This window comes from Oxyura jamaicensis, chromosome 3 (assembly GCF_011077185.1).
Source record: "Oxyura jamaicensis isolate SHBP4307 breed ruddy duck chromosome 3, BPBGC_Ojam_1.0, whole genome shotgun sequence".
In the NCBI taxonomy this organism is placed as follows: Eukaryota; Metazoa; Chordata; class Aves; order Anseriformes; family Anatidae; genus Oxyura; species Oxyura jamaicensis.
The window spans coordinates 2,738,446-2,809,859 of record NC_048895.1 but is presented as its reverse complement, the minus strand read 5'-3'; the positions used below and the strand labels follow the sequence as shown (position 1 = coordinate 2,809,859).

The 71,414-nt window shown below is 42.9% G+C and overlaps 1 long non-coding RNA gene across 2 annotated transcripts; it reads left to right on the top strand.

Moving 5' to 3' along the window:
- Window positions 1-14,118: 14,118 nt before the first annotated feature.
- Window positions 14,119-47,639, top strand: LOC118164707. Of its 2 annotated transcripts, XR_004749623.1 has the most exons (7): window positions 14,119-14,134; window positions 21,925-22,265; window positions 25,253-25,337; window positions 25,811-25,940; window positions 33,146-33,209; window positions 35,393-35,539; window positions 46,271-47,639. It is a non-coding gene; the product is annotated as an uncharacterized LOC118164707 (long non-coding RNA). The 2 variants fall into 2 exon arrangements; XR_004749624.1 differs by lacking the exon at window positions 21,925-22,265.
- The last annotated feature ends 23,775 nt before the right edge of the window (window positions 47,640-71,414 follow it).

Here is a 71,414-nt window from a genome sequence, read left to right as displayed (position 1 = left end):
ACACACACACACACACACACACACACACACACACACACACACACACAAAAGCCACAGTTGCTTAGAAATAGCTGCTTTTGCTTCAGATCATTTGGAAATCAGAGGACTGAAATGCTCTGGTGGCAAGCTGTGAGGATTTTGGGACTAAATACTGCAAATAAAATTCACCTGGAGCTTTCAAGGAGTGAAAGATCAAGACTGCAGTGAACAATTTCTTGCCAGTAGTTGCCTTGACCATTGGGTCGCCATTGGAAAAATAATATGATAATCTTTACATTAACTTCAGTAGCTTGCTTTGTGCCAATTGCTCCAATTGTTGCTGTGCTCAGCTAAGCTGGCATGCCAGGGGGTGTGCTTCTGGACTGCAGGAGAGAAGACTTGCTTGAGTTCTCAAGCAAGGTGAATAGGACTTGGAGAATCTGACAAAAATGTTTTATCTGAGCTGTTCTCTTAATTAAATTAGTCCCATTCCAATAGCCAGCTGAATAGTGATGTCAAGGAGGAGACAGCCACCTTACAAAACCTCTCCTGTAAAACTTGCTGTATTTTTAGATTCCTTCAGTGCCATGTGCAGCGTGCACGTCACATTCTTCACCATGCCATTACCTTACAGAAGTAGATGAAGAATAAGAAATTATTTTATCTAGGTCAGAAAGGGAATATGCTGAGAGAACTGCTTTGCAAAGGGAGAACTCAAGCCATCACAAAGCCAGGAAGCACACAGACACGTTTATTTAGATACTCTCTTTGTATTAGCAATTTTAGCAGCAGTGTGTTGGGATCATGTAACAACTGATGCAATTATGCCCGGCTTTAAAACATCTCACCCCAGCTTTAGGCAATTTGAGAACCACTGGTCCCTTGCTTCTCTGATGCCTAGTGGCCGGATCCTGCTTGCCCCATTGGCACCCTTTGCTGGGCGATGCAGCCCTGCGCGGGATTCACTGATCTGAGCAAGGAAACCCTTTTTTTTTTTTTTTTTTTTTTTTTTTCTTTCTTTTCCTTTTAATTTTTTTCCTTTCGCTCTCTCCCTGAGCACCCCAAGAATTGCCGGGGGGCCGGGGCAGCCGGAGGGGCGCTTAGCGCTACGCGGGGCTCGGCCACTCGGGGAGCGCAGCGGTGCGGCGCGGCTGCCCTCTGCCGCTGCCTGCCGCGCTCTGCAGGCCCGCACGCTGCCTTCCTCCCCATCCTCACTGGGGGAAGGCTGTCCGAAATGACATGCGGCGCCGTGCTTTATTTTATTGCCCTGACCATGCACAGAGGTCGAGCCGAGGTTGCGCCAGAAGGGGTGGGGATGGGCTCGGCTGGAGCCGGAGAGGCAGCAGTCGGTGGGATTTTTGGAACTGAGTGAGGCAGGGTGGGAACGCCATCCTGTTCTCCTCGGTGTTTGCCCCGGTGAGTCATTTTCAGTGCTGCAGTAACAGGCTCTGTAAATAATTCCTCTATCTCTGCTCGAATAAGGTGAAATGCTTTGAAGAACTTAAAAGTAAATTTTAATATATTCCCTTAGTGCTAAGGTCACTTCTGGTCATAGTTCCTAACTCATTTGTTTAGGGTAGAATTTAAAGGAAGAAAAATGTTTTAAATTTCCAAGTTGGAGGTTGTACAAAATCTCACAAATCTATTTCTAACAAATTATTTTAGCTAGTAAGTATTCATATTATTTTGTGCTTCTCCATATAACTTATACTGACAGCAGCTTTTATGGAATACTAATATTCTCTCACACACATTACATATCTAAGGCTTCTAATTACAAACCACATTTTACATAAGCTTTGAAAAGAAAGCTCCAACACTTTGTAGAATACTCTTTTAAATAGCCTAGTACAATATTAAATAATCATTAGACAAAGATTATTATAAAATCAGGCTGCCAAATTACTGACTTTGTGTTTTCTGCGGCAATAATCTTTCATTTCTTCCTCAAGGAAAACTCCCACTGGTTTGAAGAATGCAAGATTTAGGTCTCTTGCAGCAAAGTGAAACGTGTATGAACGGCAGTGTAGATGGATATAATATTTCAGCATTTACAATTCAGGCATGGGTTGTACCTTGTTAACCTTCAACTGGGAGTTATCATGGCTCTTTGCCAGGTGGTCTGAGGATGTTAATAAGATCCAAAATGTGTTTTCAGTTATACTTGTGAGTGTCAATTGGAAACAACTTTGAAGCAAATTCCATGTTTGCAATGAACAGCGTGTTGAAATCTGCATTAAAAGCCAGTTCTCTGTTTTTGGAGCAGTTGCTTCCATGGGACCCACAGAAGAACATAGCTTGTGGTACATGGTGCTGATCAGGAGCAGCTTACATGGTATCTTATGGTGACCTTTCCTGACTCATTAAATATTCCTCTATTCTGTTCTTGTTCCAAGTTCAGCACTATTCCGGATAAAGCCTTAAGCAGTTTGAAGCGTCACCATGAAATTAATGCTGTGAAAAATCAATACAACTGTAATTTAACACCACACAAGTTAGCTCAAAGTGAATTTGCTGTAGAATTGACTGGAAGGAGCATCCCACAAGTAGTGCAGGTGGTGCAATACGTCTGCACCTCCTGACACCTCAGTTCAAATGTGTGTTTGTTTTGTTGGCTCAGATTAGTATTTTTTCATGCTCCCCACAATGGTGTAAATCAGAACTAATTTAGTAGTCCCTACACAAGAAATGCATGCTGCAAAAGTCTGCAAATCAGGACTGGAGCGCCTTGACAAAGCTGTGTGTGGTAAATTCACACACATATATCTTCCCTGTATCTTCTGCTCCATGCTATTGTTCTTTTGCTTCCACAAAGATTGAAACTCACCTAAAATCTTGAAGATAAATCAAATTCATAACCTTAAGTGGATATACAGTTCCATGGAGAACAAACCTGACAAAGACAGTGAGGCTAATACAATTGTAAGCCAGCCTACTAGCCTAGGGGTTTCCTTTAATGTTACTTCTGCTGCAATCAGACATTGGCACAAATTCAGGCCCGATGCAGGCTCGAGCTCTTGAGAGCTACATGAGATACTGGGCTAATGAGAGTGCTCTTAGCACTGCTTGCTGAGTTCACGGGGAATGTCAAGGCTTCCGGCTCTAGGATGCAAAGCAAAGATGCAAATCCGTGGTCAGGTTGAAGACTGGGAAGAAACTTGAACAAATGGCATTGGAGAGACAGGAAATGTTGTGGTCTTGGATGATGGCATTTCTGTGTGCTGCTTCAGTGAATAAGTACGAAAATGGAAGCAAAGTAGCCTTGGATCTTAAAACAACCGCGGTTCTTTCCTTCTGTGCCATGTCTGGTAACTAAGTCGTCTTCCTAATGCAAGTCTATTCTGTCTGTTTGGATAGCAGATCCTTAGATCACATCTCTTGTTCTCATGTCTTATACAGTCAGAATTTTAACAGCAAAATTTTAAACTGAAATTGTTTCTTAAGTGTTGGGATTTAGCCCTTCTTCTGAAATAAATGCCTGGGTCTGGGCACTATTTAATCAGCCTGGCTTTCCTATGAACACCATTTATCTTTTCTGTTTAAAAGCACCTCTGCAGGGAGTCAGGGGTGAACAGGGCTGCAAAGAGCTAGAATAATGCTGTGCCATGAATTGCCTAGTGAACAGGCTGCTGTTTAAGCACCTTCCCTTTCAGTTCTTCTCTCCCTCCACAGCACCTCGTTTTCGGCTATGAAGACTGCCGAGAACATGATTCTGTGAAATATCAGAGGTAGTTCTTAAGAGTGCATTTCCTTTGGTATCACATAGTGCTCTCAATATCCCATATAGGACCTGTCACATAATGCCTGACATCGATTTACAAGCTATTAATATATTAATATACAGCTGCTCTGGAGCTGGAGAGAGTAGAGAAAATAGCTAGCTTAAGATGAGCCTCAAACTGAGAAATAGTTGATGCCTCTGCTGGTACCACCCAAGTTACCTTTTTGATGCTTTACTCAAAAAGCTAAGGAGGTGGCAGACTACTGTTTGTGTTTTCCTTAATGTCAGAGTTTTCTTTTACTTTTTTTTTGCTTTAGAAAAATGGGCTTGGAGCAGTCAGAACATATGGTCTCGTAACTGTACCAAACTGTAGCTTTCTTAACTTAATGTAAGTTGTTAAAATAGTTCAGGAAATTCAGAGTTCTATGCAGATACTGGAATGAAATTTGTACTTCTGCAGGAACATCTACATCAATGTAATGAAGTTAGTGTGGCACAGCACAAGTGTTTGCAAAAAAATGCTTTAAAAAAATAATGGCAAGGCAGAAATGAAGTACAAATTCTGGTTCATATGCTCCTCACCTTTCCTGTCTTCCACACATGCTCAGGAGCTACAGCTTCAGTAAATCTATGTACAGTGTACCCCTTTCTGCATTTCATCCTATCGGTCTCTTGCGAAGACCCAATTCAGAAAGCTTATTTCACAACTCTTCATCTGATGGCTTGTTTCTCTCCATCAATTAATTTCCTGAAGTTCCTTTTTAAATTAGTTGATGACAAAACGTCTATGGTTTGGCATAGCAGACAGTACCTGGAGGTGCTGGAGCTCCTTAGAGTCCATCTTCAAGACTCACTGCAATATCTTTTGATATCAATTTACCTTTAGAAGTATCTTACTTTTCCCCAGATCTTTTTGAAACAATAATCTCCCTCTCCCATGTCACATATTCAGATTTTATTCATTTCCTTTGTTTAAATGTAATACATTTCACAGTCCATAGTGAGAGTCGGTGCTTTTAGCTCTTTTTTCCCACTTAGGCAGGCAGATCTACAGCCAGCTGACAAAGGACTTACTACGCTGATGATGCATGTGTATGTCAAGGTAGGGAAAAGCGTGAGATAAATGAGAGGGAAGAGAAGAAACCCTCTACTAATGAGGAAACCTGCCCAAGTTCTGCTTTTGTGGGTGGAAATTTGAGCTACTGTTATTAGGCAGTAAAACTCAATGGCAAACATGAAGCTGCTCATCAGTGCTGTGGACAAGGACAGGTAGGACAGGGAGCTGAGGTGTTGGGAAGGTTGAAAGCAGAAATACAAACATGGGCACGTTGGAAAGGTAATGAATCGGAAATGGCAGACATTCAGAGCCATGAAACCTCGATGATATTGGATTATCTGCTGTTTTCCTAAGAACAGGTAAACACTGAGCTGAGGCTGTCTTCCCAGCCTTCCTGTGGCTGTCCCGTCCTCTTGGGTGCCTGTCAGGCTGGGTTGTTCAGCACCTTTTGTCCGTGCATGCAGTTAGCACAGATGTTTTCAGTAGCCACAACAGGGAGGATGCTTCTGCTGTAGGAGTAGAAGTAATCCTGGTGAATTTGAAACCCAAGAAGCAAGGGGGGTCTCATTTGGGCCAGGAGCCACAGAGTATTTTTGGCTGTTCTAGGCCCCTACAACTCTAGACTAACAATGCAAATCTCCGAGGATAATTGTATATCAATTTCAATGCAGGTCCCTTTATTGAGAGGAAATATCAGAAATTAAACCTTACAAGTATCCAGAAGCAATTATAAAATGAGTAGATTATAGTGGTAATATTGTAAATGGAAATTCACTGAAATGTCAAAGTACTTGCCATAAAATGTAGCAATAATATGATACTAAACACAATACAGGGAGCTTTCAAATATTAATACCCTTATTATTTTCTCTATTAATACTGATAAAGTTCAAACAATCATCACCAAGCTGATCAGGGGAATAATAATATCATTACCATCATCTGCTGGTGGGAGCTATAATGCTGCTGTCATTCTGTCCTGCTGGAAGATCACTTACGAACCAAGTTGGATTCTGACATAAATCCCTGGAGGTAAATGACAGGACATTACAAGGCTCAGAGGATAATAGTAAACTCACATGCTAATGACTCAGACTTGTAAAGATACCAATCGTAACAAAAATGGTAATAAATAGCAAATTAATTTTTCAGCTTGCTTGGCACTGTCTGTTCAGAGAAAAAGTTCATTGTGTTTGAAGGCTTAGTGAGCTTTGCTTGCTGTATTTATTCTACTATTATTTCCTTTATAGTGATCCGTACATAATGCCACCCCTCGTGGCTGGTTTCTTTAACGACCTAATCAGCAGGCAGTTCCTGGAGTTTTAACAGGATGGATATGCCTTTTCTTGCAGAAATGCCTGCTTTGCAAAGGGGGCTTCTGAGTTATGCAGATCAAGAGGCCTCCAATAGATGCAGATTGGTGCATAACTTGAATGACTTCTAAAATCTGAAGCTGCTACCCTGTGGCACTGGGCCACCGTGAGGCTCTCAAAGTCTGCAAGCATCCCTACATACAGCTTTGCCGTCACAAGCCACAACCATAGTAAATAATATAAGCATTTAATCTGGAAATCCCGAGCCAAGTCCTGCCTCCATTTGTGTCTTCTAGTCTTATGTCCATACACCTTCGTATGGCTGAATTTTGTGCTCAGATTCACTGGCACAAATCTGTCCCCGTCGTAGTGACTGCTAGAAGGATGTACCTTTGTCATTCGCTGAGCAGCCTGCTTTCCATCAAAATGTACGTCCTGTGCTCCTCTTTAAAACACAGAGTGTCACAAGAGATGCTCGAAGGCATGTGCTTCATATTAAGCGTGCATGCAAGTGCTCCCCGTCCTGTGGGAACAGAGCCGTGCAGGTAACAGCAGAAGTTAGTCCTACTTCTTGAGGCCATGCAGAGAACACAACATGGCCTTCTGTATTTATGTAAACTCCCTGTGTGTCCGTGGGGGATTTCCTGTGTTTCTCTCTGTTTTATGTAAGATTGTCATAAGAAATATAGAGGACTGAGTACAACTAGCCTTATTTTTCCCCTCTTCATAATAGACTTCAAAATTTTACATTATGATAGACTATCAGGAGCTACTGAGTCAAATCTGATAGTCACATCAATACTTGATTTTTTCTTTAATGGTGTTTTAAAAGTAAGTATATAAAATATAATAGTTACATTAAAGAGAGGATGCCTGTATCAGCTGTTTCATTATTTAAAGGAATAGATCTCCTAGAGGAGCATATTTCAGGTTTCAGGGTTAACATCAGGGGCATTGCTAGCTGTTGTGGATGGGTTCAGGAGGAGCAGGGCCCCAGGCAAAGCTGTGGGCCACGCTTGTAGTGAAGGGCAGTGCACGGTTCTGTTGCGCAGTGGAAGAATCCGCTGCTGATCATCTGCTTTCCAGGTATGTTTCTAAAATAATTTTTGTTTTAGAAACAGCTAAAAAAGGATCTGCAGAAGAGCAGCCTGTGCATTTAATTATAATCCTGAATATTAATTAATAAAAAACATCAAAAATAAGTTGCTGGCTGCTGTATAATTAGGTATCTACACCCATCAGATCAAAGTATGTAAATGAACTACATTCTAATAAGCCCCACTGTTTAGCTCGAGAATGATAATGAATCTAATTTGCCTGCCTTAACTTAGCCAAAGCCACTAACTATGTGATTTTCTTCTCTTTGTACATTTTTTTGAGTTGGTACAAAAACGAGAAAATCAATAATGGGGGATAGTCTCCTGAGTGATTCCCGCTAATGCTAATGGGAGTTAATTGCTTATATTTAGAGGAGACTGTGTGGTTCTGGCACCCCAGTGAATATAAATTGCACAGCGGCGGAGATGGCACAATGGGCTAAATTATCCCCACCCACAGGAGGAGGAAAGTTATTTGGGGAAAACCGCTTTAATTCCTTCCGTGGCGTCTTGCCTTGATCTCAGGGGCATGCCGTGAGGCTCCTTGCTGGGACATGGGACTGGTCCGCGGTGCCCCAGCCCCCAGCAAGAAGAGCCACCTCGAGGCTCAGTGATGCCGCTGGCATGCTGCTGCTTCGCCTGGCCCCGGAGACAGTGATGCGAGGCTGGCTGTGCCAGCAGGAGCCAGCTCTGGGATTTCTCCTGCTTTTCTGGCACCAGACATATTTGGCTGTCCCAGCTTTGAGCTCTGCTGAGTTTCTTTCAGCTCCCCGCTGAAGAACCACAGAAGAGGGCACAGCGTCTTGTCTGTGCCCCCATATCCTCCCTGTCTCCACGGTTGGTGCATTTTGTCCCCCGCTTCTTTGCGCTGGCTCCAGGGCACAAAGAAAAGCTCTACCACAGACTGTTGGCAATAGAAGGTCCCTGAAAGCGCTGGCACAGGGTGCAGCAGCTGCAGGGCTTCATTTCCCCTTCATCGGGCTGGCGTCTGCTTGCTGTGGCTCAGTAGCAAGGAGCCTGGAAGGTACAGCAGGAAGAATTGCACGGGCTTGAGGCACTTAGGGCTCCTATGGTGGGCTCGGGTGGGTGCAAGGTGATGTGCTCTCGCCTCGTCAGCTGGGTGATGGTTCCTGGAGGAAGGCCCAAGCCTGAAAGTTGAGAGGTCACCTGGCACCTGAGGGGTGTTCCATGGTGAAACCAGCTTCTGCTGGGTGACATCCAGGCAGCTGCCGAGTCTGCCACTGGCCCAAGCATGGTGCTAATGAGGGGAATGGGGTTTTTAATGTGATCGGGAGTTTGTCGGATCCCGTTTTGAGGGGCTGTGCAAGGAAGCAGGACTGTTAACTCTATCGCTACTGTTACATGGGACTGAAGCTCTGTCACTTCGCTTCTTAGTCTCTAAGCATCCTATTTAAATTAAATTGGCCCGACATGCCTTTATCCATTTTTAAACAAGGAGTGAGACAAAACAAACAAGCTTTCACAGTTTAGCTGAGTCTGTGAAAAATGCTGTATTATCTTAGCTACAAAAAAAAAAACAAAACACATAGACTTACTTGAAGATGAAATTTTGCATATTGTTAGTCTATAATTTAGGCACTTCAGTATTTAAAAAATTATATGGCTGAGTTATTTACAGCAGAAGAGAGGGAGTTGTGCGTACAGATTAGCTTCTTGTCATCATGTTTTTAAATCTGTAATGGGCATAATGGAGTCAGCTGTACAACGGTAATTTGCAAAGCCCCATTGATTTCAATGAAAGTGCAATGAGGATGGTTAAAGGTACTGGGAGGGATGGTGCTTCCAAATGAAGAGCGATTTAAAAGGCCAACATTAGCAAAAGGAACAAACAGAAATGAATGGGATCATGTAGAAGGCTTAGCACCCAGGAGTTCAGGCATAGGTAGGTTAGCTGACCAGCAAAGGGAAATCTCCCCATATTTAAACAGAGCTGAAAAGTTTCCATGCTTCGCTTTAAGATAGTTGACTTATAAACCGATGTTCTCATTTCTTATGAGCTGCGTTTCAAGCTGATGTTCACATCTGCCTACTACTTTTTAGATCATTCATTACCCTTGATTTTTATCAAATGAGCAGGAAAGGATGAGTGCTGTGAGCACCAGGCGTGTGCGGATGATGCCCCCAGTGCCAGAGGAGTGAGTGGAGAGGCGACCTGTTGTCAGTGGCTTGCAGCCATGCCAAACCTGAACTACTTGAGCAGTTGTCTACTCCAGCTGTCTCCCTTAAGCTGGGATTTTTGGAAAGTTCTGGCTGAAGTGATCCAGCTCTTTCAAAGATGAGGCTGGGAAGAAACACATGATAACCTTTCCTTTGGCTATGTCAGGAAGGCACCCGTGCATACTGGTGGAGAGGTGGTTTGTGTGCTGGGGATGCTGCCAAGCAGTTCTGGAGTCATCTGCTCTGTGCAGCAGCCTTGGCCAAAGGACATTTTTTACGCTTGGAGTGAGTCAGCAGTGGATGAAGTTAAAAGTATTTCCAAGGGCTCTCAATTACTGGGCAGAGAGCTGCGGTGCAGCAGCAGTTCATGCAGTGAATTTGCATGAGCTAATGCCTGATGCTTCCCAGCTCAGCGGTTCGCCCTCTGGCATGCTGAAATGAGGCAGCTTTCAAGCCACCGCTCCTGGTGGTACGTGCTTAACTGTAAAGTGTCGCTGACATCGCCCTCCTTCCCTGGCCCAGCTGTGCTGGGAGCCTGTCCTAGCTTTTCTGTCTTCTGAATGCCCACGTTTGGCTTCTGCTTCTGCTGTGAGCTGCTTTCTTGGGCATGGTTTGAACTCGCCGCCTCCTTCTGCTCTGCATGAGCTGAACTAAGAAACTCATCAGCCCACTTTTCTTTACGATTTTCTTTCTAAGCAAATGCCATCGCATGCACTCACTTGGCAAAGTCCTTTCGTTATTGCTCATTAAACTCTTTCCCAGAGGAATGTCCCCTTCCTTCCTGGGAAGGGGGAATGTTGCTTTGCTGTGACAACACCTTGGCAGCATCTCAACACTGTTTCAAGCAGAACGTGTGTTTCCTTTTACTTTTTTTGTGAGGTTTTCCCCCAAATATTCCCAATGACAGCTTTCAGAAATCACTTGTTAAACATTATCAGTGCGTAAGTCAGTGAGAATAGACTTCACATATTTGCAAATGGCAAGGCCATCATCAGCTAACAATGGCAGTAGTAAGGACCAGTTGTCAATTGTGTGGTACGTTGTCATTTTGTTGTCTTTGTTGGCATTCAGCATTTAATCTCTGAAGTGTCCAGCATCTTATTACTTCTATAAAGATGGTTCTCTGAGGTTGAATGATTTTCTGTATTTAAATGGGAGTTGTAAGTAGATGAAGACTCTGTTTCTGGGCTTTTAAGGGGCGATGTATGGAATTTATATCATGGTGGAGAAGAGTCCTTCTTAGATGCTTACAGGGCTATTCTATTATCTCCTTTCAGTCCCCTCTTAAAACTCTGTTGAGACAGTATTATCTATAAACTCTGCAGCAGCCAGGCTGCTGGCTTGCTGAAGCCTCTGCCCACCAAGCTGACCAGTGTTATCACACTGGGTTTGTCGTCTGTAACCACACACTGTGCCTTGCCCTACATTTCAGGTACAAGCACTCTTGGAAGTGTTTTGTGTTTGCGTGACGCCTGGCATAATGAAGTTTTGACCTCAGATTGAGATCCTATACAATTGTTACAAGCAAGTATAAAAAGCATGCATATGTATGCATGTTTGTGATACGTGTGTATGTGTGTATTATGCACATAAGCATATAATTCTACATGTAAAATGCTGGAAAAAGTCGATTTTTTTTATGAGCATGTTTCAAAAACTTGCATTTTTGAGGAAACTGTGATTGCTATAATGTTTTTTTTTTTTTTTTAAATCATATGTTTTGCTATTAAACTGTTACAAAGGCCTCAATTTCTTTAGCCATAATGCTGAGCTACACCTTCCTGGGGCAGAACATTTGTGCAGCTGAATGAAGAGGCTCTCCAAGCAATTAGCAAGAGAAAGTGCAGGAGATCCCACTTAGAAACTTTCTTTCACCACTTCAGTTTTTCTTTGTAGGGACACTTCATCCCTTACTATGGTAATGATTAAAACTTCTTACGGGTTACACATGCATAGCTCTTTTCCCTTCACTAAAGAGTCAAAAACTTGCTTTCTTACTGTAAATCATGAATTTTCAATATGCATGTTGTGACATTAAGCCAAGTGAACTGTCCTGAAGTGCCAGAAGCAATTTCTTTCATATCAGATTGTCACCATTTGTTCTTGTTCTCCTCAGCAACAGAGGTACTAGAAGTTTTGTGCCTGGCATTGAACATGAAAAGATAGCAGTCCTGCCAAGGAACAAAAAGAAATATCAAGATTCATTTCAAGGTGTTTCATGTCTCTGCCTTTTGATAACCAAAGCCATCGAAGCAGCCAAATACTTATGTCAGGACTACTTAAATAGAGCCAGTTTTACATGATTGAGCTATAGGCTTATTGTATAGAAGGTCTGAATCACCAAACACCTCATTTTTAGCAGCACTGTTAACAATAAAAATAATACTTCATTATCTTTGTTGATAGTCAAGTGCATCTAGATTGCTTTTAAATTCCAGCTTCACTTCTGTAAATCAGGTTATGAATAAGGCATGCAGCAACACATTGATTGAAATAATTGTACCCTCTGCTTTCAGGAAGCAGGGAGATATTTGGGAAATATATCTGTATGTAAATTGCTTCTTTTGAGTTAGGAGGCATATTAATTTTTAAAAAGGTTCCGAGTGTCCCGTAAGACTGCAGATGTTTTGTGGCCGTCCTGGATTTGCTGTAGGATCCAGAGCCAGCTCCACCTCTCCCTGTGTCCAGACTCCAGACAGCTGCCTTGTTTGCCAGGACTGTAAAATGAATTTGAAAGATGCTGTATGCCTCTGCATATTAGTGAGTGGGTATGAAATGGATAAGAAAAGCATGCTCATTCAGTCTTTCTCTGTCTTTATGTACATAAACATAGTGGAGCCTCTGGGATGGCACTTCTCTTTTATTGTGGTAAATGTATTGACTTAAATGGTGATAACTCGTGTAGGGAGCTGACATTCAAATCAGAGATAGAGCATTAAGAAACTGATTTCTGTGTGGTTCAGACTGGACGTAAGCGCACTTTTTCAGTCCAAAGTGTATTTTATTGTGAACTATGTTCCTACATTTGAAAGTAATGTGAGCTCTTTATCTGACATTGGCAGTACTAGTGTAGGATTTCAGTGGAAGAACATCTAAATTGCACCAGTTAGACTGACACAAGTGTCAAACCTGTGATCAATTCTCACATTTACACATCTTTCCTTTTTGGTTTGGCTTATCCAGGAAAACATATCCCAGATCTGTAGTGGTGAGGTGGAAGTTGCAGCAAGCAGGCTTAGTGCCAGAGAACAGATACTGGTTCTTCCTTGCCATAGTCCACTCCTCTGCATTTCCAGCGATAGGCTGAGACATAATGATGCCTATCTAAAAGGGGAAGAGGAAAAAAAAGGTGCATAAGACATTAGATTTCCAGGATTTTCACAAAACTTGCTCTAATTATTTATTGTAATAATGCCAAAGCCCCAGATATTTTCCATATCTCTAAAGCTACTCTGGGTGCAGTTCAGTGGTGACTTGGGTTTAGTTGCCTTGCAGAGAGAGGGCCCCTTTTTTGCAAAACCACAGTTCAGTGTACGGCAGTACTAACTACACTGTTACGTGAGTCTCTGTATGCCTCTGTCATGCTTCAGTTTTCTCAAAATCACATCTCTGGGGCCTGATTCAAATCCTGAAAGTTTTCAGGCTTTTGTTGACATCCGAGAGGGGGACAAGGACAGCTTTCTGTCTCATCCAAATCTCAGCAACAGCAGAGGGCTTCACAAGTGAGAGTAGTATGCAGATTATATTGCAGATAGGGCCGGTCCATTGTTATCAAGTGAAAAATTAAATGATGCAATTAAACCCCTGAAACCTTCCCTCCACTGGAGCTCCCACCATCACCACGGTAAGCTATAGCTAGAAGATCTGCTGGCGTAGCCCCACAGAGCAGCATCTTTACGGACAGGCCTGCAGCTGGCTAGGTGTCATTTACTCATTAAATTCTTCAGGAGATGTAACAAAATGAACAAAATCATCAAAGTGTTTCTGCAGGGAGTCAGACCTTAAGGCGGCATTAGGTAACTTTCAGGAGGAATGCAAGAAGTGCCACAGCACAGCGACATGGGAAGCTGACAGAATCCTACAGGGAGCTGGTTAAAATCTACTTCACTTGAGTGGCCAGCCTAAGACCACAGAGAGGTCAATATATCCATAATTATTATTACAATTTTCTGTTTAAAATATGCCAAGATCTTAAGGAGGGAAAAAAAGAATTAAAAATAAAAAAACTAAATTACAGCTTCGAAGCATTAACTTGTCTAGTAGCTTCCTAATTTCCCCAAGGATCTAAGAAATAGGCATTAGGATTCCTGGAGCAAGACAAAGACTTTTAGAAGTCTAGATTTAAAATACAAAAGCATTTTATATTTGTTATAGAAATGGAGTAGCTGATTTTCTTTGTCTTCAACTACATAGATACTGGAGTCCACACAGTACTGGTAGATACAGGGAGGGTATACTTTATTTTTGTCTTCAGACTACCCTTCAGTATTTGGAAGAGAAAAACATATTTCCATTTTGTGTGTCTCTTTTGAAAATGTTTTGCCATGGAGAAAAATGACTTCTATTTCTGAATTTGGAAAGTTGTGGAGCTTGCGAATAATACCCATAGGATTTTTTCAGTATATTTATTTTCTTTGACAAATGAATGAAGTATAGTTCATGATGGTGACAATGAGGAAACATTACTGATACATTATGCAGCACTTCATATAATTAATTTTAGCATACTAAGTAAATAATTCTCCCAATGGCCTTATGAACTTGCTCGATAAGTATTATCTTTCCAAGGGTAAGTCACTGGCAGCATCAGTATTAAAAGAATGGGATGCTGAGTTCTAATTTTCTTTTTATTAATCCAGGGCAAGTTAGGATATTTATGTGGTAACTGTTCAGTGTCAATCCCATATGTTTATTGTGCCAAACAGCCCGTGATGTGCTAAGCACATCGTACTTACCCCCAGTTCAAACGCATGAGTAGTAAAATCAGGAGCGGTGCACTACCGTCCGTCAGAGAAGGCTCAGTGGCATGCAAGGACCATATAGTTTTCTGTGTGGTTTCTGTAGTTATCAAGGATGCTACAGAAGTGGCACACAGGAAGCTGGTTGAGATGATCAGATCCAGGAGAGTTTGTAATATACCAAGAGGTCGCCAGCTCCTGAGGCATCTGGGTGTGCACACAAGAAGAGCAGAAACATGAGGAGCTGAGCCTGGAGAACAGAAGTGAGGAATGAAATGTCACAGCCCTAAAGAACTGAATTCATCATGGGGAATTCCGTGTTAGACCTCACAATGACAGAAAAATTGACCACAGAAGTAAAAATTAGCAATTGGTTTGATGTGGGTTACCATAGCTCGAGTACTGGTGCTGCCTGTAAGCAAGGTACAGCTCCAGCAGCAATATGAACTTGCTGATTTGAAAAGAGCGTCTCTTCCAAGGCGATCGGCTCCGGGGCAGACGCGTTCTGCGGCAGAGCTAGGGATCGAGACGGACCCGCCTTTCTTTCCGGCTTCGAGGCCACTGGAGGCAGCCGAAGCAGCCGCCAGGGCCCGGCAGCCCTCGTGCGGGAGGCCGACGAGCCGCAGGCGGAGCCAGCAGCGGCAGTGGCGGGCCGCTCAAAGCGGGCGTCGTCGCCATTTTGCGGCCACTCGGCTCCGGGGCGGGCGCGTTCTGCGGCGGAGCCGGGGATCGAGGCGGGCAGGGCTTGCCTTTTTTTTTTTTTTTTTTTTTTTTTTTTCTGGCATCGAGGCCACTGGAGGCAGCCGGGAAGCCGCCAGCACCCGGCAGAGAAGGACCTGGGAGTTTTGGTTGACAGTCAGCTGAATATGAGCCAGCAGTGTGCTCAGGTGGCCAGGAAGGCCAACAGCATCCTGGCTCGTATCAGAAGCAGTATGGCCAGCAGGTCCAGGGAAGTGATTGTCCCCCGTACTCGGCTCTGGTGAGGCCGCACCTCGAGTACTGTGTTCAGTTTTGGGCCCCTCGCTACAAGAAGGACATGGAGGTGCTTGAGCGGGTCCAGAGAAGGGCGACGAAGCTGGTGAGGGGCCTGGAGAACAAGTCCTACGAGGAGCGGCTGAGGGAGCTGACACTGTTCAGCCTGGAGAAGAGGAGGCTCAGGGGTGACCTTATCGCTCTCTACAGCTACCTCAAGGGAGGCTGTAGCGAGGTGGGGTTGGTCTGTTCTCCCACGTGCCTGGTGACAGGACGAGGGGGAACGGGCTAAAGTTGCGCCAGGGGAGGTTTAGTTTGGATCTTAGGAAGAACTTCTTTACTGAACGGGTTGTTAGTCACTGGAATAGGCTGCCCAGTAAGTGGTTGAGTCACCATCCCTGGAGGTCTTTAAAAGACGTTTAGATGTAGAGCTTAGGGATATGGTTTAGTGGGGGACTTGTTAGTGTTAGGTCAGAGGTTGGACTGGGTGATCTTGAGGTCTCTTCCAACCTAGATGGTTCTGTGATCAGTATTAAAAGAATGGGATGCTGAGTTCTAATTTTCTTCTTATTTATCCAGGGCAAGTTAGGATATCTATGTGGTAGCTGTTCACAGTGTCAATCCCAGAAGTTTATTGTGCCAAACAGCACATGATGTGCTAAGAACATCGAACTCCCCCCCAGTTCAAACGCACGAGTAGTAAAATCAGGAGCTGTAAGTGGAGAGCTGTTCTTCTGGAGCTTGTGTGAGGGAAGGACACTATGTGCCTCCCTGGGTTTGCTGTGGGCCATCAGGCGGGTGTGAGGTCTGAGGGGACACCTTGGCCGCAGAGACTAATGACATTCCTGAATGTACAAAATGGGAAATTTCAAGAGAATGAGAGAGGCTCTGTTATGTCTGCTTTTGGCACTGGCGTGACTGCTGCTGGCATTCTCCATGAGTTCAGTTCTCTCCATAACTCAAGAGGGTACTGACAACTGGAGAGCGTTCGGAGAATAATGACAAGTGATTAAAGCATGGGAAATAATGTCTCGGCAGGGAGAGGGCCTCAAGGAGCTTGTCCTTGTACAAATGGTCTTTCCGCCTCCTCAGAGTACCTCATTTTCATCTCGTCCCCGGCAGTGGGATTGCGGGCGCTGACAATGACTCTGTTGCACCGTGGCATCACCGTGGCTTGGTGCTAATAAGCGCAACTTGTGCTGTGACTGCTGCAAAGGTCAGTGCACTATGTGCCATCCTAGCTTCCCTCCATCTTGTGAGCAAGCATCAGAACAAACCCAGCAGAGCCAGTTACATGAGATTCAATCTGTACTTTGTTTTTCTCTTGAGGCATTTCATTTCCCATTTTGAATCTACTGCAGTGCATAGGAGACAATGGCTGCTGTCCTTACTGCGTGTTAGCCGTGTACCTACAGGCACAGCACATTGGCTCAGGGCTTTATCGGGCTCCTGTTAATTTGTGCTGCGTGGGGTTTGGCTCGCAACAGAAAGGCATTGTCCATCGGACATGTAATTTGAAATGGTTTGTCTGAAAGGACGTTGTTTCCAAGGCCAGTGTTTTAGGCCTTTATGTAAATGCTGAATAACTTTTATCAAAACAGGGAAAGGAATAAAATAATTATAACCATATTGTTATTTGTAATTTAAATGTTGCCCTTAATGGGGTACACCGTAATAGAAGTTTTCAAGGTAAAATGTGTCCCAATTAAAAGGCATTATGAATTCTCTATCTGCTTATTTTAAGAACGCTGTATTAAAACCTACATACAGTATGGTACTTTTGTGATCTTATACCATTTATATGAAAAGCTTTAGTTAAATGCTTATCCTAATGGGAAGCTCAAAATTTTATCTCTAGCAGTGTTGTGACAACTGAGAGAATAAGCTTTACCAGTGTCCTTGTTTTGGTGGTTTGGGTTATAATTTGTTCACATCTATTACTGTGCAATCAGACAAGAAACTAAAAGAAAAGAAAAAATAACTCTATGCAAATTACTTATTTGAAAGGCTAAAAGCTAATAATATAGTGAAATCTATACAGTTGTGTTGAAAATTTTGCTTTATTTCTGAGGAGTTGATTAGAAGTCCATAAGTATTATTTTTCTTTGAAACTATGGGAAAAAAATAGAGAATATTGATATAATAGACGTTATTTATCTGAAGTACCTTTTGATATAGCTTGTCTTTTGATGATGATGGATTTGGGATCTTTTTACTCCATCTTATTTCAAGAAGTATCCTTGGGAAGCATAGATTTCAGAACTGTGTTAAAGCAATACATGTAGTATTACTTTAGGAATCAAATATCGTTTCTTTTCAAGCATTTCAGACTTTGTTCTGAAATTAGTTACAAGCTACAAAACACCACAAGAAAGAAAGAAAGAAAGATGTTATTGTTGGCTCAGTGGCTGATGACAGCAATTGAGAATCTGCTGAAAGGGATTTATACAAAACTGTAGTTTCTTAACTGCAGTTTCAGTAATATGGAACATGGTCTTCTGCACAAACATGGGAAAAGAGTAGGAAATTGTCACATAAACCAAACAAAATATTCTGTTGAAGTACAGTCTCCTGGAGTAAACTGTCATTACTGTAAGAATGGAGAAGCAATTACATCAGTTAAGTGCTTTGCACTTGTCAGTGCTCCTCGTGTTCTCCATGCTCAGTTGTAACTGGGCTGCTGGACTCCTGCTACAGACAGGGACACAAGCAATAGCATCCAAGGAGGGAACAGCGTGTAAAGGAAAAAGTGTCAGAAGAGGCTGCAGAAAAACCTGCAAGGTCAGCTTTTCTCTCTGGTGATAACATCCATATTTAGTGCTCTCTTAATAAGAACGATAGCCATAGTTCAACTCTTCTCTTTAAAAAAGATGAAGCATGTAATGTGCTTTATCATTTTTAAACCATTCTTATTTATAGGAGAAAAAAACAAGAGATTTGTTTCCTGGATGAAAGCATAGCTCGATATTTATTTAGTGTTTTTGTTTGGATGCATATTTTAATACTTTGACCGTACGTCTGAGGAAAAGGAAGGTGGGGACCACTGCCAGGTGGGTGAGAGAGGCAGCAGGGCCTGTGAAGGAAATTAGACAGATAAATATGAGCTTAAAGTCTCTAAATGAATCCGCTGAGCAGTGCGGTAATCCTGGGTAAGCTTTGCTCTTGGCAAACATTTATTCAGTGGCCATTTAATAGCTCCTGACTGACAGCGTGTCCGCGGCGTAGGCTCGGTCCTGCCTCCCCCCGCCCGTCACTCGAGAGAGTTTCCTCGCCTGCGAGCTGCGAGGGAGAGAGGGTGAAGCTGCTCTTTCTGAAAACTCCACTTGAACCAGGGTTCAAGGATAAATATTACCTCCCCTCGGATATGTTAACTATTTTTTAATGATGTGATCTGATATTTTAACAGTGTGCGCAGTGCAGCAGAGCTTTGGGTTTGTTGTTTAAATATCTTTGATGGTATGTCATAACAAATTAGTTTCTAAATGTTGCCAATTTGGCAGACAAAGCTGATTATTTCCTGCAATCACACTGCATATGTGCACAAGATTATAATTAATGACCAGGGATGCCAAGCACACTTTAATAATGATCCTTCAGCATTTAAGGGACTGTTAGAGTTATTGGCATTTGTGCCTTGTGTTGCAGAGGATAGGGGCAATGAATACTGATAGATCTATCAGTGTCATAGAATCCAATAGTTTCCTGATTTTTCTTATAAATTGGAGGATTCACTGGGAGTTATTGACAAAGCAGCTGCAGTGAATATTAACAGTGTTTGTGCTGCTTTCACTGAAGCAGTACGAACTCCTAATTAGATTGGAATTGCTCTTTTGGCAACTTCGCATGGCGGTTTTCCTTTAGCATATTGTCCATTTTGTGTAAGGATTATAAGGAAATCAGCGATGGATTTTTGAAGAGCACCAGAATGTCAAGACAGCTGAGGGATGGATCGGAATAAAAACTAAAGTGGAAAGACACAATGGATTTTTGAAAAGAAAAGGAAAGAAATGGGGAGGTAAAAAAAGGGTAAAGCTTGTATGCAGCCCAGCAGAAACAGGACATGGATCCAACTTCAGTGCTCTTTCCTGGATGCTCAGAGAAACATCTCTCTAGAGATGTTATAACACTACATTTGGGGCAATGAGAGGGAGAAAAAATGCTACCAGCTCCAGTCCACTGCTTGGTTAGCTTCAGTGCCTCCCCACCCTCCTTGCTGAGGATAGCTTCTCCTGGGCAGGACGCAGCTGTGGCAACAGCTTGTTTTTTATTTCCTCAGTACTGCCCTGGCACCGAAGGTTGTCCTTCGAGTTGAGGGTGAGCTGTTTGCTGCAGAGGGTTGTTGGTGACGTGCAGCGAAGGCAGCACAAATCTGCCCTGGGCTCATGGTGCGGCTGGGTGTCCCTGCTGCTGCCTCCCGAGGGACAGGGTGGCATGTTTCTGGCCCTCTTCCTTTGGGAACCTCACCCAGCGGCGCGTTCAGCTTTCCCAAAGGGGAGGATACAAGGAAGGAAGAGGGGTTAGGGATGGGATGGGGGATATGATGGAAGTTAACAGGCCATGTGAGCCTTTGGGGGTGAATTCCATTCAAAGCTTGCAAAAAGCCATTATTGAATTTCACACACATTATTACACACGTGGACTTGAAAAATCTTACCTCTCTGTCTGAGGCAGAGGTAGATTTCCTGAATTTTTCTGTACTTTGTATGATATCAAAACCCTGACCTGAGGTCTGTTTTATGGGGATGGTTACCATTAAAGCAGTCTTTGATCATCAAGCCTGAATACGTCTCATAGCTTCCCTGTACTGTTTATGTCTGCTGATGTTCACCACACGCTCGGTACTCTACTTTTCGAATTGAGCTCATTGAAATTGTTAGCAGTAAATGAATTCTTGTTGAAAGTATTTTTTTTTCCAATTTGAAACATTATGGGTGAGCTCTTGACTATGGACGTTAGTGCTAACATTTCTGTAGATGTTTGGAATCACTGACTTGACACCCAACCATTTAATCCATTAACAAGCTTTTTTATTTTTTATTTTTTTAAACTAGAATGGTATGATTCAGACTCTGGGAAAAAAAAAAAATCTTTAAAGTTTATCATAGATTATTTTGCATATTATTTGGTTCTGTTTTTTTCACTCATTTTTACCTTTTCACCGCTTGATTTCCAATATGAACTCAATAGGATTCTGTTTAAATACATGTATTTATTTTAACGTGAGTTTATTTTACAGAAGAGACTTCTAAACAGGACAGACCTCAGCTGACTATCCTCTAGCAACTTGCCTTTTTAAGTCAGAGTTCATGGAAGCAGGTTTGCGGATTGCTATGTGTGCCTCAAGTTAAAACCCAGTCACCTCAGGTAGCTGTGAGGGAGCACTTTCACACAGCTTGCGTAAGAAAAGGAAAGCTGTGCTGGTGCTGATACATCTCATTAAGGCAAACCCACAAAGTTCCAGCTCAGTTTGACTCTGACTTATGAAACAGAACAAAATATAAGTGATGACTTTGCAGACCAGCCACATACCTGAGAGGGAAGTGGAAGCAAATGTCCTCAGCCCGCTGTGAACTGAACACCTCGTGTATTTTGTGCAAGGCAGTGCTGGGGAAAAAAGCAAAACAAACAAACAAACAAAAAAACAGGACTCCAGTCCTGAGGCCTCTTAGCAGTTTAGTAAATGCTGGTGCCTCTTTGAGTATAAAGAGCAGATCTATGTAGGGTTAAAGAGCTTTATTTAAAACTCTGCCAGGCTAAGTTGGATGCTTGGTGTGCAGGTCCTCAGCTGCTTCTTCCAGTACAGTAAAGTGCAGATCTGAACAGTTTGGCTGGGTGCTTGCAAATTGGAGAGAAAGAAAAAAACATCACCCCTTGGGAAGGTTTACAGGGGTTAGTATTGCCAGAACACAGTCCCCAGGGCTGGGCTTCTGCCCCTGCCCTTGGCCGCAGGAAGGTCAGCTACGCAATCTGCGGCTCAGCTCTCCGGTCGCTAACACACGTGACAACGACACTGGGCAGTCACAGTGTTGCTGACTGGGAGATCTACCAGTAGAGAAACAACTGCCTAAAACCATTATACGGCTATTATTCATTAATATAAGGGAATTAAATTCTCATTGGTGATAAAAATTGTAAAATGCAGTTATATTACGAGAAAGTAATAATATAATTGAGGTCTAGTATAAACAGAGGTGCCAGCATATGAGCTCTCCTGGTATTGATCAATACCCATCTCTCACTGTAATTGTTCCAGTTTGTTTACTGCTGTGTTATGTGAGTTATTGATCTTCTCTTTCTAGCTTCTTTGTGTTCTTCCAGTTCCTAATTCATTTTTGCTTTTAGAGAGTTTAAATAAAAGCTTGAAAAGGATTATCAAGCTGAGCCTTGAGAAGGCATTGCTTAAAACCAGCATCCATGCCAAAAAAGAAAGAAAAAAAATACTATAATAATAATTTATAGTCCTGATGACCATTCTAGCTCATCAATGAGCCGCCTGGTAGGGACAACAAATTAGAATAATTTATGGCCTGATTATGAGAGGCCCAGCATGGCCCTGCTCAGCATTGTTCAGCGCTCTGCATTCACTGTCTGTACTCACGGCGTGGTGGGCTGATCCTCAAAGCTTTCTCTCATTTTTTTTTTTGTGCAGAGGGGAAGGCAATGTCCATCTCTGTACCCAGCTTTCACTTTAGATTTTGTGAAAGAACACCGACACCTGAGAGCATACCCAAAATGTCTTTGGTTGCCTTTGGATGCTGAAGCATTGCGATCATCTGATGTGTCCCTCGATGGGCAGGAAGCCTCCTACCTCTCGCTTCAGGTTGCAGTTGATCTGGAGGGGCATCCTGGGGATGGTAGAGCCCATTAGTGCAGGGTCAGCTTTCTTGCGGCATGGCAAATGCAGCATCTTGCATCTGAAAGGAGGAGATGTACTCAGCTTAAGCAGCCGTAGTGCTGCCTCCAGAATTGTCAGGAATAACTTGGAGTCAGGTAACTTGTTTAATTTTTGAAACTCCCTGAGTGCGTTTTTCTTAATTGCAACAATGCTCGTGTTCACATAACCAAAGCTCCCTAGCAAGGGAACAATCACGCTGTAGTTTTACATCGTGATGTACTTTAATGTCTTTGCATAAAATGAATTTGCCCCTTTCTGAGCAGCTCAGTTTTCATATTTCTTTTCTCTTGGACCTCATTTCAGTGGAGCGCGTTCTTCTTGCTGTACGTTCCCACCTGTGGCTGCTGCACTGGGTTTTACCTGCCCCTACAGCCTCTGCGCTTTCCCAAGCTCCAGCATCTCCAGGAGCATCCCTGGGCAGGCAGACAACTCGCATGAAGGGCAAAACCTGGCCCTACATTTCCTCTTGACTTAGCTCTGGTGCAACATACAAATGACAGTGATCTTTCAAAGCTAAGAAAGATCTGATGTCATCACTTTTTGTCATGCTATCTGGAAGTATCTTTTTAATGTTGAATTTGAACAGAAATTAGATGCTCTGCAGGTTAAACTTCTCCTTTCTCACACCTCTCTTCTTGCCTTGGCTGCATCCCTCAGGTTTATTTTTGCACCTTGCTAACTTGTTTCCCTGCCTTCTTTGCAGACTGCTGCTTTAGTTGTCCCTTGGCCCCTTCGTTGGCATTCTCCAGGACAGCCTTCCTTTGAGGAAGGAGAATAACCCAGGGAAGCACGGTGTCCACGAGATTGCCATGGCTGTACAAAAGCAGACAAACTGTGAGACCCCTTGTATATGCTGTGTGTCCACGTGTGCTGGCTTCACGATAGGTGAGAGAAAGGAGAGGGATGAGACACATAGCAATGCACTCTGGGCCCGATCCCATACCTCTTGGTTTGTTAAGCTGCATCACCCTAATTTCAACAATTTCTTTGGCATATGTGAATGACAGTGCTCTGAAAAGCAGAACATGTATTTAGAAACCTGGAAGAATCCTCTTAGGAGTCTTTAAGTTTTAAACAACCTTGCTGATCAGATGATGAATATTCCTATTGCTGAACTTTTGACATTTTTCTTCATAACTTTATCAAGACCGGATAGCAATAGCTTTAAGAGTGCCCCTTCTTCTCCTTTCTCCCCTTTCATCCCTATCAGCAGGTATTAAAATGGCCTGTTTCCAGGTAAGAAAAATAGATGTCATATAATATATCTGTGGTTTTCTAAATGGCTTACACATCTCATTAACTTAGTATTTTTTCCAGTGGTCACTTTAGATTTATTACTTTCAAACCATAATTTTTTAAATTTAATTTTGACCTGGCATTACCCTAAAATTAAATCCTGATCTACCCTCCACCTGGAATGGTCTGGGGAGGAAGCCATTTTGCATTACATTATCATCCTATCGAATTTAACTAATTTAAAGGTGACATGAATAAAATATTCATTAAAAGTACAGTAACCGTTTGTCTGTGATCTTTAGCAATGTCCCCATTAACTTTCAGTTGACTCTCATTTGAAAATAGCAACCTCTCTTTCTAAGCCTTTCTGGAACAACTTTGATTTACATGAAGAACGTAGCCTGTCTTCTTGCTCTCTTACTCACTGTTTGTTAAACTACCTTTTTATTTCCTGGCTCTGAGCTAAAACACTTCCCTCCACAGTAGCATGAAGTACAAATGCACTAATATATTAAAGCTGAGGGATATTGTGACACTGTCACAATTTCTTTAAATAAAGAAAAGTATTCCTGGGGGTACTCAGCAGCGGTTTGGGAGACTAAACATTTTCTGTTTAGTTAAGCAGTTTCTCACTGGTTGCCTCACATCATTCTTGAATCCTTCCTGACTCTTGACATTCACCAACTCTCACTGGCTTTCTGAAAATCATGAATTCATCAGTTCTCCAGACCAAGGTGCCTGTTGGCTTACCCAGGATTTCAAGGGGAGCAGAACTCTGTTTTATTTTCTTGTAACTTTTTTTTTTTTTTTTTCAAATCTACAGATTGTTGGTAAGCAGACAAAGTCCCTCCCTGTTGACAGTTCGTATTTCGAGCGGTGTCTCAGTGAGCAGTGACACTTCGAGGTTCGGACCTGCTTCTTGCAGGGGTTGTGCTGCATTATGGTTCTGAACTTCCCACCTTTGAAGCACAAAACATTCCTTTCAACTCAGGAAACGTGGGTGTGATAAAGCAGTGCATCATAATAAAAGATAGATCGTCAAAGTTTGAGATGGTTTAGCCTAGGGTAGTGAATAAACACTACCAAATAAGTTGTCTTTGTTCCTTAGAACAGGAGTGATACATAAACTGGGTTTGTGGTCTGTCATATTTGCCCATTTGTTTAAAAAGGTACAAGAAATAATCTTTCACATATACTCAAGACTATTTTCTTGCACTAAATTAGCATGCAGGATTTACTACGGTTGTAAAGTGATAGTGTCTGATCTTTGAAATGTAATTCCCTTACATTGCAAGGAGAGAAAATTCAGTATTATGGCCAAGTCGGATGCACACGTGTAGCTCCATGACTAGTTCCACATTTGGTTAAGGAATAAGGAATCCAGCCAAGCAGGGATATTTTGCAGCTGTAATCAGAGAAGCACTGCATGCCAGTTGGGTTCTGAGATGATGGCAATAGCTCAGACTTCGTTGGAGCTGTGCTGATTTATCCAGGGTAAAAATCCAGCGCCATTTTTGTGGTAGAATACAGGAAGAAGGTATTCTTTTTCAGAATTATTTTTTCAAATGGTAGCTGGAAGTATCTCGTACGTAAGTTTGTATTAAATAATAAGCAGAAATAAAAATTCTGTTGGGCATTTGAAACTTGGTTTGTGGCTCACATCAAACACTGGATGCTTCGAAATGCTTTATTCTCAAGTTACAGGCAGTGTTATAACGGTATGGTGGAATCATAAATAACTTCTGCACGCTCTGTTTTTGCCTTATTGATTGTGAAATGGTGGGATAATTTCAGGGGCTTTTTTCCTTAGAGATTCTCAGATAAAGTATTTTCCTCTTTCCCGAAGTTAATAACCAAAATCTGTTGATGCCACTGGGATGGAGATGTGGTCCATATTGCAAATGCTTGTCATTCTTCTCCCCTTTAAAAGTGTGAGTACTCTGGATTACTTTTAACTGAAATTCAATGTTTCTTTCTTTTTCAGACCTTGGCACCTGTAGCTTTAGAGATATATTAAACCTTGGAGTATTTTAAAAGTAATTTTAAAAATCTGTTTATCTATATATGTAATTTGAACAAAAATAGTAATAAGTTAATAATATCAGAAATGATTCTTCCCAGTCCAGTCTCCAAGCTTGAATTCTTACAACTATTAAGCTGAAACATAATTTAAGTTGGGTTAGTCCCAAGGAAGTTATATGATTTCACTCAGCATTGCTGGGTCTAGAAGCAAACGCAGCTTCCCTCCTTAAGAGTCAATAATCAGTGCTAAAGCAGCCATGCAGAGGTAGCAGCTCTGTGCTGTTCAATAAGGCAAATGGTGTATTTCACTCCAAAATGAGCTATTCTTTTAATTAACAGCTGTCCTGCATATACATTCGTTTCATCTCATTTTGTCTTGCAGATGAGGCAGTGGACATGCATCTGGTCCTGCCAGCATTACGAGTGCCGGCCTCCCATCTGCAGCAGATAAAAGACAGGGATTAGAGCTGCATGCCCTAGCTGCCAACCGTGGAGCTCTCAGCAACCACAAGGTACTGTATGAGCTTTACTTTGCCCCACAGACCTGCATTAGAGAGAGAGCAAAACTCATCCTCATGTGTTATCATGGTATTGCTAATGATTTCAGCCAGGCTCAAATGTTGTGCCACGAGTTTGTGGTACTTGGGTGTCTGAGGGACATGCTCTGGTTTGTATGAACAGTGCTTACCGTGTCAGTTTGCGCAGGAGATAGGGAGATCATCTCCTACAGCAGGAGTCCCGGGGGGAACATGGGTGGCATAGTTGGCCAAACCTTGTGCCCCTAAGAGCTGCACGCTGAAGTCTTTGTATTGCTAGATACTGCTTTCACTCTTTGTCTTCCACCCTGCACTGCCAATCCCGTGTCCCCTGGGTGTGCAGAGCCAGGAGCACCTGATGAGCCCTTCCAGCCCCGCCCCACCAGCTGGGACCTGAGCAGTCCTTCCACGCTTGCCTTCCTTGTGGCTATGCAGGGCAGTGGCAGCAGTTGCCCGCCCTCTGGTCCAGTTGCCCGCAGGGTGTATGGTGTCACGGAGCGTGTGGTAGAGGCCATGGAGGTGTGTGGCAGCAGGGGACATAGCTGCTAGAAGCTGCCTGTGTGCAGGGCATCCCTGTGGCAGGCTGCTGGTGTCACATTAGGAGAGAGGAGTTTGGAGCTTTAAAATCATTTTAGTGAATTACACAAGCCTCACCCACTGTCAGAGATCTCATATTTTATTTTATTTTTTTAAAGGCAAAATGTCCTGGCATGTATTTAATACCTTTGAAGGTTTGATTCAATTTTTAAGAAGTCCAGTGAGTACACAAAAATCAAAATTACAGTTAGATCAAATTTACCCAAGTCAATACAATGTTAATGAATTTAGAAGACGCATAGCTCGAAAATTTCCTTAGGGCCAGCAGGGCAAGCTCTGCCAATATATGCCAAAGGGTTAACAAAAGGTACAGTAGCAATTACAGCAGGACTCTGAGTTGAGTGAATTTTTTTTTTTTTGGTATTAACTTTTTCTTTTTGTATCTTTCTTGAACAAAAACATAAAGCCCAGGAAATGGATATTTTTCATGCTACAGCAGTGACAATTTATGGATCCAATAATTTCTCAGATGCTACTTGAAAAATGTTTCTTTATACAGAGGTTAACTCCTTTAGGAGTACAAACCTCTAAATTTTCTCACTTGCTCTATTAGTTGGTACAACTAGATTCGCCACAGTTATAAATCTATCAGTTTTCTAGTCTATAACAGGATAATCCCTGAAATCTCATAGATAGAAATGGAATTGCTAATTTTCAATAAATCTGCAGTAACAGGTAATAGTGTCATGGTCCCCAGTTCCAATCATTTTTGCAATAATAAATGAGACTACAGAAGAGTCACTTTTGGCCATAAAATCTACTGTTCAGGGCACAGATTTTAACCCCCAAAGTACTTAACCAATTCCCCTCTCTTTGTTGTTGTCACTGTTGCACCACAGCATCTATTCCTAATGTGAGATCAGAGCCATTCTGGACCACACATGTTATTTATAGGCTGATTTTGGGGGGAAATGGAGCGTATTTTTCTAATGTATATTTTCAGCCTGACAGTATTCAGTACAGGGCAGCAAATTCAGGCTATTTGTATAAGCCCAGAGATAGATGCAATTCACCTGAAGCTTCCCCCACTGCCCAACCTCAAGCCTGAAATCTGATTTTGAGGTTAGACAAGGGTGCTGTGAATGCCTCTGCCCACTGTGCTGAAGAAAACTGGTACTGTCATCTGTGGAAGCTTTGAAAGCTTGTGCTCAGGTGCCTGCTGCTAAGGGTTTGTGGAGCTACTTAATTCTAAAATGCTCCACAGCTGCCACAGTTTGCTGGAATTTTTGGCATTCCTTCCTACAAAAACCACTGGCTTTTTTTGGGGTGCTACATACAGAGGCTGGATTGATTTTGGGAGCATCAAATTCTGTAGGCAGGTCAGTCCAATTCGGCACAGCCTAAGAGCATGCAATCCAAAACTTCATCTTTCAAAGGCTTGAACACTGAATTTAACAGTAACTTTAAGTCACTAGACTGCTCACAGTCATGCAGTTAGCTAAATACCTTCCTAGTTTATACAACCAAATACATGCATACATCTTTACAGAAACAAGGCCCAAAAGGGAATGGCTGGAATGAATATAAGGGCCTGGAGAGCTGTAATTACTTGTCCAAGATGTTAAAAATGGCTCCAAGAGTAGAATCCATGTCTCTGGAGTCCCAGTTCAGGGATCTGCCAACACGGCGTGGACTTTCAGTGCCAGCAAGATAACACTGAAAAATATTAAATGTGTTAGAAACATGCTGAAAGAAAAAGTTATATTAACAAAAGATGTCTCTGAGCTATATTGATTTTCAGTTCTGGGTGGAAGAAACTCTCTAGACAAACATTTAAGCACATTATTGTCTTCTATTTACTCAGCAGATATACCTAGTATACTTTATGAGATGAGTTCAGGAGGGAAGAAGTCAATTAAAATCCGAATCTCATGCAGTTATAGAAGATTAAAATAACCCCATATTTGTTACATTGAGCTTTAATGATAACACCCAAACCGCAAGAGCACCTGAACCTAGCTCTAAATCTTAAACACCACGTGCTTTCCCTGCACATGTTCTGTGAACTGGTTTAGGCTTCACAAAGTACACAAGCCACTTTCTTTTAGTTAAGACATGTTTGTGAAGCTTATACTTTTTCAACATGGGCTAAACAATAGATGAGCCAGCTCGTGAGCTTGTATCAGTCAGAAGAGCTCCACTGTATTAGACAGGGCAAGATCATGTGCTGCTTTCCTTTGAAAAAATATTTCTGTCTGTCAGAACTCCTGCATGATGAGTGGATTCAAGAATAAATTGGTCAAGAAACCAACCACCCCGAGGTCTCGGTACAGAATGCGGAGGTCCCCGTGACAGCTACCTTTCAGCTGTACCATCCAGTGTGGACTATCACATCATCCTGCCAGTACATTCTCATGAGCAATGGAAATGTGATCTTTTTGCTTCATTAAAAGTTCTGTTAATCTGCTTTTGCGTTTTCACCAAAGCTTTCTGATACTGTTGAGCTCTCTCCAGGATGCCTGAGATAATTGTTTAAGCTTTCTGAGGTTTTTCTCTAAATGTTGACTCCTGTTCTTTTACATTAAGTGCTGGCAGTAGAGCAGATGCTAAAATATGTTTATTCTAGAGGTTAATGACCAATAGAAAGGCCAGACTACACGTACTGGTACTTGCATCAGCAGAGTTCTGCTGATTTTGCTGCGCATTTAGCTTAATTTAAGCATCTAGTAGTTTCATGGGCAACCATACATCACACAAGAGCACTTAGTTAAAAAGCATTTTATTTAATATGCTTTTTACAGAAAGGTGCCAGAGATGCATGAAATAGATCTTGTGTTATGTTGGGAGTACGTATGGGAAATGGCACACAGACATAGCAATGGGTGGGTACTGAAGTGAGATGTTCAGTGCATGCCCTTAGACCAAAATCTGCTGCCTCTCACATCAGTGAAGCCCCAGCCCTACTGTCCTAACCCCAGTTTCTCTACTGTGTGACAGACTGCTGAATGTGTGTCCTTGTGCAAGGAGGAAAATGGGGTTTGATCTGAGTAATGTTAAGTCTTCCACAGAAATCTTTATGGGCGATGTAGGACTTGTATATAGGAAATACAAAAGAAGCAGGAAGGCAAGGGAAAAAACATTTTACTATTTTCACACCCTGAAACGCAGTGTATTACCCATGCCAAAAACGCTTCAGGAAATTAAAAGCCAATCAAATGAAAGCCCAAATGATGCTAGCAGGAAAGGAGCTGTAAAAGGTGTGCGGGTTCAGAGGGAATTTGAAGATTGAGGGTCAGAGGCAAATAAAAAAGAGTGTTAGAATGTAAATGAGAAAACAGATGAGTTAAAAACAGAAAAGAAAATGATCAGTAGTGAAGAAGGAGAAATTAAAGAAAATGAGATTGGACACGGGGCACGTTTCTTCGTTTCAGCCTTGGCTCCAGAGCCTGGGGCAAAGCAGTCGCCTCAGGCCGGCGGTGCTGGTCAGCCAGGAGGGTGCGACCCGAGGCAGCGCAGGGAAGGCGCGGGAGCAAAGTGCCAGAGGAAGCAACACAACATTGCCAGGCCCAGAGCAAGTTTAGCTGGGAGTCTGGAAGGAATTTGGGAGTGCAGTAGCTCAGTCCGTGTTGCATTTTACAGGCTCATTACGACGAGTAAATGTTTCAGAAAGTGGAGGATAACATCTGTCTTGTATTCCAGCCACTCGCTTCTCAGTGCTTCATGCTTTGTTTGAAATGGGAATTCAAGCTGGAATATAGACACAGCTTGGCTGATACTTTCCAGTAGGAGCAAACCAGCCCGACTTCTGGAAGCAGAGGCTGGTTTCAGTGCTTGCACTAAGGGTCTTTTAAGAAATTCTGTCTGAACTTGCTTATGTTAAGCTTTTACAGTGCACTTGTGTATGGCTGAAGTAAGCATGGTAACTGATCTCTTCGTTAACACTCTGTGCCATATCTGCAGTTTTGGCATATGTAATCTTGGTCATGAGGTTTTTTCTTTTTTTTTCCTTTTTGTATTACGTCCCTGAAGAAATAGAATGTGGTTTGTAAGACTTAGGCAGTTGTGTACTGTTGTCTGTTTCTGTTTGCTTCTGAAAGAAAGGGCAGGTCTTTGTGGAAATAGGTAGGATTCCCACAACTCCATTATTTTGTGGATGCACATAAAAATTTGCTCTGATTAATAGGCTGACAATTGTAAGAGAAGAATTGTCTGTCTAGCAGGCTTCCAAGTCCTTCAGAACATCTTCTAGAAGCTGCTCCTAAGGATAATTTCATGATTTAAAAAGGAAGGGGAAAAAAAAAAAAGATACAGATGTCTTTTCACCTTCTATCCACCTGTTAAATAAACTTGTCATTTCTACAGCCAATTCAGGAAAGGAGTTATCAGATCCTTTCCTTGGAGACCTGAGTGTAACCCTGCAGGTCTCTGGGGTCAACCTCATACCTTCTCAGAAAAGCTCCCTGCACAATTTTGATAGTCACGGCAGTCATTATCAGCCAGCTTGGCACAGGCCTCTAGGGTTTTCCCATTGAGCAAGGTCTGAACTGTGCTGCCCATGCCTCCTCTCACCAATTATAACTTCTGTACAGTTTTTTAAAAGACTGCAAAAACATATCAACATCATTCCCTTCCTTGTAATGAGGAAGCAATTTTACCTTATTATAACTGACTAAATATGCATGGGCTGACCCAGTAGGACCCCCATTCACCCTTATTCTTTCCCTCTGGAAATCATATTCTATTTTCATCGTTTCCATTTCAAATTTTTCTTCCTCCCCATCCTTTCTCTGCTCTTTTTCTTGATCCCGTTCTTGTTCCAGCTTTATCTTTCCCATGCGGAATTGTCACTCTCCACGCTCCTGCTCTCATTACAACTTCCTTTGTGTTTGATGCTCGCTCGTGCCCATTTACGATCGGCTTCCCTTTTACCTCGTGCCTCTTTATCATCTGCAGTGCCTTAGCACCTATGCAACATATTTGCTGTTCTGACTCCCATGCACAGCTTCAATTAGGTGGCAGGTGTCATTAACGCTGTGTCCTGCCTCCACCCTGCTGCTTCCAAATGTTCAAAACCAGGCTGCTGGGAGGAAGCAGAGAGAGGGGTGCTCCTGCATGGTCGTGATGCGTGCCTGACTGTGTCCTTCCAGAAAGAGCTGCTACTCAGAAATGCCCTTCACCCACTTAGCTTTTCCACCACACTCAGTCCTGCTGGTGAGCCTGGGCACCTGGTTGGCATCCTCCCCCTGCCTCCCCAGATGTAATTCCCACCTGAGCTCCTCTGAGAGCTCCCAGTGTGGACCGGAGTCCTTTCCTTGTGTTTGTGCATAGCTCTGGCTCTGAAAGCCCCAGTCTGGACCGCGAGGAAATTTATAACTTTGTGAAAGACGCTGCTTAGCCTTCTTAGTAGCATCTCTGGAGATTGTGTAGCAGAGTGCGTGGAAACCTGCTTGCTCAGTGACAAAACGCTGCACGTTCTTCATGCCTGTCGTGCCCAAGGGCTCGGCATGAGGGTGAGGTAGGTGACGCACAATGAAACAAGGAGGCTGGTAAATGCCTCAGAAAAACTCTGCCCTGAAAAGCACTCAAGGCCTTAGTGTCAAAGATGAGAGAAAATCGAGGACATGTCAGAGCTGTGAATCCCAGTGACCACTGGAGATAACTCCCAGCTGGTCCCCGGTTGGCCTCACATCATACGTTTACAGAAGTGAAATAGCTTCAAGAGCTTCATCTGGGATAGCCTGGCTGTTAAGTCGGTGCAGTATCTGACCCAGAGAGCATGAAAGGGAAAGGGATGGATGGCTCCCAAAGCCCTTGAATGCCCTTGGACCACCAGACATTCCCAGCTGCTCAGACCCTGCCAGCAGGGTGTGGTGTAAAGCCAAGAGCCATGGGTTATGATGGGAAGAAAAGGATTGACAGAAGTGAGGTGTGGGTTAGGCAGGCTATAAGCCCCAATACGAAGCCCTCCTCCTACCCTGCGACATGCTGGTTACGTTTAAACCATTCCTGCCAGATATCTGTCCAGTCTGTGCCTTACTTTCATACGAGCAGAAGGTTCTCTGGTGTGGTTGACCAAAGCCTCTTCTTCTGTAATTTATGCCCTGTCCGAGTCTCCAAGGATGCACAGTTATTGCTTGCCTGTTGACATTTGAAAAATATTGCTCTCCTTTTGACATTTAAAAAAATATATGCAGGCATATTTTCATAGGCAAGAAAGATCTCTTAGGGTCTGTGACCTTTCTGCAAAAGGTGAATAGCCCACTATACCTCGGCTGTAGGTGTGGCAGAGAGGAAAATGCAGCTGAAGAGTGAAGGCCTCCAGGTGCCTCTGTAACTGCGGTCAAAGGTGGAGTCAGTGCTCCCAGCTGGTGCTGGAGATGCACTGAGTAGGGCCCCCAGCTCTGTGGTTCCTGCATGGCTCCTTGTGCCTTGCCCCGGGCTTCAGCCTTTGACAAAGCACTGTGTGTGCCTCTTGCTTGGAGGAGTTTAGGCTGGAAAAGATGAAGCTGGGTATTTCCCTTTATTTATCTACACTTGTGTTCACACGTGCAGGGAAATTCTTTCTTGCAAGCAAGCTGAACTAATAGAGCCAGTGGAGTAAGCATCTCTTAACAGCTACTTCTTATCATCTGTCTCTTCTTCAGATGCATTCTGGTGTGCTACACATTTAGCTCTGTCTGCTGGAGAAGTAACAAAGGTCAAATGAAAGTGAGAACACTTCATTCATAATTTTTATGAGTTATTCAGACCCACTGTATCATTACCCCTTGGGAACATATGTTTTCTGATAGCAGTTTAGAAAATATTCAGCATATCTCAACAATATCTCATAAGCAATACAGATCAGCTGTCACACTTTGTCATGTGGCATCAGGTTGTGTAGTGCAGTGAATTCACTTCTAGGGTGATATACTGCAGCCATTCGAGAGCTCATCCTGATCGTTTCTGCGTCGTTTCTGAATGTAATGGTACATGATGCGTCTTGCTGCAAGCCAGAAGTATTTTAGTATATCCCCATTTGAGTTACAATTTAAAGGTTTTCAGAGAAAATACTTAGTCACCGCTCTCCTACTAGTTTAAGGGTCTCTGATACAAGTATATTAAACATAACTTTTGATTAACAGGGTGCCTCGGAAGGCTTAACGTCTTACTGGCCCTTGGTTTAGGCTGATAATCTGAGTATTTTCAAAAATGCCTTTTGCCCACTGCTAGGGTAGCTGTCCCTACAGAATTCTCTGAGGCTGGAGTTTCTCTTAGCAGGGACACCGCTGCCATAGAAGAAAGACATCTGCAAGTCATTTTTCCCTGTTTAGCTGTGAGGCAGGGAGGAGAGGTATGACCCCACTAGCATAGTCCAGTCCCTGCAGTAGCATGAAGTGGGGCATTCACTGTAGCATGGATAAGCTGAAGAACCAGTTGTTATTTTTCCTTCCCTGCTGTGTGTACATTGGAGTACTATTGCTACAGCTGAAGTTTTCCAGACTTCCAGACTTCCAAAACTTTCCACCTTTATCCCAGCAATTACCACGATGCAGAAAAAAATGAAATTGTGAGAGTTTACTACCTCATTTAAAAACATCTGTTTGGCAAGTTGAATTTTATGATGGTTGCGCTAGCTGACAGAAGCTTAAAGGACAGGGTTTGCAGGTTCATCGTGCTGTGCTCCGCTTGCAGACTGAGCAGGTGGGAGAGAGGCGACACCAATTTTTTTTTGGAATGGCCCCATGGCTTTTCTTGCATTTCTTGCTAATTGCAGCCCCACAATTGCTGCAAAACAAGAAGAATAGAGGCTCTTCCCTCTGTCACCCCCAAAGGCTGGCCTTAAACATAATTCTTTTCATATTTCCATGCTGCGCTGTGCCAACTCTGTGGGGTCCCACACATGCAAAGGTGCTTTGCTTTATGATGAACAGATTTCTGAACCTCAGCAACCTCTTGGTTTCCCAGTCCCCTGCTGAACACTATAAGATTTGCAGAGCACCGAGCCAACGTATAAGGTGTTATTATGGATTCCGGAGCAAGAAGAAAACCCTTCTAAGCCATCCATTCAAATGCTTAACTGCATCTGCTTTCCTACTGCCACCTCATCAGTAGCAATTTGGAAACTGTAACCACAAAATAACTAGCGGGCCAAGTATGTAACCAGCATATCTAAATGATCTCAACCCCCTGGTTTCTATAGATTCTAATAGCCTAATAAATGGATTTTTGGTACTGGGCTAAGTACAGTCATATATAATTGCAGTTATTCCCACATTAAGCTGCAGGGAAGTGGCAAAGCCAATTAGATTAAATCCTACCATGTCTCCTTGGGAGTTGCAGTAGACGTTTAAGCAGAGAGACATGTCACTTCCACAGACCAATTTGCTTGTACCTGTCTGCTTAGATTTATTGTGATTTGTCCTTGTTTTTGTGTATGTTTATTTGCAGCAGCCAGCTCCAGATGCAAAAGACAGCAGTGTAGTTTGGAACATTATTTTTAATTAGCTGGGTTCAGTTTCTAGTAATATGCTTGAATTGCTTCTGGGCTACTAATGGAGTATGGAAAAGAAATATTGTTGCTTTCAGATTTTTTTTTTTCTGGTTATGGCGATAAGGGGGGAGGAAACCTTCCCGTGCTTTGGCATGGAGGTGTTATTTGCCGTGAGTTTCACAACATGGGGCAACCAGCTGAGAGAAAGTTGGGACTCAGTTTTCCTCAGAAGCCTGTTTTGTTCTCCTTTCTAAAACCCCTGGGTGTAGTTCTGTATTCTACTATATGTTTGTGCGAAGAAACGGCAAAACCTTTTATTCTCCTTTGTATTCTGTGCTTGTATAAGTGACTGTACAAGGAGAAATGTTCTGGGGGGCTGAGGAAGGGATCTGCAGACAAATGATTATTTATTTTGCAGGAAAATATCACTCAGAAAAATATTACCAGACATGTCACGCAGAACATCTCTTCTTTCAACGAATAAAACCAGCACAGATTCACAACAGAGACCAGGGTCCAAAGTTTCCACAAGGAGAGGGTTGCCCCCTGCCAACAAATCATGCAGGTAAGTGAGCGAGCCTAAAGCCCTGCAGTACCGACAGCGCTGGGAGTAGGTTATGTCTTGGTGTAAATAGCCTTTTCTCCACTCTTTGGCTGAGGAAGCAGCGGTGCCAGTGACACTCTGTCCACACGCGAGGAATTTCCATCCAGGCAGGGATTTCTCAAAGCTCGGGCATTGCGGCAGGGAAGGAGGGTGGGAAACTCCAGGCTTCACTGGCCAGGCAGAGTTTCCCTGGCCATTACCAGATGCAATGGGTAGTGCCAGAGTCCCAGCAGAGGTGTGAAGGAGCGGGATTTGCTCCTGCCAGGGGCTGAAGTGCTGTCTGCAGGGGAGGCCTGAGCTGGAGGGAGGCGAGGAGGAATGCCAGTGGGGCTGCCATCTGCTGCTCGCAGGCTGAATAGCTGGCAGGTAGGGGTGAGGAAGAGTTCCTTGCAAGCTGTTGTTGGGTTTGAGTGGCTATTGAACGCGTGCATGTATGCGTGCAGATGTCCCGGTGTATATGAGGCATTTGGGGCAGCATGTGTCATGAAGTCAGGCACACAAAATGGGTAAAGGCAGGAAGGAAATTGAGGGATGAGAGAGCATCACTGAGCACTGAATGGAAATTCAACATCCTGTGACCCTGTGACCCTGTGATTCGCTTGTCCCAAATGTCCTGAAAATGTTTGGTTTCTATTCCAACCCCTTAATTATTTTCCTGATTGCCCGTGCTGTCTCCTGTGAGTAGTCTCCAACAGAAGGAGCACAGGGTGCAGGATGGGCCCATCATACTTGCATCTGGGCATGCCCTGCTGGGGCTGTCAGAGCACAGGGCTGTGCCACTGCATTTGCACTCCTGTGGCAGGAGAAACTTATCCCTGAAACTGTGACCTGCCCCTGCCATGCAATGAGGTTTTACTTTGGCTCTTGCCAGTATTTATGCTCCAGACAGGCAAAGGCTGGTGCCAGCTGCTCCTGGCAGTCTTTGCCATCAGGAGGCCAAAGAAAAGGATGTATTGCTTGGAGGACGTGACAGTCACCTGAAGATATCTGAAGATAGGTGACAGTTTTGCTCCATGTCATTTGCATATTTTGTGGGGTTCAAAATCAGTCCTGCCACAGGAAGCAAGTTCTGTCTTCACTGGAGATGAATGTGAACAGTTTTGTCCCAGGGGAGGGACACCCCTTGCCTAATTTAAACCAGTTAGTTATAAATAGGAATTCCCAGGGCCATGTGCACCCCTGTGACAGAAGCACTCAAGGGGCCACCAGCACTCATGGGCAAGCTCTGGTGGGCTGCGTCTCGTGCTCACGGCCCCAGCAGCTTCCCCTCAGAAATGTTGGGGTTTGCCGGTGACCTCCTCCCTTGCAGCCCCATGCACTCACGGGATAATGTGCGTGCAGAGAGTCGCTCACGGGGCCACAGCTGCACAGCTAGCTGGTCCTGGACCCAAGTGCTGAAGCTCACAGGAGCCAGACAGTGCTGAAACATGGACACATACCCAGGAAAAAACTTCCCAAGCAACTGGCAAAGACTTTCTCTTGCAGGTATGTTGGTAGAAATCACGTATAGATGACGTCTGGTCACAGCAAAAATAGGTTACTGTGCAAATTCCTTTGTTTGTAATTGCATTTTAGTTGTAGATCTGTGATCCAAAACCCACATCAAAACGGGACTTTTCATTGGCTTCAGTAGGACTGGACAAGAGGAATACATTTCTAAGATGAGAAAGGACCAAAACACTTATCACAGGAGCCCAAACCAAAGCCAGTTATTCTGACTCAGATTCATAAAGATCTGCAGAGCTCTCTATATAATGTGCTTGGAATTCTTAGTATGGCATCCCTATTGCTAATTGGCAGATGTTATTTTTGATATTTTTAGTCCTTGGCTCTGTCAAAAAATGTAGTCTCTGCAGGACAGTACACTTCCACCTATTACTCCAAACTGAGTGGAAGCTGTGGTGAACTTCAGAGAAAAAAGAGGTGCTATGAACATAAGTGATGTGGACAGTAACCCTGGCAGTTGAGCCCTATACAGAGGTTACAGTGACAATTATCTGCAAGATTTGACAAATGAGTTTTTTTTTCTCTCTTTATCTGGTCACGTCAGTGGTTATTTAGATACCAATAACAGCAAGCCTGGGGGAATGCAATTGCACTGTTATTTATATCTGTCTTGCAAGCTACTGGGGCCAATATGATGGCTTGAAAAACAAGTCAGAAGGTATTTATTCAATAGTCTTTTCTATTGATTATTATCAAACAACAACTCATAATTTTGCACAGTGAGAATTTTATGACTGCAGTGATGTGAAGCATGTCTCTGTGCTTAGAAACCAAGCTGCTTATTTAATTAAGTACTTCTGGCTCTTTGGATTTAATAATTCTAATTAAATTGTTATGGTTATGACTTGCATCGTGATTATGCCCACAGTCTTAATTAAGATTACGAGAGGTCCTTACACGTGGAAGGACACATTGCCTTCCTCAAGTGATTAGGAACACGGGATTGGGAAAGACCTGTGGGGTCATCAACTCCAGTGCCCTGGGTGTTTCAGGGGCCATGCTGAATATAGCAAAACATGATGGGCTCTTTGACCACAAGAAATGATAGGTAGAAAGGGTGAAGTAAACACCACCACTAACACAGTGTGCTCTGTTCAGGCTAGCAGCATGCACAGATCGATACTTCTGCACCTTCAGAAATACCTAAAGGAGCATCTAAATTATAAGAGGAGTTGACAAGAGCATTTCTGATTTGGTTTTACCCCAGACAGCACTGAACACAAGCACTTTCCATTGTTTTGTGGCTGCTGAGTATTTGTGCGAAGATGTGGCTGCCTACGTGAAGAGCCAGGCACTCGGCTTTAGACATTGGCATTCAAAGATTGCTTCATTTTGTGATCATTATCTTAAATGTTCTTACAGAAAACGTACAGAAACTGTGCTGCTAACTTTATTTTGAGTATCTACCATTACTGAGAACTGGTGTGTTTAAGGTACAATTATCAGCTGGTATCCTGCTTTGGCCAGACAGATGTTAGGTATTAAACTCATATAAATCTGTTATTCATATTGAAGTAATCACCTGTTGTGATTTTGTTAATGGCCTTGCCCCCTGGAGGCTAGCTGGGGAAAGCTTCTCCAGGACTGAGCCACGTCTCTCACTCCTTTTGCCTTTATGAAGAGCAAAGATAGGCTGCACTTGTGGCAGGAGCTACATGTTCAAAGGGGAAAGCCAGGTGAGACAAAGGTTACTGTTTGAATTGCTGGAGGAGAGAGAAAAAACTTCTCTGTGCCTGCAGTAATAGGCAGGTGATGACACAACTAGGAGCTGGAGCTGTAGAAACTTTGGATGGAAAATAACCATTTACGGTTAATGCAAATAGAAGCAGCAACAGGGTATCTTGGAGCACTGTGTGTTTGTTTTTCGTAGCTATCATTGAGTTAAATGTACTTGACACTTGCAGTCATACCACTTCAGGATGTCACAACTAGAAATCTATTTTTCTTGCTCAGAGAGGGCCGTGTGCTTTATCTAAGATCCTGTTGTGCTCCTTGACTCCACTCAGAAGCTGGGAACGTGTGCTAATGGCTAGAACTGGTGTGGTTTGTCCATAGCAAGCAGCAGACCTGAGCATCATAAACTATGCCTTGTGTCATTAGAAATGTGGGTAGAAAGGTGACTGTCAGTGTGCTGTGGAGATATGACTAGTTCAAAACAGATAACCCATCAAATCAGGTTTCTTTTCACAAGCTTGTTCTGTAGCGCAATACAAGAACAATCTGTTTTTCCAGGCCCTTGCTTCAGCCAGTCCCTTGAAAAACCGCAGTGTTAGTGCAGTGGAGAGGAGGTCAGGAGCTGTTTGATCGATGTGCTGTCACCTCTTGCTGGGCATCGATCCATCCTTACCTTGCCAGATGCCTTTTGAAGAGTGAGGAGATGAGGGAGACCCCAGGCCTGGCTCCCCAGGAAGGACGGTAGGTGGCCCGCCACTGCGGGGAGCTGCATGCTTGCTCTGTCACGTCCCACGAGTCACAGCACACCTTAGGATTAGTGGTGCCAGAGGCTGCTGAGCCCCTCAGTGCTTTAGCAGAGGGGAGCTCTTCTGTGGCAGTCACCAAGGACATTTCTGTGGCCATCACATCAGAGGGATCTCTCTTCCTGGCCAGTTTTGTATAGCAATTGGCTGGTACAGGGCAGTAGAGAAAGCCCCAACTTTACATCCTGGGTTGCCTTCATGAGAACAAGGTTCAGCACAGCTGCTGCTATCAGTAAATAATCCAGGCTGTTACTGATCAAGGCTTCTTTCCTATGTGAACAGCGTCTGGTTGGAATTACAACAGTTTTGTCCACCACGAGAAAAACTTGAGTCACCTCCATCATCTCCATTGGACTTACAGTCCATAAAAAGCATCTCATGCTCTTCAAAAGAAGACCAGCCAGTAACGTGTTTATCCTCTGTCCCCTCTGCAGAGCTGCACCGAAAGCTGTGTCTCATCATAGCAACAAAGAATTGTCTTGCTGAGCCTGAAGGACTAAGGGCAATTGAGAGAGCTGTGGACCCTTTGGGAGTTTGTGGTGATGACAACACAACCGTGTTCAGAGTTTCATACTTCCAAATGCAAACTTTCTTTCTTGGAAGGAAAAAGAGCCTGTTCTTGTCACTCTGGTGGCCACACCTGATGTAGAAGCAGTAAGAGACAATTGCCTTTATGAAGCTTAACAGATTCCTGCGTTTGCTACACAACAAGTTAATATTTTTCCTAGTATTTTTTTCCCTAGGTTATTGTACATCTTCGCCTGTTTGTCACTGATGTCTTAAATTACCACCCAAGTCGTATCTCTGCAGGCTTGTTTGGTTTGTGGTTCTGCACTGATTGAGGTGCAGGGCAGCTCTCGGTGTTGCAGAATCGTTTTGCACATGTCAGACTACGGAACAAAATACTGGCTTGAGCACGCTGCACTCACCCATTACCCTGTTTGAGGCTGACAGCATGTTCAAAGCAAATAATTTCCCCTGCTGCATGAAAGATGGAATCTTTTCAAACTTAATTTTATGTCTGTCACTTAGTTCAGCAATAGTTTTTTGACAAGTGTATGAAATACAAGAGATAAAGCTGATAAAAGCCATGCCAGCACAGAAGAAAAGTCAGATGTGGGGGTAGAGATTTGAAGATGCCATCTAGAAATTTGGCCAGGCGCTGTTTGACCCTGAATTTTTGCATATGGAACTTATCTAGCTATGCTCCAACTCTGCAGAGGTATGCTGGAGAGAGAGGAAAGCTGATGGTCATGACAGATGACCCCTATGGCTCTGACTGATGAGGTTCTTTAAAGGGAGAACAGATTTTTCCAAGTGTTTTCCTGAGATAAGCCTTTAATGACAGTGCTGGGAACTGTCTGGTACGAAGACCACACAAATTTTTCTTAGAAACTGCTGTTTGCCAGATTTTTATGGCTGGTCATGTACCTTTGCCAAAGGATTGCTTAAGATCCTGGAGCGCATAAAGCAGATGCCAGGATACGTACTGTATGCCTTAGGAATGCTGTGCTGCCGTTTGCGCATTTATTGATACCTCTGAGAAATCTTAACGCCTATAGAAAATGGGTCGATTATTTTACAAGACTTCATTTTACACGTTTTGTAGACACCAGTGAAGTCTTGGTTTGAATAAAAACAGCTGCAAAATTGGCACCAACACACACCTACCTCTTTCACCTATCTGCAGTGGCAAATTACTGATATTTTTTCCTGCTTGTCAGTCTGTCCCTAGCAGCACACGGGTCCCGCTGTTGGCATACCTGTACCCCATCTTGCTTACTCTCTCCACTCTCCCATTTTTTCCCTCACTCTTTGACATTTTCTTACTATTTTACATATGTCCTCCACAGACTTTTCTCCTGTCAAACATAAAGTCCTTGTCTCAAATACCAGCGCCAGCTGCTGCTGTGATGCGGATGACAGAAGTCTCTGTGATACTTTCCTGGATTGAAGAAATGTTCATTCAGGTTTACTTCCGAAATCCCGGTTGGATATTTATGTTAAGTTCTTCAAGCACTTCTAATAAGGCTCGGTGTTCCCTTTTAACTGCCTATTTAACAGCTTGGAAAGGTTCTTTTCCAGTATGTTCTATCAGCACAGTTCACGTGTAGTACAATAGTATCAGATATATGGGTGAAGAAAGCTTTTCCCATAGCATCTGCCTGAGATCTTTTTAGCATACCTGAAATGACAGGCAGCACTGGAAGATTTTCTGCAGAAAACTCCGGAGACTGCCGTCAACATCCCCAGGGAAAATTTCCCCTGATTCTTTTTAGCTTTGGACTAAGATTTGTTCCTTTCAGATCATTCACTTTCTCCCCTAAATTGTTGTCTGCTCCTAGTATTATGGCGATCAGAGACCACTAGAGGACTCTGTTTCCCATCATATTAAATAATACTCGGGAATCAGGTTTTGCTCCTCTGTAGGAGGAGTGTGTACTTTTAGGCATGTATTTTTACCAAGGGTACAGAAATATCCTGGACAGAGCGAGCAGGCAGGGGCAGCGCCCAGCAGTCAGAAATGCATGCTGCATGGTGATGGAGTCCCCCTGGAGAAGCTGAGGTCAGCTTCCTTCGAAACAACAGCAACATGTGGGCAACTCTGGCCATCTCCCCGGGTGAATATTTGATGGCATATTAGGATCCTGTCTGCAGGCGTGGCCTGCACAATTGCTTGCTTGGCTGTGGGCTTTCCAAACTCCCAGCTGATGTAAACAGGACAGGTTTAGAAGCTTTTTCAAGGTTGAATGATTTTTAAAATCTTTCCTCCTTCTTTTGCCGCTGGACTCCTAGAGAAACCTGTCCCATCTGATGGCTGGATAGCCCGCTTTTCGCTGACTCGCTGGAAAGGTGCATTGGGTTTGGGTCCTTTCCAAAGAGAGCCTTATCACTTTTCAAGATGGATCCTTGCTGTAATTTTGAGGGAAAGGAGCCAAAATGAAGTAGATTGCATCTCCGCGTTGTCTTTGGGCTGACAATAGAAATAATTGCAATTCAGAGCCACTGTTTGTTTATCCAAAGTGTTTTCCATGATAACAACACAGATCCTTACACCAGTCACAGCTATGGTTTGCCCATCAGCTGGCTGCCCACCGCCCGCCCAGCAGTGAGGAATGTCTCTCGTTGCAGGGAACCCAAAACTGCCTGAGGGTGTCTGGCCCTGCCTCTGCTTTTCTGTTGCAGTGCTGCCCATCAGAGCTAGACGTGGGCATTTGTGTAGGATCTGCCATTCAGCAGTGGGAAAGAACCAGGCCAACAGGATGGAAAACAACCAAAGTGCCCGTGGGTTCCTGAGTCTAACAGGGAGTGCTCGGAATTCGCTCAAGTGACCCCCCCAAAAAAGCCCCCACCAAAAGCACCTGCTAATGGGTGGTTTTCTTTCATAATCCAATGCCACACTGCAGCGTAGTACTCTTGTGCACATACAATATTTTTTTTATGCAAATACTTGTCATTTTAAGAACATTTCTGTGTTGTCTTCACACAAGTAGAGATTGTCTTCAAACAAATCTCTAAGACTGGAAAAGTGCTGCCATTGGCTCACAGGAGAAACAAGTGAAGTGTGTAGAGAAACTGTTCTTGAGTGGCTGATGATAGGTGATGCTCTAATGTTTAATCGCTTGTTTCAGGTTTGCTGGGTCCTTTCCCTATAGCCTACAATTTTTGAAAGATTTATTTTCTTCCCAATTGGAACAATTTTGATAACTATCAGTGCACCGTTTTGCTACCTTTCATAAAATCATTCAGTTCTGAAAACTGAAAGAAAAAAAAGGGAAGAATTGTGAACTTCTGAAACACTTTTCATAGATTTTTCTGATAAGGGATTTTTTATAAGCTCTTCCTGAACTTACTGGAATTCTGCACCTAGCTGCAGAAGAATGGCACAAGAAAAGAAGAAAGATAGCAATATTCACTTTTGAATATTGGAAGCACTGCATTTGATGTTTTCCTTGGCTTTATAGATAGAGTACAGGTATTATAGCACATGCTAGGTCTTTTTCTACTAAAACTTTGTGACGATAGCGTGTGCTTACCCATTTCCTTCCATTAGATAATGTATTTTCATAGTTCTCTGGACACATTGCATCTATCACCTTTGAAGTCTGTAGTGAAACAGAAAAGAGTTTTCTTTTTTGACATTTCTGGTTCCTGCCCTGTTTTGCAAAGTATAAAGAATGCGTAAAGGAACCCAGCAACTCTATTTATACACGGTTCCCAGAGATGTGCTGGTTAAGTTAACCATTGCAGCTCCAGGGAAGTGCTGAAAGGCCCCTTAACTGGGGCTTCCTGTCCATGAGCAGCGGTAGATCTGCAGCACCTGCTTTTAGGACGATGTCTGGGGAGAAGGGGAGTGTGGCTAAAGCCTGCCGCCACAGGTGCCTTCACTTGGTGAGGGTGCAGAGCACAGGTGAAGACCTGGGTCCCTCACTGAGGAATTTGTGCTTTCAGGAAGGTATTTTGGGGAACACACATTGCTCAGGGGAAATAAATGGTTGGTTGAGCGTGGGCTGGAAGGATCCTATGCACCGTGGGGTTATCAGGCTTCTCTGCTGAAGCCACAGAGGTTCAGCTTGTTTGTGACTGCTGTGAATACGTTTTGAGAGATGAAAATAGGATAAAAAGTTTACAGATGATGTTTACAGATGATTAAAGCAATGCCCCACTGGGGAGGAGTTCATGCCAGCTGTGGAGTATTGGAAGGTCTCTAATGTGGGCCACAGGTTGCTGTAGGAGTGCTGCTTTTCAGCCCAAGCATCTCTCCCTGTACAAACTCCACCTGAGATGCACCATGTTACAGAAGTTGTCATGCTGCAAAAAAGGAAAAGACTTGTCTTGTACTGGGTATATATTTAGGAAGTTTAAACACAATTCTGCTTCAAGGAGACTTGACCACTGAGAATTACTCAAGCGGATTCACGTGGTGTGACTTACACATCAAACTGGCAGTGTTTCCGACATGAATTTATGGTAAGAATTTCAGCTGCTGCTAATGGTGAGCATCAAACCTTGCCATTTCCTCTGTGTGCGGCATACATCCAAATGATTGCATCTTTATCTATATCTACGGTTGTATGTCTCTCACTTGATAGTGTAGTGCTGTTCTCTGCAGAGGTCACCCTTTTGCAAGGATTCAGAAAGAAATTGCAGCATTTAATATTTCCAGTACCTTCCACGGAAAAAGGAATTGGATGAATTTCAGGGATTTCATACTAAGCTTTATAAATGAAAATACCTTGACAGAGGCAGTGCAACTTTATGTCAAAGCAGCCAGTTTCATTTTAAAAAGATCAACTCATCTGAAAACCCTAAACATTGGTTTCTACGTGTCCGCTCTCCTGTACCAGGTATGGAATTTAAATTGGAGAGCTGCCTGTCTTAATCATTCCAGGTTAAGATTCCTTACTCTTCATTTGAAGTTTATAACTGTAACTTGGGATAGAATGCCAAGAATAAGGCATTTTCAGCTTGCATTTGGTTGTTCTCCCCAGTCCCTGGCTGCATGCTGTGTCTCTGGCAGTTCTGGCATGGCCAGAGCTCACCACAGCAGCTTTCAGGTCAGAATCAGTCCTTAGGGATGCTGAGACACGTAAGAAGTTTGCGATATGATATGTATCGTGTGAATTGTGAATCAAAGGCCCTGCCATCAGGAAAACAACTAGCCATGTGCTCAGGCACAGGGACGTTTTGGAACCAGCTGACATAAGGATTCCTGGGGCAAGGTCGACATGTCTCATGCTTTGAAACCACGGCAGGCACCTTAGTCCTGGGCACAAAAAAGTGCAATGGCTGCTGTTAAATCTGTGAATCCTGGCATGCAATTTCTATATAGTTCTCTGATGGGAAATTAGATTGGCTGGCTGACAAACACATTTTGCCATTTTCTGTTTCCTGCCTCGGCATCCCCCAGTGACTGCCCTTCACACGTCTCCGACCGGCTGTTTGCGCCTCCCCGTCGGAGTTCAGCTGTGATGCTGACTTCAAAAGAACCATTTAAGTGCATTCCCGAATCAATGTTTGTGAGTAGATCAGGATTTATGGAAGATGTGAAAACTACTCAGTGATCTGTGGTACTTGGCTGCGTGTCTTTGATATCATAGTTGGCAGGAGAAATAACAATTCTGTTTTGCAACAACTTTCATGATTTCCAGATTTATTTTTATTCCAGACTAAAATAAAAACAAAGTGATTTTTTAATAGGGACAACACAAAGCTATCCAGGTTCCTTTGGATCAAAAATACCAAGTCTGCTCTATCTAGAAGCGATTTCAGCCTGAACCCATCAAAACGTCTGCAGTCCCTGTAAAATATTTCAGCTTCCACGAGACAGTAATTTCATTGAAACGCACTGATAAAGTATTTCCAGAGGTTTCTTTATACACTTTACTGGGATTTTCTATCACGCTAAAGTGAAGCATGTGGTTAATTATGGTCTAAACAGGCAGATTTTCTAAAGGGCCACTTCTTGACATCCTCTGAGTCTTGGTCTGCCGCCCATTGCTTTGATTTTGTCTCTGCTTGTTTCGTAACTTCCTTGGGCTTGTTTGCTAGTGGTTTATTATGTGCACACTACAGCATGGAAAGCTGCCATCAAAGCTGCTTGCACGTGCTGCAAATGTGACTGACAGCATATTGTTTAATTGCCTAATAAGTTGGCTAGAATCACAGCAGAAGGGCTCATTTTAATTTACATGCATCTCTTCTTCAGGTGGGAAATTCAAAAATGCTCCGTGCTGTATATGGGAATGCCACTCTGTGCATTTGCCAGCTTCCTCGGTGGGGCCGTTTGTTTTATTGGATAGTATGGTAAGTGCTGGCCTGGATTTAAAACGGGAAGAGTCGTGACACATGCCTACCATCAGGTGCTCATCTGACAAGCCACCGTGTCAGCAGGGGGACAGCCATAACTGCTTCCACGGCCAAGGGTCAGTGCCACTCTGGCACAGCAGAGACTGCTCCGTGCTGAAACCCATCTGAGCTGTGGGACTTGCACAGAGCTGGAGCAGTCGTTGGCTCCATGGGGATCGCGTTTTTGCACAGGAGGAAAGCTCTCCTCCCTTGCTGGACACTAATGTACAGCAGGATAGCTGGGGAATGATTTCTGAGACAGTTTAATGAAAAAGCTGGGGGCAAAGAGCCACCGAGCTGCTGTGGGAGCGTACTGGGGGAATGTGAGATGTGTAACTCCACACCCACCTAAAATGAGCTCGCTCCTTGCCCAAAATGAAGCCATTCTGAAGCGCCTGTGAGCAGCTGCCCTTTGTTATCCCTTGAAATCATCTACAGCACTGGGTGCAGAGACAATGTTTCCTGCATCATCACCTTGTCCCCACCTTGTAGTGTTCTGTTAACAACCAGGAAAAATGCCTTTTGGAGTGTGGGGAGGAACTTAGCTGAAGAAAAACACTGATTTTAATGGGAGTCATGCTGCTAATCCCAGCTGAGCACCTTCACAAATTGACACTTGATGTCTACACCTTAAATATTTTCTGAGGCGTTGAAGCAGATAGGCCGGCTTTCACATTTTTACTAGGCTTGGGAAATGCTTTACAGTGTTGGTCTTTTTGTTCCTTGAGCGCTGCTAATATGCTTTGACACAGTGTGCACACTGGGTCTCCTTTCAGCAGGCCTTTGAGATAAGCGACTTTCTGTGAGTTTAACTGAGAGTTGGCAGTCATCATTGAAGCCACATTTCTAAAAGCCCCTCCGAACGGGACACGGGCACTGCGAAATGCAGCCCCGAGCTGTCTCCAGCAGGGCCCCAGCCAGGATCCGTGGGGTTCATCAGCTGGGCACAGCATCGCGCTTCGGGTCTGCGCTGCCTCGGTGCTGTGCTCCCCTGCTTGGTGCTTGCTTGCTGGAAGCAGAGAAAGGCACTCTGTGTGACTGACTTAATCCGCTGACAGAGACATCGCTGCTGCTCATCTCCAGCACCTTGCTGGCAAGTGCAGGGATGGAAAGGGCTTCTTGAGTCACTGACCTACGTTCCCTGTCTCTGCAGGCTCTACATAATGGGAAGCACTCGTGCATTGTTCAGAGTCCACTTATGCTCCAGTTCTACTTTCTGGACAGCTATTTCTCTCTTACTTCACTTTTCTTCCTGCATCACTGCTGCCTAATTTATTTGAGACTTAGTCTCTACTTCATAAACTCCACCTCTTCTCTTGTGAGATTAATTTAGGGAATGGTATTTGAGGACTGAAGTGTTCATCCACAATCTGTATTCATGTGGAAAAAGCCAAACTCACTGAAAAACTAGCTGAATTTATTTGAGAGGACTTGAGCTCAAAAGAGAAAAAAAAATAAAAGTAGCAGAGCTCTGGACATCTCTGACAGGAGGGCTGGGAGCAGCTTTGCAAGAAGGAGGTATGAGTGTCTTAGCACAGGCGGCTTTGCACCTTGGAACCAAGGGAGGCTGTGGTGGGTTCGGCTGTTACTTTTGCTCCTCCTTCCAGTTGAAAAGACATTTGATCCTCATGCAGTTTTGGACAGGAAGTTATCAAATAGATTTTCAGTGTTGTGGTGTAAATGTGTTCTGTGTATCTGACGCCACGTAGAAGTTGACTCAGCACCCACTGAAGTTGGTGCAAGAACTTGTAAAGAAAACAAATTTCAGAGAGGAAGCTCCAGTTGGAAACACATGCAAGAAGGACCATGAGAGGAAGTTGACAGTTGTTGCATCCCAAGCACATTGTGGGTGTACTTTCATTTTTACAGAGGGAAAACAAGGACATGATCCATCTCCTGCCCCTTGGGTGGTCCCCGGTGCAGCGGTTTGCCTTTTGGTCACTTCCCCAGGGCCCCTAGTGGGTGATGCAGACATATGTTGGCTTAGTGTAGCCACGGAAGTACCTGATGCTGTGCTAAACATGAAATCATGGCATTTCCAGCGTCAGAAGACAGTTCTCTTGCAAACTACAGTATCAGTGGCCCTGACAGCAGTAATGACTGAAAATGAGCTACTCATACTCCACTGAATCAAGCTGACACTAAGATAATTATATTTGTCTTACACTCTCATGTCTCCTTATGTTAGTGTTGTAGGACCGAAATGAAATAAAAATCAGAAGTGAGTTCAAAGCAATTAAGGTGTGAGAGCCCCGGCTCGGCTGTGGGAGCGCACCTCTGTGTTTATCTCCCCTGCGGCATAAATCAGCCGCGGCTTGCAGAGCTGCGCTGGGCGAGGAATGTCTCTACACCGAGTGTTTATTCAGTGTGCCAGAAGGACCTACAACTCCGTGTATTTTTACGTGTAAGGATCTCATCATTCACACGGTTTCGCTGTCTTGGCTCAGCAGTTCATAAACTTTAAGAGATCTCTCCTCACCGCGCCGCTGGGTACAGAGGACTCGAGAGGGGAGCGGGCAGGTGAGGAAGCTTGCTCGCCTCACGCAGGGTGCCTGGACCCATGCCCAGCTCTGTGCTGTGCTGCCCTGTGCCTTTCTCCAGAACCATGAGATCGGGAGGAGCCCCTTCCCTTTCTGGGCAGCTGGAGGCACACAAAGTTTACTTTCTCTTGGCCTTTCATATCCAACCTCTATTACCCATTTGGTGTCCTACTCCTCTGACACATGCCTCTCCGGCAGCAGGGCGGGACACGGTGGGATTCCCAGGGCTGGGAGAAGCAGGCTCTGCCAGCCCTGTTCCTTCCAGATACACCTGACTGAAGGGCATTTCACTCCCCGAGAAGTAACGTGCTTTGGCACCACAGGGAAATCAAAATCCAGAGTTTCAGCCTACATTCAGCCTAACAGCTGCTGCTGGCTTTCAATAACTGAAGTATTTTTAGATTTCAAGTCTATTTTAAACAACTTGCATGAGGGAAGCTTCAGTTTGTCAAGCACGCTTTGCTTTCAGGAGTGGGGCTTGAAGGGACATTGGTTGGAGCTGAAAAAACACTTAAGGGAGGGAGGCTTCCAGCCGGGGTGGGTGCCCGGAGATGTCACTGTGTGCCCGGAGATGCCACCTGGAAAAGGTGCTGGAAAGGCTCCAGAAAGACCAGTAGGACAGTCTGGCTGCAATTCGCATGGGAGAGGAGAGGAGAGGAGAGGGAAGGAAAGGAAAGGAAAGGAAAATGATAATGTGAGTGGAACAAGGGGATTGCTTGCTTTACAGAGATACTGTGAAAGAGGAAGTTGAACATGCATCGGATTTCTAAACTTTGCAAAAAGGCAAGCCAAATAGAGGCAGTAAAATGTACAGCTTCTTTATTAAGCCTCTTAGTAAGTTCAGAAATGGACATGATTCTGTCTCAAACACAAACGGGTAGTCCATAAATTCCAGTGTATTTATTCCTTATTTGCTCCCTTTGAGGCTAGATCTTTATCAGGCTCTTCAAGACTAGTAACAGGCATGAAGGCAATGATGGACAAATGAATTAATACCTTTTGTTTAAAATTTTGAGTGAGTTCAGTATGTCATCATCACCTGATACGTATCTACCTTCCTCCCTGTTTAGACAGGTTAGGTTGCTGACGGGTACAACTTCCTTGTGTTACAGAAGAGGGCAGTGATGTTTCATTTTTGGGGACCGGAATCAGCAGCTAACAAAAGCTTCTGTTCTACTTAATGCAGAAACAGAAATAAACAGCGTACCCAGGGTTTGCTCTTGCAATCTTGCTTCCTCATCGTGCTTCCTATTTGTTGTTTTATTTTCTTGAAGAAAACAAAACAAACACAAATTTCTACCTTGGAGGAAGCATTAACAGCAATAGATTGCACGAAGCACTTCTGCCAGCCGCCTGAGACCTTTCTGGCTGAAAGGGCAAATTCACAGCAATATTTCAAACTTTACATAAAAATGCTAACTACCTGTTATCTGTTAGTTTCACTGTGCAGTTTGTTTGGCCTCAGACCTTCTGACATTACTGCTTGTCAACGTTTTGTGATTCCCATTCATAACGATCTTCCTGCTGCAGATAAAAATGAGGGCTCATTATGGAAAATGAGCATATGTATGTACCAGAGAGGCTTCCATTCTAAGAACATCTTGCATCATCGAGACATCAAATAGCAGCTTGTGTGATTTTAAGTTAGCTCACACATGCAAATGAGTGACAGGGCAGAGCTTCATAATAAACATTCATGCTGGATTTGTGTAGGGTTCTTGCTTCACACAGCACACAGGGAAGGACTGAGCTTTAAGAGGCATGGGTCAGGGTCTTATTTGAGCAATGTAATGTGGTTTATTTCTTTTCTTTCCTTGCTGGAGTAGTTGTCTGTAGGCTAGCTGGGTGCAGATCTATAGCAGATTTCTCTCCTCTTCAGGTTGAGAAATGCCTGAAGTGTCATTACCTTGGTTTGCAAGTGAATTTATCCCCAAACTGACAAGTTTGCAAAGCACATCTAGATGGAAGATCTATTAAGTAAAGTTGGAAAAGAGGAAGATGCAAAATTTCTCAGAGAGTGGGCAAGAAAGAGTGCTATTCAAGCTTCACCATGGAACTCCTCCACATGGGGATTACCGGCATGTGGAGGACCTATGGTAGAAATGAAATAACCTGAGTGATCTCTTCCTGGCTGACATGTAGAACAAACCGTATGAAGCAATCCTGACTGTAGGTTAATATGTTTCAAGCATACACTACCATTTTTATTCCAAATGAGCAGATGGTACACAGTTCCTAGGCACTTCCTGGAGTTTATACTATTTGTTGATGAACAAACTAAAAAATGAAAAGCAATGGTTCAAAAAGGTCACAACTGTATTCTGGGAATTCAATTAAGTCGTGATTTCTTTCCCTGGAAGAATAATGAGTAGGGCTATTAATTGGTCTGAACTCCACCTATCAGATGGTCTTGGTGAACTCCAGCATGGGGAGCAAGAGGAATCCTAATCCTTTGGGAAGTGAAAGGCTCTGCTAAAGACACTGAGGGGAGGACATGAAGGCCTTTAGTCTTCCTACACAAATTAAGATACTTGATTAAGATACCAGTGGTGGAAATCTAATCCTCATGAGGTCCCTCTGCAACTGAGAGGAGGGAGATGCATTTGCCAAGTAAGATTCTGTCTGCTTCTACTACAGCCTACTTTGCCTAACTTTGTCCCTCCAGTCAGACCATCACCCTTCAGTTACTTTCCTGACGTTAAGAAACTTCAGGTTAGGCTGTCCTCTGCCAAGTCACAGCGAGAGAGGTCAGCATGTGGCAGTAGCTTCAAAGTTTACTGTAAAATTTAATAGCTACACAAATGCCCCATGAGTTAGAAATGCTTCTCTGAGCTGCAGAAGTTTTTAAGAGAGGCATCAAAGCACTTGAGATTAAACACGGCATTTTGTGTTTAATTTAACAGTGATAAGTCTGCAGGGCCAAGCTGGGAAAGAATAGAAAATATAAATGTTTCAATTTGTGATAGTTAAATGATGCTGGAAGCTGTTACAGAGCTTCAGGTGAAAGTGTTGAGAGATGATGTTAATGGAGTTGTAAACCTAGTTTTGATAGATCAAGCAGTCGCTTTATATCCCTTGTATAGGGATTTAAGTACATTAAGTACTTGTGGATGGTTTGCTTTCCTGAGGTCATTTTAATTAACCAAAACAACAGCAGGTAACAGATTAATTGACCTACAATACAGATAGCAGTGATGAAAAATGAGGAATAATTCCAAAGGCATGTGACAGCTGTATCAGTAAAGTAGTTTATTTTATGCAGAAAGCTGACTGCCCTTAAAATAATTGCATCTGTTTAGGCAGTCAGGCCCTGCTGAGCAGTGCGTGGCCTGCAAAAGAACCCATGTAACAAGTGGTGGCTATTTCTTCAAGTTCATCGGGGCTCCAGAAGTATTCAGGCATCCATTAATCGGAGATTTGTTTCATACATGTCTGAAATCACAGCTGAAAGCACAGTAGAAAGCAATGTCTGAAAACGGGTAAGAAGTAATAGCATAACGTTGGGGTTAAAAGCGTTCACAGTGCTGCCACGGAGCTGACTGCTGTGTTGTTCACCGAGCCCCTCCGGACGTGCCGTAAAGAACTGCTAGGTGTTTCTGAAAAGGAAGAAAGCCTGGCGGCTTGCAGGGGCTCAGCCCCTAAAGGCTGAGCTCTACAAGCGGCTTCTCACACCTGGGCTCTGATTCTCCCCCAGATCTCACAGTGACAGAAGTAGATGCGTCTGTCTGCCATAAATGTAGACTTACAGGAACGTATTGACACTAATGCAACCTCAAGTGATGGCATTACGTGTGACAAAATGAGGGCTCTACATCTTGCTCTGCAATTGTCATTTGTTGGTGGTAGCTTTTTGAATATCTTTACCCTCTTTTGCTTTCTGTTTTTAAGCCTGATTGCCTTGGTCAGGTTGATGTTCACTGGGTGGATAAAATGGACAGCATCAAAGTAAAGATACTTACGATCGAGTGCCAGCACAGGCATTTGCAAAAGTGACAGCATGTCCCTTCTGTCGAAAAATCTTGCATGTGCTTTCAAAAATCCATTGATGTGTTTATCCATCAAGACTTCTTTATAATATATGTCTGTTAAACAAGCACACCCCTCCCTCCTCCCTGGTGTTTCTCGTTAATAAAACATTGAGGCTGCAATCCCTGTAGCACATACAAAGTTCAGAAATCTTAACATGAAAGACATTTGTTTTTTGAATGTGTTAAAAAAGGGTCATATCTGGTAACGATTTTTCCATGTGAATTTTATGAAGACGGGTTGAACTCTGTAACTCCAGATGAAGCACTGTATCAATTTTACAAGAGTTGTTCTTATTAATCTGCCTGCTGATAGTTTCTGTAAAATCCTAACAACTGAACCAAACCATGGCAGGAGAAACTGAATGCGTCTGATGTGTTCATAATGTAATTGTACTAAATGTCTGTCCTAGCACTATATGCACAGGCATTTAGCCTCCCCATGGTATTCCCCACATGAATTTGGCTGGTTTTGCCACAGCACACTTTGCTTTTCTTTCGTCCCTTTCCATGCCAGGTGTTTGGAAAATACACTTTTAATTATGTAGCTTCAGTTCTTTGGCCTCCTTTATTCAGATAGACCTAAACTGTAGCCTTAGTTATACTCGTGACCCGTGTGGCTTGCTGGGCAATACCGGTATAACTAAGAGCACAACTTCACCTGGTGTTCTTTAACGTTATATTCCTGCACAGACACCTAAGTTATAGCTATGCTTCTGCTGAGCCCAACAGCTCTGGAAGCTACAGCATATTAAACAGACTCATGTCAAATCTCTCAGGGATTAGCCCTTGCTTTGCTCCTGCAAACCATTGCGTTTAATGCAAATGTTTATTTTTCCCTCCCTATTTTAAAACATAGTCAAGACCTACTGAAATTTCTGAGATAAGTTGAAGCACATATGGAAAAGTAACATCAGGGAGGTGCAGTGGCAGGCAGCGTTCCTCTTACCATGAGTATTATTCGTGCTCATTGCACCACAGCAATTCTGCCTATTTAAATAGGAGAACTTAGAATGATTTGTTTTAGTCTGCTAACCAGAATATGTGCTTAATTGCTCCTAATTTTGTGAGCGTATCTCAACATTTCCCATAATGTAGTAGGCTTTTTGTTTAGTACTCACAGAGCATGTGTTACGTTCTGGTACTCCCACTGTGAGACTATTCCTGTCTTATTAGAAAAGGCTGGGTTAAAGTGTCCACCTCTTCTGGTTATATCCCCACAACCTCTTGCTTTAATTAGGACTGTATGTGTCACTAGGATAATTCCTGCATCCTTCTTCACATGTTTTCTGAGCCACCTTTACATGGAAGTGATGTGTCTGTAAGGAAAGTTCACGTAACACTGGGAAGAGGCAGGAGGCTTCTGCCAGCTATTTTGGTTTTGACGCATTGCTAATTAATGAATTGTGTCTGCTAAGCAAAGGAACAGCAAATGTTTTCCTAATCTGTCAGCCTAACACGTCATTACACAATCTAGCAATGTAAAAATTAGCTTTCAATATTATCTAAAGCACTTTGGGACATACAGGTTTATTTGGCACTTAGCACTACAGACCCTAAAAGCTAAGTGAGCTGGAGGGCTCCGTGGGCACATCCACACTGCACCAGCGGCGCGGGGCCAGAAGACACAGGGCTCAGCTCACATCAGGTTGGGTTAGCTGGATTTTGTCCTGGTCCTACTGTTTGCTACTGCGTGAGCAGCATTTGTCCCTGATCCATTTAGGCCAATTGTTAGCCTTGCCTTGTGGGTGTTTGCGCGCATTGCTTATCACCAGTCCATCAGCTAGTAGTAGCCACATTGCCTTGAAAATCTGCGCTACAGCACTGAGTCAGACTCTTCATGGTATTCATCGATTTTATGCTACCTGAGCCATTGCTCTTGCACACATCCTTCAAGCACAGTGGTGGATTTTGGAGGCATTTGATTCTGTTTATTATTCAGTAGATTAATGTTTCAGGCACTCAGCTACAGCGGTTTGGGTCCATAGGTAAGATACCAGATAAGGACAGGACCTAAAGACGTTAGCTTTACACTACAGCACAGCTCCCTCTCCTCTCCCTGGTGCAAGCCCAAGCTTTTGGTTGATTTCTGGGTGAGATGGTGCCAGTGCATTGTATTTTGGGGGTTGGGAATTCTTACTTCATCTGGTTGTCTTTTCCCCTGAGCTTCTGAGAGAGGGGTGTCATCTCATAAACATTTCATGAAATGTGAGAATCCTTTACCTTTTGATGGATTTTTCTGGAATACTATCACCGTCACTAGCCATGGGTTTGCTGCACTGTGAATTGTGTGTAAAAGGCTAAGGAAAGGCACTTTCACGGCTTTACTGTTTGAGGAGAAAATCGCTTTTGATATTAAGCTATTGTATCATTTGGATTTTCTGGGTGCCTCTCTAAGAACTAGAGGCTTACCAGTGTTTCAGCCCTACTTCAGTAATAAAGTTGGATGAGAACCTTGCCTTTTTATTGTTGTTTATGGTTCTGGCTTATGAGAAAGGTGATTTTTCTGGCCAGTGGGAGTTTTAAATTTGTTTTAAGGAGAACTGAAATTTTGTCTCCGATTCTTCTACTGCTGCTCAAGCCGGCTCCAACACAGGAGCTTGCAAAAAGTATGTTGCTCCGTTTATCCCCTCGTTCCCTTGCAACAAATGGACAAATGACAGCTTTGCATTCATGTGCAACAACTTAGGTGCCAGTTAAAGCATGTGTAAGAAGCATGAATCAGCTTCACGTACAGTGCGGTATTTTCTGTAGTTGTGGTTTTTACCTGGATGAATGCTTACACTAAGTGCACAATTAACTCGATGACTGTAAAATTTGGCAAAAGGTACAGACTATGGCTGTACGAACTCAGTTTAAATCTTTTACAGAGAGCAAAGAGGAATTTCTTAAGGAACAATCTCGCTGCAGGATAGCAGACTGTAAAGCTGCTCATGGGCTTCAGTGGTATTTCTTATCTTCAGCAGGGGTCTTATGAACAGAGAGCTAGACAGAAAAGTACGGGGGGATTTCCACATTTTTCAGCACTAGTTGTAAGAACTGTTCTAAAGGCATTTGGAAAACCTTATTTGTTCCATATACATATATTTGAGGAAGGTCACTTGAATCATATCTGAGGTAATGTTTTAGTGCCCTGCCTGTTCAAAGGGCGAGCAGTTAATATAATCATTCCATAGGCTCTTGTGCACTACAGGAAAAGTACCTTACATCAAATAGTTTTGTAGAAGGAAAGAAGCTTTCTGTGGTAGATGTTGAAAACATAAGCAGAACAAAATAATTCTGCAGATCTTTCAAATCTATTGATTTCACACTTCTGCAGGTCCTCCAGTGTTCCTTTTGTCAATGTTCTAATAAATATTTTGGCAGGAATTGAGATGGGGAAGAAAATCAAGAAAATAATGTTTATTGATGGCAAATGAATTTTGATTTGCAATTGGGCATAGTCACGCAAAAAAGTGACTCTCCTGCTGCTTCACCTCTGATTGGAGGACTGGAAAAAGCATTTAAATATTTATATATTTAACAAATATTGCTTCAAAGCACCATTTTTTGGGTGTTACTTTCATCCCATTCCATACCAATAAAATTTACAGATAGTGGGGTTGTTTGTTTGTAAATAACACTATTAAGTTAAGGAGTTGCAGACAAAGAAAAAATATTCATTCTTCAGTACAGGAACAGATAAGAGATCCAAGTTTATACAGTCCAAAGAAATATATTGGTACTCTGGGGTTCTCACTTCAGAGCTCCTAAATTAATTAGATGCTGATAATGACTGAAAAAAAACTATGAAAATTGAAGAGGCTTAGATTTTTTTCTTTCCTTTTTTTTTTTTTTTTCTTTGCCACCTCCCCCCATTAGACTCAAGTCTTCATTTCCCTCACACAGTTGCCTTGCCTTTTCTCTTATGTGAAATGAGGAGGTGTGTGGAAACTAATTATGTCTTTGACCTATCGGCTGGACTTCTTAATCCTGGGCTGTGAATTCCCAAACTTGAATTCCTTTTGAACACTAGTTAGGAAATCACTCTTGAGAGTAAAATAGTATAAAATAGAGTTCTGGTTTTATAAGAAAAGCTGCTGTATGGGGGACTTTGTTTCATGTAATTGCTTTGGGGACCTCCGTCTGATCTCTTCACTTGGAGCTAATATCGTAGGCCTTAATTGAGTAAGACTCCTATTGAAGTGGTAATCGCAGTTTACATAGAGGGATTCACTTCTAGAGCTGCATCTGTTGGCCGTTGTCTCAGAGAAAAAAGGGTGTCACAGCCCTGCATGCAGATCTGCTGACAGCGGCTGCTCTGGTGCCCCTCTTGCCCTGGGTCTCCCCTCAGCAGGTTCAAGTGCAGCCATGAGCACTTGGGGCCTTTCTGAGACGCGCCCCACCAGTGCACACATACGGCCCAGGCTTCAACCCTGAGCTAGGAGGATGGGCAGCCTTTAAACAAGCAGAAAACAGAAATCGACTTGATTTTGCTCCTTCCTAGGTGGGGTTCTTTTACGAGTGCATTGCTCATTGCATTCTCTACAGCTTGGGATTATCACAGAGTGCCTGAAATCCTCCCGGAGCACTGATTAAAATCAGTGTCAGTTCCTTTCTTGAAGTAATACTTCCATTTAGGGCAGTGCCAGGTGTCGCAGAGTCCTAGGAAGAGAGAAACCTGAAGTTTGATTTTTACTGAAAATTGAGGATAAACAAGGAAACGTGTGGGAAGAGAGCAGGTTGAATAAAGGGGTAGACGAGGCAAAATATTACCTACAAACTGCAGTTTGTCTTGCATGTAACATCTTGAAGCCTGGCCTTGTTTAAGAGATCAGGGCAGCACAGGGGAGTGCAGGTTACTCTTACTCATAAACGTTATCAGGAAAGAAATTTGTGAGTGACCCTGTGCTGAAAGGGAGTCTCGACGTGAATGAAATCATTAGATTGGGTTTAGTAGCTGAGAGCCTTTTTGATGTCTGGTGTCAGTCTGTAAGAAGGTCCTGTAAAACCTGTTGCCAGCTGTGATCTCTGTTGGCACTAAATGTAGCAGTGCTGGTGATTTGCTGTTGCTAGCAAAACTACTTATTTTTCCTGAAATAAAAACCTTTGCATTTATTGATGAGACAACAGGGTTTGGTTGGTTGGTTTTCCTCTAAATTCCTTAAACCTCTCTGTAGCTGGGAAAACCACCATTTGGATGCAGATGGTGGTTTTCCCCTGCATCTTCAGCCTGGAAAGCAGGTTCACAGTCCTTCCGCAGGTCAGTTCTCACAAGTGGGGACCAGGAAACCCAAAAGGCCTTGCTCCAAAAGGAACCCACTGAGAACCCCTATTTTTCTGCCTAATTGCTAGAGGAAAGTAGTTGGTGCTGATGATAGAGCTTTTCTTAGGGACTCCCTCAAGAAAAGTGCAGCAGCACCTGTAGGTTTGGAAGGTCCATGCAGCTCTTGAGTCTTCCACTCCAATCCTGTTTCAGAACTTTTCACCATGGCTGTTAAAACGAACACAGCGGGATTTAAAATAGAAATGACAAAGGGCAAACTGAATATGTAATGGTGGGTTTGGGGTAGGATTTTTTCTTTTTTCCTTTCACTTGCTTTCCTTTGCTCACTCATGTTAAACTTCAGGGAGGTTGTCTGGATAAGCAAGTACTGAACGCATCCTAGAAAGCTGGTTCTTGCTATCAGGCAAAATGTGAAACAACTTAAAAATGTTTCCCTCCCATGTTATTAGCCAGCCTTGTGTAACCTGTTGGGATGGAGGTGGCAGAGGTGCCTGTTACTCTTGGAAGGCAATACAGAGCAGCATTTGCTGCTGCACAGGCATTTCTCAGGCTTTGTTTTATTTTTGTCCTCTTAATGACATCTGTGGGGACCATGAGCATCACATCAGGCTCTGTATGTGAATTCAGATCTCCAATACTATAGCAACTTTACAGCACAAGGAGAGCATGCTGAGAAAGGCAAAGAAGCAGCACAACCCTTGATGCTTGCCGTCTTTCTCTGCTGGTCTATGTTAAGCAGCAGAGCAAGACAGTCAAAAGCTTTGCTGACTTGTGGCCAAATCCTAGAAATCTTCTCCAGTGAGAACATTTTGGTTTTGGCAGCTTTCATGGAAAAGACAAGTTGTCAGGATAGGGCTCAGGTCTTTGCGCGTTTACCAAGGAGGGCCGTGCTGCCATTCATCATGGAGACACTACACCTTTGGTGATGCTGCGAGCCTGAATGTTCAGCCAGATTTCTTTAGTGACCTCACTTAGGTTTGATCTGAAATGATTTTGTCTGCAAGACGTTTACATTTCCTGAGAATTTGTCAGGATGATGACAAAGCATTACTGCATTTTTTCTAATGATATCCGCATTAACAAGCTAGACAAATATAAATGCTGTCTGCAAATTTAGATGAAATCCTGTCTGAGAGTTATATATTGCTTCCTGAGAAAAATGTTTAAGTGGGAAGAACATAAAATGAGTATTTCTGCTGATCCCTTTGATCATGTTGATGTTCAAGACATCCAGTAATTTTCCTCCTCTTTGAGAAAGTGGGATGTTTTTGCTGCACCACAGGATCGTGCACTGGTGGAGAAGAGGCTGTTACAAGTGCTTGGTGCATGCACGTGTGTTTTTGCCAAGGCAGAACTGATTAAAAGTGGTTAGTGATTAATATAAGATTTGCGCATTCACTATTCACTGTTTGGGCTCATATTTTTCCTTTTTAACTTCAACTTAACAGAATATTCTTGGAAATGTTTATAAAAATAACTTCAAGGGTTTCTCCACTGAAAAGACTTAAAGCAAGAAAGGTTTTTCAGCTGCTGAAAAATAAATTTTTAACATAAAGTCTTCTCCCTCTTACTCCTTTTGGGAAGGAATAATTTGTAGCAAACATAAGGAAAAAAAGGGAACTTAATCAAACAAGACAACATCACTTCCTAAACCTGAAAAAAAGAATTATGATCAGAGGACAGAGTATTCAGAAAGCTGAATAAAGTTCTCTCTGCCATTTCTCCAAAAATGTTCAGATTTCATATAGACATCTCACAGCTTTGGTGGATGCTTTGGTCTGATTCTCTTTCCATATTGCCCAAAATCTCAGTCCTGAGCAGTAAAGAAAAGGTGGTGCCCCCTCAGCAGTGCAAAAGGGTCAAAATAGCAGCTTTACTTCTGTTCATAAAACGTGCAAAGATCAAATCAAGGGTGCTCATATTACTTGATCATAAACCTTGTAATTCATATAAACACGTCTTTTGGCCCTCAATTTTCTATGTGGATTTTATGTTGATTTATATTCCATAAAAAAGAACCACTATCAGTGTACCTTTGTGCATTGTATGTTCTGTGCATCACCCATGCAACAGGGAAAAGGAAAAACATACAGCAGCTTAATTATATATAATTTCCTAAAATTGCTTCCTGTTCTATTCTCCTTAAGCTTGTGATGAGACTCCTGCTTTAATATACTGTTTGCAGAATCAGTACTTCATTGAGCTGCTAAATAAAGTTTTAAAGAGTACACTGTAATGCTTGGCTCTGTCAGCAAGCGTAGATATTTCATGGATATTGATGCTGTATGGGATAGGTTGGGTCACCCCCAGCAGGTTCAGAAAAACAAGTTGCATTGCTCTAAGCTTAAGTCAGTGCTTGTACCCAGGCTTCCCAGGTCCATCCTGATCACGTACTACAGAGGTGGACTGGAGAAGATGAAGGAGAATGATCCCTCCACATGGCAATTCAGTTCTTTTTATACAGGAAATGGAACTGTAGGAGACAGGAACTGCTGTTCTGGCTGCTTTTGTTTGAGGCCGGATTTTTAAGTCTGGGAGTACTGACCCACTTTCTGCAGCATCCTTGGGCTGTTTCTTCCCAACTAAAATAAACTAAAAAAAATATCTTCTTTTTAAATTCATCCTAGCAAATTTATAAATGGTATTTCAGTAGTCATTTGAAATACTTAATTTCAAATGCTGTGTGTTTTTATTTTTTTTAATGTACACTTTCTTTTCCTTTCCCCTTTAAACTATTGATGAACACTATTCATCCAAAAAATATTTCTGCAGTAATGGTTTCTTTCAGGAGCACTTCTTGCAGCCTATATAATAATTTTATCTTATTCTCTTAAGGCAGTGACAGATTATATTTTCTTCTTTTTATTTAGACGCCTTATCATACACAGCTCGGTGATACAAGAAAGACCCTTCCTCTCATGTTGAAGCTTCAAAGCCCTAGGTGTACTCAGGAAAGATACCACATTATTGATTGTCATTTTTCCTCATTTTTTTATCATTACAACTATAATCACTTTTCTGCATAATGTTATTTCTGAAAGCTATAAAAAGGAAGAAAAAATGTTCTGCTTTGGTTGAGACCAAAGAGGCTGTTTTCTAGTGAATGTTAGTGTTGAAACTACTGCACATGGATTGCTTTTGCAAAATCAGGCAGCTGAGCTGTGCATGTATTATATCAGAAAGGATAACAGAACAAACAATGCACTTCTTAAATTATATCTTAAACGATATCTTGATATTGCTGAACAAGATGTGACCGTGTTACAAAGGACTTGTTGCAGAACATGAGCCAAAGAGAGCATGTCATTGTAGCAAGGGGTCTGAGGATTTTTATTTCTTTGTTTCTGACATATCTTGTTTAAAATTGACCAAATTCTTTACATATCTGAGTTCAGAGGTTACTGAATTCAGGCTCTGCTCCTTCCTGAGCAGTTGTCCTCAGTCATATTGCCGTGTTTTGAAAAGGATGGACTTCAAGGTGAGTGGGGTCTAGTCTCCGTTGCTGTGAGGATGACAAAAACAAGCAAGCTATCTTGTCTCACTCAACTTTATTAACTAGTTAGGTTTTCCTGCCAAATCACTGGGAAATGTGTTTTCCCTGTGGAACAGTATCTACCAAAAATAGGAGGTTTTTCTTGAGATTCAGTGAATAAAACATAAAAAGGTTCTTGTTCATATCAACTCAAAGTGAATGCTTTCATTTTTCTTTTCATTTTTGCCCTTAGAAGGCAAGTCTTTCTAGTCTCATGTAATTTCTTCTGAAATAGTTGAATTCAATAGTTGCAGCTTAACCTTCTTGAAAGCTTTTATAAATAGTTTTAATAGGAAAGAGGGTTTCTTGACATGAGGCTGACCAAGGGGGAAAAAAGTTGAGATTTGTAGATTCATATACCCACCTAATTTCTTTTAAAAGTGCCTTTTTTTTTTTCTTTTTTTTTTTTTTTTCTTTTTTTTTTCTTCCCTGTAGGCATCGTTAGCCAATGCAGAATGGAAAAAGAAGAAAATGGGGGATAGTGAGGTATGGAGGGTGAGGTAGGGGGTAGAAAGTAGTCACTTTCCTGACAATACCAGTGTCTTTAACTTCAGGAGTCAGAAATTAGTAGAGCATTTTGTGAGAACAAGTCTGAGGGGAGACAGATGGACAGAGGTCTGAAAGAAATGATGCAGGTGAGAGATGAGATGAGAGAGACTGAGAGATGGGTGAGGTGCAAACCAGGGCTGACCAGGCAGCTTCAGCCTGTCAGCACTGTGACACTGGGAGCTGGCATCTCTGCCATCATTGTAACTTTGTAGATCATCCCATCCTACAAGAAGAGGACAGCTGCCTGACAGACTGGAGAAGTGATGGAGGACTCTTTGGTGTTGCCTTGAGCTGCAGAGCCCTCAACACGTGTTGTAGTTTGGGGTCCAGCTTGTACCAGGGATGGGGCCGCATCCTTCAGCAGTACATGCTCCTGGGGAACTCTAATTTACTATTCAGCCAGAGGAGGAAAAATAAATAAATAAATAAATAAATAAATAATAAAAATAAAAAAAACCACCACACAACTTTTGTGGGATAACTTAAAACACAGAAAGATGCTTTTTGTCCCGCTTCTGAATATTCAGTGCAAGAGCACAAAGTCTGACCGGTCTGTCAGGAAACGTGTTAAAGTACTGGGCCCTTCCAATTTTATTTTCAAAATCTAGCTATATAGACATAAAATACTACTTTATTACCAGAAATAAAAAAATACAGAGAAGTACAGATTTCCCTCACTGCCAGACGCCATCTTGCTCACTGCACCAGAGGCTGCACCCTGTGAGGAGGCCGCTGGAAACTGCTGGAACCGGCTGGGGCCTCTCCTCACAGAGCCCCACAGCTGGACGCCTGGACACCTGCACAGGTGAATTTGCCAAAGCCCTTGTGACAGCTGTACTCAAGTGTTTTGGGAATCAGGCTTGGCAAATGTCCTTGAAAGAGGCTTCTTCTGCAGCTTCCCAGCACCCTTCAGCATGTCCCCAGGGGCCTTCAGCACTTAGGGTACATTTAATTCCCTCAGAGTTTGCCTGCAAATCTGTTGGTGAGCAATGGCAGACGTTTCTTGGATTATTTTTCAGGTGAGTTTGATCTATTTATAGCCTTCCCACCTGCCAAAGTCACACTGATATTTGATTTTGTCTGTTAGTTTTTGTCATCTAAAAGTTACAGCTGTGCTAGAGTTAGCACGTCAGTATTTATTTCTTTTTAACCACCTGCATGCACCTAGTTGGAAGGCTGATATATAACACTTTAGAAATCCAGTTTATTGTCTGAATTTTGGACTGATGAGAATAATTAAGTTCACTGTGGGAAATGTTACAAGTTGGGAATCTTAAAAGTGTTCACTCCTTTAGTATGGCAGGCTGTTACCCACACAATTTTTCTGGTGATGTCCAACAAAATCCATTATTACCCACTGCACATTGTATTATGGAGTAAGGCTGCAGTTGGTTTTCCTATTTTGTGACAGCAGGCTGTCAGTGTCAGCTCAGGTCAGCTACCTGGTTTCCTTTGAGGCTGTCTGAACACAATCTGAATATCTTCCGTCGGCTGTGGGTGCAGCTTGCTTGCCTAGAGGAGTACTAACATATACAGAATAATTTTATACTAACTTGCCTTTAGCAAATCAAAAGGTCTTGTAAAGACAAACTAGTCTTTTTTGTATCCTTAGCAGTTTTGTGTCTTGGCCATGATCCTGCTTTGCACACTCTTGCTTGCAACTGGGTTTTATCCGCTCTTGACGCAGGCAGCCCCTCACTGGAATCTGCTCAGCCCCACGCAGAGTCGGGCTGCTGTTATGTTTGTTCTGTGTCTTTGGCTGGGATTGAGCTGAGTTTTCTGAAATCTGTTCTCCTCTGAGAGTGTGAGGCAGGGTGGAGCTGGGGAAGCTGGTTTGGGTGCCAGGAGCACTATAGCTGCATTAGCACATGGCTGTAATTGAGCCAGCTCAGAAGCTGCGGGCAGTGTAGCTGCATTTTCAGCTCCTGAACAGACTGAGTTAGTCTGCAGGGAACTCTCTGGCTGCCTTGGTTGTCTGAACGATGCAGACTGATGCTGCATCATAGTATTTATTTCAATGGTGCATCTCTGCCCTGTATCAGCAAGTGAGCGTGAAATCATTAACTTGCCTATGCAAAAATCATTGCGTTGATCTATTTCCAAGACTTTGCTCTTTTCTTGGGGCTGGGCGTTGTGCATATCACCTCTGTTATCCAAGTATTTTCACTCTCCTGGATGGTCATGCTTCTATAATGGGTCTTATCCCAGGCCAACTCCTAGCCTCATTGATAATTTATGAGGAAAATGGTGCAGGAGGGTAAGAACTGCATGGCTCTTCATGGGGTTTGGTACTTCGATCTCTGCTGACCTGAATGACCTGAAAAGGGGAAATGACTGATCTTATTGAAATTATCAACTAAATTAAACTGTAGAGAAGAGGACAAAGAGGAAATAGCTGATAAAACAAATGGGCTTCAATGCACTGCAGAAGTGCACTGATATATACAAAAGGTGTCACCATGCCAGTTAGAAAGTGGTCACTCTCTTCAAGCTACAAATCCAAAAAAATAAATGATAAATATCGGAGATAATTGTTTTGTCCAAAAGCATTGACTTCATGAAACACCAATGAACCTGCCAAATCAGGACAAGAATCGATTTCACAAGAGTGGAATGTGAGTTTGGGGATTTTTTACAATACAGCATCATGAGTTTTACACAGCCTCCTACGCAGTGTAATCACAAAATGTGTAGAGGGGTAGGGAGCGAAAGCAGTTACTGAATTACAGACCTTGGTGTGGTAGCTGTCATGGGGATGATGTATAGAGATGAAGCAGTGGAAAAGAGTGCTGCAATTTAAAAACAGTAAATGCTTATGATAATGTTGTTACAGCTCTCTAATGTAGATTCTGCCTGAGAAACTATAATTCTTTTAGTTCTGCAAGTTTTAATCAAAAGGAAAAAATAGCTGAAACTTTCAGAGAAGAATGGGAAATCCAAGGGCTATATTCTGTTATATGGTTTCTAAATAATGAAGTCTTGAGCCTACAAAACTCCTAGAGCTTGGAGACGACACCATTTGTACACATTAAACAGCTGCTGTGGACAGTAGGCAGTAGCCATATGCATTTGAGGACAGCTTCTGCCTTCTTAGCTTTTCGTATCCTGCAGGTAAAAGCCTGAACTACAAAACATGTAGTTCAATTAGATATTGTTGAATAGATTTGACCTAATACAGGAGAGATCTATCAAGAGTTTAATGTGGAAGAAGAGCTGACAAAATAAATCAGTTTCTCAGTGTGCTGCTAATTGGTTTTGTACATGAAAATGGATCGAAACTTTTAACTGATCTTTAATCAAGTAATGACCTTTTCTGTATTTGGATTGGTGTCTTGAAAAAATGAAGAGAAAAATGCATTCAGTCAATCAGTAGATACCCTCATTCAGGTACAAGCCAGAGCAAGTGAAACCTATAAAGCCATCAGCATCTGCTTTCTGGTTGTGAGGAGCTAGTGGGAAGAGCTGGCTGGGCTCAGAGGGAGGGATGCTGCGTCTGGGAGGAGCAGCAGAGTGACTCCAAGGTCCCAGCTCTGCCAGATTCCCCCGGCTCTCCTGTGTAGTGCATCCTGGTGCTGCTTGGGAAGGCTTTTGCTCTCATCCCTGATACTTACACAGGAGATTACTCCTTTCAAAGTGGTTCTGCTTGCACTTCCTCAGCCAGTTCAGAGGAAACCTCGTGGTAATAAGAATTCTTGAAAACTGTCAACAGTGCTTATTTGCTGCTGAACAGAGAGGGTTTATGGACATTAGTGGTCTAGGTACCGAGGCTAAAACTTGCTTTGTGGTTGATATTAGTGCTATTTCTAAACAGTTGCATACTTTGGATCTTACTAAATGCAAAATAAATAAATAAGTAAACAAACAATCTGTGGTGCATTTTAGCTTCCAGTGCACGTCTGGGGGAGAAAAAGTACCTGGTCTGTACCGGGTTGTTACAGAGCTGCCTGACAGTATTGCCACATCTGCTTTCTGCTTTTACCCAGTGAAGTTATTTCTTTCATACATATTCTGTTTTTAGCTGGAAATAGGATTCTTCTCCTGTATGTTTTAATTTCATGACAATATGACACATAGTGGTATTGATGAAGCCTTGTGGTTGTCTTTTTTATGCTGCTGTAAATTCACAGTAACCTTCACATTCACTTCAGGGACTTGATTCATTTCCTAAAGATAACTGTTAATTAACCAACAATTCAGGCTTCTGAACCAAATGTGGTTCCTGTTCCTAAAAGTGAAGGAGTCACTTTGTGTGGCAGATGCAGAGGGAATTTCCTTTGTGGAAACAGAAAACAACAACAAGTACAACAAATTAAACTGCCTGCTGAAAAGAAATCTTTAGGGAGTCAGAGGAGTTTCTCTGCAGTTGCCAGGTGTGGAATTTGAAGTTTTTTCCTTTGACTCTTGTGTGTTTTGTTTTTAATTAGTATCATATATAAGGGATCCTTGGTGATTTTAAACTGGTGCAATTCCATCTTGAGTTAAGCGCCATGCTGGCTTCCCACCTGCATCTGCTGTTCTAGGAATACCATAATAGACGGGGACAGAAATAAGTAGTCAGAGATTTTGGGTCAGTCAGTAAAACAGCAACTTTGGGATGTCTGTAACTTTTTCTAAAGACGGAGTTACAAGTTTTGGGGTGATGTGAGAAAAATCTCTAATAATTTTCTTCAGACAGGATCTTCTGTGAAGCTGTTTTATTCGTGAGTGCAGTGGTGGCGTCCTGTCAGTCAGGAGCGCATTTCAGTAAACAAATTGTAACCTTTTGTTCCCTATTCCCCGGTTTCCTATTAAAAAAAAAAAAAAAAAAGAAAGAAGATGGGGAGTGAATCAGCTGCAGTCATGTTGCTACTTCTCCTTCCTATTTCTCCCCACTTCTCTCTCCCCCTTGCCTCCAGCCATGTGTACAGCAGGCACTTACTTTGTGTCTGCTCCATAGGCATTACATGCTGACAAGCTCCATCAAACTGCTTAACCTCCTTTCCCTGAAAGCCTTTTGTAAATAACTAGCATATGGGCATCATTCGGGGTACAATTCTCATTTCGAGTTTAGATAGAAGTGTGAGAGCCATGGCTCCGATGCTCATATTTGGTTTTGCATGTAGCTGTAAAATTTTGTTAATAAAGTGCTCCTGCAATTTCCATCTGCAGTTGCAGTGGCAGTGTTTATGAATCCATCAGTCAGTGTAATTTGCAAGTGGATCTGATAACGCCATTTGTTCTTCCCATGACAAAACACTGAGTGTTGTCACTCTTGATTCCCAGCAGCACATATATCCATGTAGCTGCTCCTGTGTTGACTGGGGCTGTGAAGGTGGCCACCTGCATGATGAAACGGTGCAGCCGGGGTGACAACATGCAGTAAATCCCTCCGCTTACTTCCTTGTTTCTTTGGTCCCTTTCTGTTTTTATTTCTCTGCTACAAATCATTTTTCCAAATAATATTTTTGAAGTGCACTCTAGGCAGCTTTTTATGCTTCCCATAGTTTTCAGTTTAGTCATTTGCCATGTCTGAAACCTCATGCTGAAATTTGTCCTTTCAGCCTGAAGCCCCTAGTATTGTCTAACTGTTTGGATGAACTCAGTAATTACAGAAAATAACCTCTGTAATTTTATAATCTCTTCTCCCAGTGATTTTCCTATGCACTTGTCATACCTGCAGTGTCACTGTGAAGTTGCTGGATAAATAATCCTAAATGAATGTCAGTCCAATGTATTGTTTCTCTTGCCTGATAGCAGCAGTAAGAGGAATAATTGACTTGTGTAAGGCAGATGGGGATTGTTTCAAATTTGTTAAGCAGGTGGAGATATAAAGTGGAATTCTGGTTACTGGAAGTCAACATTAAATCTCTTATTAATGGTAAAGCAGCGTTTGACCCAAATGTACAAAATATTTTTTCGGACCCGTAGAAGTACATGAGAATTTTCCAAAGATTTTGGGATCAGCCTGCACTGATGATTATTTGGTTTTGAGGAATATAAAAATCCTGAGACTTAAATGTTTTGATTGTTGTTGTGTTTTTTTTCTGCTGAAATACTGAACATTAAGTCAAGAAACGCAAATTGTAATTCCCTGCTGAAAAGTTTCAGACGGCTAACTACAAGAGAAGGAAACGCATCATGTGTTAATCTGGCAAAACAAGGAATAACAAAATAGGAGACCTAATGCAAACATTTACTAATTGCAGCCATGTGGTAAATGCTAATGAACATTGCATACATTTGTAGCTAATGAGCTTGCTTCCCGCATTATTATGAATTGTATTATTGTAGCCACTGTGAGGCCAGGACTGGAGTTTCAAGGGGCTACCAGGGAATGAAAAAAGAAGGCTTCCTGCAGGAGGCTGGTGAACCAAACAGCAGTAAAACCCCAAGGCTTTTCTCTAAGTATGATTGAAGAGGCAGGAGTGACAGATGAGACAGTGAATCAGTGCTGAGTAAATGCTGGACACCGGCTTTTGCAAATCAGCAGCATCATTTTTGTTAATTTTGAGGGTATTTTCGTAACGCACTAAGGTGGAATTTAAAGGGGAAAAGTAACACAATAATTATTTATAACTGTGAACCCTTCCTTCTGCCCAAGGGGTGCAAAATCATTCATATAGGCAGAATAATAATCCTATAGGCAGAATAATAATCCTGGAAGTCCTTGTGGAACAAAACTGTGCTGAGGTGAAGGAAATAAGAGGTTTGTGCATGTTCCCAAGGGTACCAGCTGTACAAACTGATGTGCAAAGAAGTTACTCTGCAAGGGATACTTGAAGCACTACTATGCACTCAGCTCCATTTGCAGCAAAGTTACGGATCAGATGAAGCATCTTTAAACCAGCATCTGCTGCTGTTTGGCTTTCCAGGGAGCTCCATGATAAGGTTGGTGTGGAACAGGGGTATACTCTGTGTCCCTAGAGTTTTGGTTGCTGTTGCATTTTTATTACTGAAGGGGAATTCTGGGAGTGTATTACTTGAAGTGCTGCACAGGCATTGTTGCACATTCACTGGTGGTGGCTTGTCATTGGCAGATGTTGTAAATGATCCCCTGAGGGTTTTCAGCACTTGCCCTTTTTAAGCTTGGTCACATCAGTTGAAAGCAATGCTAGGTAAAATGTCAATGCTGTACCTAGCCTCGTCCCTCCCTGGTCATGCTTGATGGTGGGCTGCCTCCTAACAAGTAGGTGATGTCAAAGGTCCAACAAAGACAGCAGCAGCTCTGGAAGTCAGTTTGTTCCTCATCTGAGAGGAAACTTGTGTGCCTCTATTCATCCTGATGCGCTGCAGAGAAGAGTGAGGGGGGTACTCGGAATACAGGCGAATCTCGGTTTGAAGTGACTTCAGTTCCATAGGCTTCTCTAAAAAGGAAAAGGAAAAATAATTTTACACTCCCCAAAACATGAGTGATGATGACTAAAAAATGTCTCTTGATGAATAAAGTTATTGTAAAATATAACCTAAGAGCAGAAGTCTACAGTTAAAATGACTTAAAATTGCACCACCGTAGTGAAGTTTCAAGTGCCAAATTATCATTTCTGTTTCATTTCCAATTTCAGTTCTTGTACTTTACGTTATAACTGCATGAAATTGCTATTAAGAAGAGTGGAGCCCAGATGTTGCTGCTGATTGTTATTGTTTATTGCTGTGCAGAAGGAAAATAATGTCTAATTTCTGTTAGAAAACACTGGAGATAAATGCAAGCATCAGAATTGGGTTTAAATGCTGTTGCTGTATGTATGATGCATTTTCCCTTTCTCTGAACTCCTCTCTTGCTTCCAATCCAGTATTTGGTGGTCTATATAAAATACAGCATTCCTGAAGTCTGTGAGATATTTGTAGTTGCATTAGGTAAGCATTCAGAGCAACTTCAAGGCAATCTACCAGGAAGAAAACAATGATTGCTCAGCCTCAAAGAACAAACCCAAAAGGTAAGGAGTCTGGTGGGGCAGGTTGCTCAGGGCCTTGTCCAGCAGAAACCTGCAAAGTGTCTGGAGAAGGGTGCACTACAGCTTCCTGCACCCCTGTCCTAGTGTTTGACCCCTTGAAAAAGCTCTCTCTAATCAGAAGTGCCTGTGCCCTGGTCTTTTAACTTTCTGGTAAACAGTACCTTCCCTAAACAAGCATGAAAAAAGATTCTTCTTTGCTCTCTGCAGTCACTTGTGTATTTAAGCATGAGGTGCCGTACACTCCACTCTAGTTATACATGATGTGTATGATGCAAATGCCCCTGGGATAAGTGCAGGTAATTACTGGCTCTCGATGGAGACCAGATATGATTGCAATCAATTTGGAGTGACTGATTTCCATTTCATTTGTCCTAGGCATATCCTACCACTTTCTTATGCTGCATCTGTTAATGTGCTCTTAATTGCAATGCATTTTCATATAGTTTATAAAGTGACCCTGCTGTAAGAATTGCTATATGCTGTTAATATAAAGCATCTGTAAAGACAATATGCTATTACTGCATACTTATCACAGGTAACTGCCTGTTTTCTGATACTGAGAAACTCCAGCATGGTTGAACTTCCCCATGTATATAAATGCCTGCTTTATTTATATTGCTGCCCTGGCACTGTTAATCCTAGTCATTAATTCTGCTTCTTAGCTAAGGATGTGCACCTGTTGTGAAGCTCATTGTACACCTAATTCTCTGATGTCCCCTTAGGATAAAAAAAAAAACTCCTGAAGAGCCTTGACTCCTTTTAACACGTTTCCTCTGGCTGAAATTGGTATTCCCAACATGCAAATTTGAGTGCGGTGTTTAAAGGCTGCTGATGTGGGTGCGAGGACACGGCCTTTGTCTTTGCATGCATGGCTTGCTCCTCATAGCTGCGGGATGAAAGAGTCGCTCTGGGTTTGAGTCAGAGAGGGGCTATAATTAGCGTATACATGCATCTTCAAACCACAACGTGGAGAATGTCAGTGGGACAGGATGACACTGTCATGTGGCCCCAGCAGCGTTTCCTGTGAAATTGCTGGTAGCAACACCGTCTCTGTGATTTATGTCTGGGATCGGAGAAGTGACAAAATGGCCAGTAACAAATCAGTGTGCTTTGTCTCTAAATGCCACTCGAGAGCATCTCACTAAGCTTTGCTCTGCAGAG